At 37.9% G+C, this 65098-nt stretch overlaps 2 protein-coding genes and 1 long non-coding RNA gene across 5 annotated transcripts; all 3 read left to right on the forward strand.

Moving 5' to 3' along the window:
• Nucleotides 1-10092: 10092 nt before the first annotated feature.
• On the forward strand, nucleotides 10093-10932 carry LOC122298976. Its single transcript, XM_043108818.1, has 2 exons — nucleotides 10093-10648; nucleotides 10748-10932. Exons 1-2 carry the CDS (start codon nucleotides 10093-10095, stop codon nucleotides 10930-10932), a joined length of 741 nt encoding a protein of 246 aa, XP_042964752.1.
• Nucleotides 10933-15581: 4649 nt separating this feature from the next.
• On the forward strand, nucleotides 15582-19094 carry LOC122298631. Of its 3 annotated transcripts, none has more exons than XR_006239480.1 (3): nucleotides 15582-17619; nucleotides 17794-17965; nucleotides 18826-19094. It is a non-coding gene; the product is annotated as an uncharacterized LOC122298631 (long non-coding RNA). The 3 variants fall into 3 exon arrangements; XR_006239481.1 differs by having other exon boundaries at nucleotides 15582-16118; XR_006239479.1 differs by having other exon boundaries at nucleotides 15582-15890.
• A 21960-nt stretch (nucleotides 19095-41054) lies between these two features.
• LOC122298412 lies at nucleotides 41055-42158 on the forward strand. The gene has a single exon (XM_043108141.1). It carries the CDS (start codon nucleotides 41110-41112, stop codon nucleotides 42022-42024), a length of 915 nt encoding a protein of 304 aa, XP_042964075.1. The 5' UTR covers nucleotides 41055-41109; the 3' UTR covers nucleotides 42025-42158.
• The last annotated feature ends 22940 nt before the right edge of the window (nucleotides 42159-65098 follow it).

Consider the following 65098-nt stretch of genomic DNA (forward strand, 5'->3'; position numbering starts at 1 on the left):
AACTCCCATGATTTCCAATGTTTATTTGGCCTGCCATCTTTATATCCTCAAAAGAAATTACTAAAACTTTTGGCAACAGAGGAGATGACAGATTTAGGTACCTGCAAAATTGAGAGAAGATGAATGGGGAAACTACCAAGAACATGCTTTAAAAGTAAAAGTCGAGCTCCACTAGACAATAACCAAGATTGCCAACCCCCAGATTTATCTCTGATCTTGCGAAGAAACTCATCAAAATACACTACTTTAAGTCTCCCGGAAACAATAGGAACCCCCAAATATTTAAAAGGAAGAGCACCTGCAGAGAATCTAGAACTACGCAATATGTTTTGACGCCAAGAACCTGGAATAAGACTCAAGAAAATAATAGATGATTTCTCCTTATTAACCCGCTGACCAAACCAGCTTTCATAGACGGTAAGAACCTCAGAAATGGCCCGTCTCGACTTTTTATCACCACTAGCAAAAATCACAATATCATCTGCGTAAAGTAAATGAGATATTATAGGTGCCCCTGAAGGATGCTGAAAAAGAATGATCTTCTTGTCCTAAAAATTCTTTTTCAAAAGTCTGGAAAGAATTTCCTTCCCCAGGATTAAAAGATACGATGATAAAGGATCACCTCGCCGCAATCCTCTCCCTCCCTGGAAGAAACCCTTGGGAATACCGTTCATGACACCTGAGAACCAAGGCGAAGAGATACATAGGCGCCCCAAATTACAAACTCCCTCAAAGAATCCAAAACTAGCTAAAGAATGAATGAGGAAATTCTAATTTATACTATCATATGCTTTAACCATATCAATCTTCAAAACCACATTACCACCATGGACAGCTTTGTTAATGCTCTGAAGAATGAATGAGGAAATTCTAATTCATACTATCATATGCTTTAACCATATCAATCTTCAAAACCACATTACCACCATGGACAGCTTTGTTAATGCTCTGAATCATCTCCTGTGTCAAAATCACATTCGCAAAAATGCTTGTCCCATGAATGAAGGCTCCCTGTTCCTCCAAGATTAAATGAGGAAGCAAGGAAGATATCCGGCTTACCAGAATTTTGGTACAAGTCTTATAGATGACAGAGCACAAACTAATAGGGCAGAATTTGTCAAAGCTCTTCGAATTATCAACCTTGGGCATCAACACTAAAAAAGAAGCTGTGAATTCCCTCAAAATTTTTCCCCATTTGAAAAAATATGAACCCCATCCACCACATCAGTACCAACAATATCCCAACAAGCTTTATAAAAATCCGAGCCAAACCCATCAGGACCTGGACTACTATCCATAGGAATCGAAAACAAAGCTTGTTTTATTTCTTGGCTTGAAGGAAGTTCTAGGAGAGCCACATTGTCTTTCGCCTGAATGATAGGTGCAATAAGAGAAGATAAATCCGGTAATGATGAATGATGATTAGAAGCCAAGAAGTTATGAAAATAAGTTAGAGCCCCCGAGTGAACCTCTTCTAGAGATCTCAACCAAACATTTTCACTAATCTTCATCTACCCCACCACTCTGTGATTTTTTGAAGCCATGGCCTTAAAGAATTTTGAGCTTGCTTCTCCCAATTGAATCCATTCTTGCTTCGCCTGTTAAGCTAGACAGATTTCTTCTCTACTGTTTCACGTATCCAGTTCTACTTTGGCAGCTAAAATGTCCAGTTCTACTTCCTCATTGGCACCCATCTGCAGTTGCTCCTCTAATGCATGCACCCTTTCCTCCAACTACTAAATATGAAAGCCAGTCCAACCAAACACATTTTGGTTCCATAATCGAAGAGCACCTTTCAATTTTTTCAATTTTCTAGCCAAACGAATCATCCCACCACCATCCTGATCCTCCTTCGAGTCATTAGTAACAAAATTCATAAATGCATCATGCGTTGTCCATATTTGTTAGAACTTGAAAGGAACATGACCATATATTCTATCCTCTGGACACAAATCAACCTGTAAAATAGCATGATCAGAAGAAAATTTTGGCAAATATATTCCTCTAGCCGAGGGAAACTCCAAAATATCAGCCAAATTGACAAGAGCTCAATCCAATCTTGCCCAACTCCTAGACCTCCCTTCCTGGCCATTACACCAATTCATCTTATTTCCTTGGAAAACCAGTTCAAATAAACCTGCCATATCAATGAACGAATTAAATTCCTTCATGGTGGTACGAGGATGAGGATGCCCCCCAATCCGTTCATCATCTGCTCTAATTATATTAAAATTGCCAATAACCATCCATGGAACATTTGAAGACTGTAGACAGCATAAATCATCCCATAATTACATTTTGCATGAACAAACGAAATCCACAAACATTTACCATTCAACTTGAGTTCCATAGTGATGCTTTGAGAAGAAGAATGTATCACCAAAGACCTCTTTAGACCATAACACCCACAGTTTTCCCCCTAGCTCTTGATTTGAAACATTGTCTTCAAAAGATACAGCACTATGTAAACGTCTAAGATGTTGTCCATCAACAAACAATTCAGCAACTACAAAGATACAGTTTTACTAGATCTCACCATCTTCAACAATCTTTTTCTAGAGGACCCAAGGCCTCGTACATTCCAGTATATAATTCTATGCATCAAAATTATATTGTTAGGATTTATTCCTAGCCCTGTTGGAAATCCTCACCTTATTTCCCATCTTGACATTAACAGCTTTGGTAGAATCTTTTGGGTCCAAAATAACTTCTTTTTCTACTTGGATATGAGCATCCTGTTTTGCACCCTCCAAATCAAAGTGTGAGATTGCCCGTATTTGCTCTTCATCTGGGGCCTCTAGTTGAACATCACCAATTTTCAATCGGGGATGTATATTATAATCAGTTTCAGCATTCACCTGAACATCAAGATTGTTGACTTATTCTTCCTCTCGAACGACTGTATCCCCAACACTAGCCTTTGTCTCACAATTGGCAATCTCATTATCAACAATTATAGTCGTTGCCACTTCTTTATTCAGTAATACGCCCACTTCTTCCACTTTCTCAGTTAATGCATCAGCCACCAAATCAGGTTTCTCCATAGGGCCCATTTGCACTGAAACGAGGGACATAGACTGACCAGGTTCAACCTCATTCATCACACCTATAGTGTCTGAAGGGTCTTGGTTTGCTAACACTTCCCCTTCTTCCACCTCCTCATTAAGAACTTCGACATCATTCATCAACACTAACGAATTACCTTCAATCCTATCACTCTCCTACAACTTAGTGTCTTCCACAGATGCACCCACGGGCTCTTCATTGCATTGATCCTTAGGATGCGAATGTTTTATTAGTTCCCCTAAATATTTTTGCATGCTATTCTTTTTCTGATTTGTCTTGCTCTTCTCACCACCTGCTTTACAAGTTTTCTCATTATGTCCTTGTAATTTACACTTTATGCAAAAAGCAGGTAGCATTTCGAAAACAACTTCTTGCAACCAACTAGAAGGAGATCCAGGGGAGCCAATCCAAAAAGAACTCAGCTGAGGCTTCGCAACATCCATCTCTACACAAACATGAGCTCCATCAGTTCATGTAGCACACCGAGTAGAATTATCGTGACAGATAAATCTCCCAATAGGCACAGTGAAGATTTTTAGAAATGATGAATGGTAAAAATTTGGTGGAAGCCCTAGAAGGTTGATCCAAACGGGGACCAACGAGGGATCCTCATTCTCAAAAAATTTAGTCAAACAACCAAAAGCCCTATAATGAACTCCATCAACATCCGTTGCTTCCCTAGATAAGGCTTTGTTTAAACCACTTTCAAATTGGAATCTATTAAAAACATTACGAGGCTTACTCATCGAGGAAACTATAGGGATTCCAGACAATCCCTATCGAGAACGGATGAACGATCTGATGGCATCAAGAGAAGGTCATCTCCAGGAAACTTTAGGACAAGAGAAAATCGGAAGAATTCTGCAGATCTCATAATTTCATCCTTTGAGAACAAAAAACATAGTTCACCATCTACAACTTTTGATAACCTGAACGGCACATCAAACTCTAGAATTGGTTGGGGGGCCACTGAGACAAGGTCCACGAAAGTCCGAGAATCGAAACCACAGATCCCATGGTAGCCATACGAGGTGCAACCACACCTGCCCAAGATTCATCAAACCAATCACCCTAATCGCCAAAATAATCGTCCAAAAATTACATAACAACATTACCTAGGTGTAAGTGATTTCACATCAATTTTCTTGCTACTTGTAGGAGATTTATCAATTTGGGACTTGTATAAATCATTTCTCATATATATATATATAACAAAAATAAATACATGATGTCTAAGTACAAGTTTGAATGCATAAAAAAAGGTAAAATATAACCAATTATGTTAACTGAATTTGTCGCTCTTTCATTAAATAAAGTATATCAATTATGACATTTGTGTTAAATCTTTAAGCAACTTCCTTGTAACGTCCCATTTCCAAAGATACTTTGCTTTAACTACTATTACCTAAAATATCTCCCAACCATACAGTCATAAACTCCAAAGTTTCAATGACACATATAACTCACTACTTCAAATCAATAATTAATCTAAAACACCACAAAATCTTAAAATAACCACCAATCTTCCAAAATACAAAGTCAACAGAGCAAGATAAAACTATTGAATTAAATTCTCTAGTTATCAAAGTACTCTCTTTTTACCTAAATCTACTATACTCACATAGTCTTATCCACGCTTCATATTCTTAATTATCAACTGAAACATATGAAAATATTGTGGAGATAAATGGTGAGTTATCAACAACTCAATAAGTAGAGAACATATACTAGTATGTAAGCAAGAATCTTTTCACAGAGTTCAGAGTGCATGATAAAACATTTTAGTTTCAGAATGAGAATCCCAAAAACATGTTATCAAATATCAAAGCGATAGTTCAAAATGTTCATATTAAAAAATCTTTTGGCATAACATAACTGATCATCATCATCATCATCATCATCATCATATCGAAGCATCATATCAAAATAGTGGTCGTGTTTAACTCTCATGGTAGCTTTCTGTGAGCACTTATTTTACTTGCGTAAAAACTCTTTGGGAAGAGTTAGAAAATTATAAACCCATTCTTTCTTGTTCTTGTGGATCGGTATGTACGTTGACCTATTATGTTCAATAGGAGCATGTTTTATAGTTTTTCATGGGTTTGAATTATTTTTTTGCCTCTGCTCATGCTTAAATCTTGCTTTTGGAGCCTTTGTCTCCTCTTAATAAAGTGTTTCACTTGTATTACAAGAAGAACAACAACATGAAATTTATGCCAGTAGCTTATAGAATTTTGCAACCTCATCTCATGGTAGATTATAGAATTTCACAATATATTAAGAGCACTCCTGGTCATGGTCTCCTTTTTTCCAACTGCTAATTACTTGCCCCTTAAAGCTTTTGCTGATTTAGATTGGGTTTCATGTCCCAACAACCATCACTCTACTAGTGGTTACTGTATTTTTCTTGGGGATTCTTTGGTTTCCTAGAAAACCAAGAAACAGTCCATTGTTTCTCGTTTTTTAGCAGAAGTTAAATATCGTTTGACGGCATCCACTACTTGTGAAATTATATAGTTTCTTACATTACTTTCGGATTTTGGTATCTCACATCCTCACAGTGCTCAATTATTCTGTGATAATAAGGTTGCTTTGCACATTATTGCCAATCTAGTCTTCTATGAAATAACAAAGCACATTGAACTCGACTGTCACTTCATCCGTGAAAAAATTCAAGCTGGTATGATCAAGACTTTTCATTTGGCTTTCCATCATCGACTTGTTGATGAGCTAACCAAACCTTTTGGTCATCAATAGTTTCAACATTTATAATCACCAAGATGAGAGTACATTTCATATACTCTCCGTCTTGAGAATGGTATTATGTATATATTTGATATTTTTTATTTTTCGTACACATGTATGTAGGGCTGAAAGTCGAACGGTACGGACCGGAAAAACCGACCGGACCGTTCATTTTTGGACCGGACCGGACCGGACCGAATGAGTCCGGTTCGGTCCCGGTCCAATTTTTAAGGGACCGAAGGTATTCGGTCTGGTCCCGGTCCGGGGGTTTTTCACCCCGGACCGGACCGGACCGGACCGAATAGATTAAAAAAAAAATTATTATTTATATAATAGTTGAATTACTAATAGTCTAATACTAATACAATTATATAGTTATACTAATTATAAATTCATAATAACTAAATCATTGTAAGTCTATAACTATATTATATATATATTTAGTATCAATGTATTACTATATTCTTTAATATATAACTATTAACTATAATATATAGTACTAGTATAACCGATCAAAAAAAAATATAGTACTAGTATATATATTAATGTATTAACATATTATAAAAGTTATAGTATAAATTATAATATATCATATATTTGTAAATTTATAATAGTATTAGTATAGTTAACTTAATATGTAATATGTTAGCATTAAATCACTATAACTACATAGAATATTAGTAATAAGAGTATTACTATTATTTAATATAATATTACATATATTATCACTATCATTACATATATTTATTAGTTATAGTATTAGTACTAATAGACTAATAGTATTAGTTATTAATATTACATATAGTTACATATATTACTATTATTACTATTATTATTACATGATATAGTTACATATATAATTATCACTATTACTAATAGTAGTAGTGTATTACTAATATATATAATAGTATAGTATATGTATATATATTAAATATGTCACAATATAATTACATAAGTATTAAACAAAATATCATTGAAAAAAAAAAAAAAAACTCATAGAGTATATGTATAATCTCTATTAGATAGTGAGTCAGAATAGAGATTAGAATATCATACCCTTATTTAAGTACTGTATCGATCACTAAATAATTTCTGGTTCTGATGGCTATAAATAAGCTGCCATTCTATTGTACAAAGTTCACAAGTCAACATCTCTAGATCTCGAGCTTAATCCCGCAAACCCAAGATTTTGTGTGTAAAAGATTTTACTATGGCTAGCAATATGATGCATCAACTACATCTAAATCCATACCCTGGCCAACTCTCTACTTCTCCCCGTTTTTCGGCTCCAATAGCTATGAATAGGCCATGCAATTCAAATACTTCAAATTACACTGCCAAACTTTTCTGTTCTTTCTCAAACCCCTCGCGCTTTGTAGTAGCCAATGCTACGGCCAGCAATGAGATCGTTCTAGTTACAGCAGAGCAACCTTTTAAGGGTACTAGTCTGAACGTGTCAAACATGTCCGACGACCAGATCATGAATCATATGTACGCAGGCCATCATCATGTTGATCATGATGCTGACAAAAACTTTGATCCCTACTCTGTTTTCGTTGTCGTCGACAACATTCTTAAGCTAGCAACTCATACTGTTGACATTGCTTTGCTGGTAAGCCTGGTATATATGGTTCCCCCAAAGATATTCATTTTTTCTCGTTTCCCTTCTACTTCCATTATTTTATCTTCTGTTTATTCGATTATTTTGTCCGTAAAAAGGTGGTCATTAATTTTACAGGAACTATCGCTCTTGGCTCAAAAGATCAACATCTCGCTCCTTTTGCGAAAGATGCAGACAGAACTTTGCCGTCGACAAATAGGTAATTAGCCATTATGTACTGGGCCTAGGCGCCTAGCTATATATTTCATTCACAAGATCAAAACAAGTTAGATAGTCCTTTCATTCTCTTGTTACACATGATGCATGTAATGTAATATGATGGCTTGAAAATGGGCAAAAATGCTGAGACCGGCCAAATTGTATTCTTCATCACCGCAAATCAGGAGGATGTGGAGGCCGCATATTGGGAGGTGGAATACCCAAATTCATTGGGTCGCATGATTCAGCTATGGGGAATGAATGCCTTCGCTTCCACCAACCCAGATAAAAAACCGCAAATACCGGCGAATCCTCGACCAGTGGCAAGAAGGATTGATACCGGGCCTGAGACAGGGCCAAAGGTGAAGTTATCTCAATTGATGAAATGATGTTATCTGCTTTAGGCATTAATACAGTTTATAATGTGGGTTCAAATAAAATTTTTTGGTTTGACATGATCTTATCTTGTTCAATCAGAAACCAAAGTACACTTTCTTCTATGGTGGCCAAAACCAAGAATGGATCAAAAAATTTGATCAGATGGTAGTTCATGTGGCTCAAGATAAGCTCTTAATCAAACTAGGCATTTCCATAGTGCGGTATCTGGTTGGAAACGACAACAAAATCGAGGCTAAACAACGTTTATTGAAAGTCACTCATGGGAATTCGGAAAAAGTCAACAAGCTTTTGGATCTCTTCAAGACTGATAAGAGAGGATGGGTTGTGCTGAGCGGCGAGAACGGAGTTGTGGTCTCTGATCATGGAGGGAAAATGCTGGCCGTATTGGAGCGTTTTGACGAGCACTGGAAGGCAAAAGTTAAAGAAATAGGCTTTGGAAGAAGTTTCGTGTATAGCCATAACCACTACAAATAGATGGCTATTATGTGGATCATGTTTGATGTGTAATGCTTCAATAATAATAAAGGGCATCCTGATTAAGCGGGTTATGATCTGATGCCAATGTTGTTTGGAATTAAGTATCTATATATGTTATTGTTTGATATTCGTGGTACCATAGGGAGGTTTGTGCATGGAAATTTTCTGCTTGGCCATCATGTTTTGGTTAAGGAGTTGGGTCTAGGACTCTAGACGTTAACAGTGAATATCTAATCAAGTTCTATTTTCTTATTTATTCATCCAAATCAATCATGTCCATTCATTATTCTTGGATGCTTGTAAATCTGATATGATTTTCACCCTTGATGTAAGCTAATTTCATTGAAAATTGCGCGAGAGAAAAATAATATATATATATATATATATTTATTAGACAAGTAGTGATGTTTGAAAGCTTTTATATCATATACCATACATATAACATTATTTGATTTACAAGATTTAAATTTTAAAATTTATCTTCCAAATTAAATTATACAACATATATAATATGTGATGTAAAGGTTTTCAAATAAAATTATTCTTTATCGTACATATGTCCAACCCTAGTCATGGAGAGTTTGGGTGAATCAAACCAATGCATGCACATTTTACCTTACATGCATTGGCATCGGTATTTTTTTATCTCGTATGTCAAGTAATTATTTAATATTTTCAAAATATGAATATATGATTATGGGATATTCTTTTCTTATTGCACTATATCATATCATTAAAAATTATTAATTGTATTTTAATTTTAATTATAAGAAGATATTACTTCATATTACTTCTACACGATTAGATAAATTATTTTTACAGTACTATAGTATACAAGTCTCACATATTTTCTTTTAAAAACAATTAGATAAATCTGGAATCTATATGAAAAGAACTCATTTTTTAATGATGAGTCCCATTATTTTTTAAAGAGTAATTGTACATACAACCGTAAAATATGTAAATGTGGAGTAATCACTTTGAAAAAAAAGTGAGATCCACTATTAAAAAATTAATTTTTTTACGTGGATCCCATATTTTATTCACTTTTTTTAAAGCAATTATGTGGCGGTTGTACAATTCACAATTGTAAAATATTTTTTTCTTTTTTTAAATGGAGTACATGAGACTTGCATAGCTACAACTATATTTATATAACATTATCTTTCAAACTCCAAATTTAATATTTAAAAAATAAGAGTTTGATATAATAATTGATTAAAAAAATTCATGTTAAACTGAAAAATATGTAATATAACGTGAGTATTGCTACATCTACAAAAGAATCATATAAAAATAATTTCACAAACTAATGTCGCTTAGTCTGATATGTTAGATTTGTTTTCCAATAAAAATAATTTTACAATTTAACTAACTATATTATATTATATCAATTTGTGAAATTATTTTTATATGATTCCTTATTATTAGAGTATTTCCATATAAGATAACTCTTTTAACCGGATGATTGCAAAGTCCCTCTCTCTCTCTCTCGAGCGTGAGTAGGGTTAGTGCCGTTGTTTTTCGATAGTCAGCTTCGTCTCACTGGTTGAGAACTCGTCTTCGTATTCAGTGGAAAAGTAAAAATGGCCGATGATGATTTAACAAAACAATGGGAAAAACTACACTTGTCAACGGAAGAAACAACTGTTGTTCAGTTCAAGATTGAAGGTGCACACACAAACAACTCTATCCAAGGAAAGCTATGCATCATTGGTAGAGTCCTCTCTGAAAGAGGAGTAAATAACAAAGCTTTCAGATCTACTATGTCAAAGATATGGAGGCTAGAAGGTTGGATCTGCTTCAAGGATCTGAATGAACAATGCTTCCTCATAGAATTCCAAAGTAAAAAAGATAAAGATAAGGTTCTGAGTGGGAGGCCGTGGTGTTTCGATAGAAATCTCTTAACCATACAAGAGGTGGATGAATCGATGTCTATCAATGTAGTTAACTTCCAATATGAACCGTTTTGGGTCGAGTGTTATAATGTTCCTCTGGCAGCTATGAATGAAGGGATAGGGATACAGATTGGGGAAAGCATTGGTCGTGTAATAAGAGTAGATGCTAATTCAGACGGATCTACGTGGGGCTGCTGCCTTCGAATCAGGGTGGCTATCGATCTTCACAAACCTCTTCTACGAGGTATATGGTTAGACTTCGAAAACTAGAAACTGTGGATTTCCTTTAAATATGAACGTCTGCAAAATCTTTGTTTTCACTGTGGGGTTTTGTTTCACAAAGGAAGAGTCTGTGTAAGACCATACTTTGAAGCACAACGTGAAGAAAAACAACAACTGCAATTTGGTCCGTGGCTCAGGGCCCAGCCAATGAACACTTCAATCTTTGACAAACGTAAATATGGGGGTAACCTTTACAACATAAATAGAGAGCATAATGTATATGGTAGTAAAGAAGGGTACAGTTAGGATTTAAACACTCACATCCAGGTGAAAGCACTCCCGGATCCTATAGGTCTCAGGTGTATGATGGACCTTGACCAAGATATGGAAAGGAGTAATAACCATACCATCAAGGATAGGGAACTGAGTCCAACAACAATCCAAGCCACCAGTCAAAGGGAGAAGGGACCACATTTAGAAGTCAAACCTAACAACACTGTAGCCTAAGCTCCTACACTGCCACAGAGTCCCAAACCCACTAATATGGAGCCAACACAGACCAGTACTCATACGAATACCAAGAGCAATAATGGTAGATGGAAAAGAAAGGCCAGGGACAAATTGAACATCCAGAGTACTTTGAGTGAGATCATTAACAACCAGCAAGAATATGGCCAAAAGAAGAGAGGGAAGTGTAGTGGAAAGGAGGTGATCTATCCCTTAAGACCAGGAACAATGGAGGTGGCAAAGAGAATCAAAATGATAAGGCAGTGGCTGGGCCCCAACACTACCACCCCAAATGAGTCTCCTATCATGGAATTGTCGAGGGCTTGGGAACCCTCAAACAATTCGAATCCTTAGAAAACTCACTAAGGATAAGTGTCACAGTTTAGTGTTCTTTGTGGAAACTAAATCTAATAAGACTAGAATGGAAATAGTTAGACAGTTTTTAAAGCTGGATGGGTGTTTTGTTGTTGAAAGTGTGGGTCTAAGTGGGGGATTAGCATTACTCTGGAAGGAGGAGTGGCAAGTCAGAATCATTAGTTACACTAGGTGGCATATAAGTGCCATGATCACTAGTAAAAAGGACAGCAGGCCATGGCAGTACATTGGTTTCTATGGGCATCCTGAAGCAGGCAAAAGGAGAGGGAGTTGGGAACTATTACAAATGCTAAAACCTAATCTTGTGGTACCTTGGGTGTGTGCAGGCGATTTTAATGAAATTCTTCACCAAAGAGAGAAATTTGGAGGTCAGGGCAAACCTTATAAACAGATTGAGAATTTTAGACAGGCACTAGAACAATGTTGTATTCGAGACCTTACTTACACTGGTCAAAAGTTCATTTGGTCCAATAATAGAAGGGGCATGGGTTTTACAAAGGAAATGATAGATAGAGTAATGGCTAACAGAGAATGGTTTGATCTTTTTCCTTCTGCAATGTGTAATGTGATGGCAGCTATCAAGTCTTATCATTTACCACTAAGCATTTCCATCCTTCATAACAGTGGAAAGGGAAGCAGGAAAAAAAAGTATTTAGATATGAGGCTGCCTCGGACATCAGAGAAGGCTGTGGTCATATTTTAGAACAAGTCTGGACAAAAATAGGAGTGGGAGGTGATTTAGCTGAAGACCTGAGAATGAAGCTGGAAATCTGTCAAAAGGGTTTAACCAACTGGGAAAAAACTCACAACAGGGTTGAATAGCAAAAGACTACTCGAATGTGGGCTAAGATTAGTCAACTACAAGATAATGGAGATGGGGAACACATTGATGTTATGAAGCAAATGCAAGAGAAGGCTGAACAGTCCCTAGCAGAAATTGATATGAAATGGAGGCAGTGTGCAAAACAGCATTGGCTTAGGAAGGGAGATAGAAATACAACATATTTTCACATGCAAGCAAACCAAAGAAAAAAGACAAATGCTATCACATCCATAGATGATGGCACTGGTAGAATTGCCTCTGAACAAGGAGAGATAGGTGGCATTTTCACAGGTTTTTTCTCTAACCTTTTCAGCTCTTCATTGCCTTTTAACATCGATACATGTCTCAATGCACTTAAACCAAAAATCAATCAAGCAATGGAGGAGGTTTTAGTCACACCTTTCACTATAGAGGAAGTCAAGAAAGCCATTTTCCAAATGAATCCATTAGGATCCCCTGGTCCTAATGACTTCCCAGCCCATTTTTACCAAAACCACTGGGAATTGGTTGGTAAAGAGGTGTGTGATTATGCACTGGGTGTTCTAAATCAAGGAGGTTCTCTTAAAAAGGTCAATGATACTTATATAGCCCTTATTCCAAAGGTTAAAAATCCAAAGAGAGTAACAGAATTCAAACCCATTAGTCTATGCAATGTCCTATACAAAGTAGTCTTAAAAACCATGGCCAGTAGGATGAAACTCATTTTGCCTCATATCATCTCAGCAAACCAAAGTGCATTTGTACCTGGAAGACTTATTTCAGATAATACCCTAGTTGCTTATGAAGTTCTCCATTCAATGACAACGATGATGAAAGGCAAGAAAGGATTTATGGCTCTCAAATTGGACATGAGTAAAGCCTATGATAGGGTGGAATGGACCTTTGTGGAAGCTGTAATGACCAAAGTTGGTTTCCCTCCCCAGTGGGTGGATTTGGTTCAGAGATGTATCAAGCCAGTGTCCTATTCAATTCTTGTAAATGGGGAACCTCAACAGAGTTTTATCCCTTCAAGAGGCATTCGTCAGGGAGATCCCATCTCACCCTACCTCTTCATTCTATGTGCAGAAGCCCTATCAGCTCTCCTGCAAAAGGCTGAAGTGATGGGGGAAATCACTAGTGCCCCCATAGGAAGAGGCCCCACCAAAGTGAGCCATTTATTTTTTGCAGATGACAGCCTGCTGTTTTGTCAAGCTTCACCAAAGGAACTTACAAAAGTGATTGAGATCTTGGTTCTTTATGAACAAGCTTCGGGTCAGGTGCTCAACAAGGAAAAGTCCTTAGTTTTTTTAAATGAGAACACTTTGAAGGAGGGACAGGATGTGATCCTATAGCTAGCAGGCATTAAGTCTACTGGCACCTTTGAAAAATACCTAGGCCTCCCTGCAGTCTTAGGAAAAGCTAAAGTAGCAGCCTTCCATTCCCTTGTAGACAAAACTTGGTCTAGGGTAGTGAACTGGAAAACCAACTACCTTTCTGCAGCAGGGAAAGAGATCCTCCTAAAAGCAGTTCTTCAAGCCATACCAACGTATTCAATGGGAATGTTCCTACTCCCATACTCCATTACTCAAAAACTAAACCAACTCCTGAGGAAATTCTGGTGGGGATTCAATGAAGAGTCCTAAAAAATTTAGTGGGTCTCGTGGGACCAACTAAGCTCAGCTAAGGACGTAGGTGTTCTTGGATTCAGGGATTTCAGAATGTTCAACCTAGCTTTGCTAGCCAAGCAAAGCTGGAGAATGTTACAGGATCCCACCTCTCTTGCAGCATGTGTTATAAAACAGAAATATTTCCCCTTAGGAGATCTGCTAAATGCAAAGCTAGGCTCAGGCCCTTTCTATGTGTGGAGGAGTGTAATGGCTGGCCTGTCAATACTCAAACCTGGGCTTAGCTGGAGAGTTAGAAATGGTAAAAGCATCAACATATGGTCTGATAAGTGGATACCCTCTCTTCCCTCTTTCACAGTGGCATCTCCAAGAGAAATGAATTGTTGGTGTGAAATTGTGAGTGATCTTATTGATCTGAGGCAGAGAAGCTAGAAAAAAGAGTTGCTACAAGAAATGTTCTCAGAACCTGAAATTCAAGGCATCACTTCGATCCCCATAAGCCTAGGAGGTAGGGAGGATAAAATTTTTTGGAATTTTACTTCAAATGGGCTGTACATTGTCAAGAGTGGATATCATCATCAGAGGCAAGTAGAGGTAGAAGTAGAAGGGGAACACTCAAGCAGGCAACTAGACTCAACAGTGTGGAAGAAAATTTGGCAGCTGAAAGTGGCCCCTGCTGTAAAACTTTTTGTTTGGAAAGCATGTAGTGAAGCCATCCCTACCCTAGCAAACTTAAAGAAAAGGAGAGTAGTGGAAGACAGTAAGTGCATAGTGTGCAAGTCTGAACCTAAGACCTCAAGCCATGTTCTTTGGGATTGTGCAGCTGCTAGAGACGTGTGGAACCAAGCTTGTGTAAAAATCCAGAAAATGTCTTTCCATAGTGATCAGTTCTTCAAAGTTTGGGCAATGTTGGTCCAACGACTAGAGGTAAATGAGTTGGAGGAAGCAGCAGTTACATTGAGGGGTATATGGTCTCGAAGAAATGATCTAATTCATGGAAAAGAATTCAAACACCCATCCACTCTTTACCAAGGAGCTAAACTAGAGTCCATTGCATTCACAGAAGCAAATCGATTAAGCGAGAACCCCCAGCAGAGAACAGCAAGGTATTTACAAACATGGTCTAAGCCAAGTGAAGGAATCTTTGAAGTTAATTGGGATGCTGCAGTAAGCTTGGCTTCAGGCAGAATTGGTTTGGGAGTCATAATCCGAGACCATCAAGGATTTGTAGTTGGTGTTTTAAGGGCATCCAGACCACTTAGTGGAAGAGTTTATGAAGCAGAAGCATATGGCCTACTATTGGCAGCAACTTTTTGCAAGGAACTGGGCCTTAACCAGATCATTTTGGAGGGAGACTTGAAACAGGTAGTTAACCAACTTCTTGGACAAGAGATCGATGGGAGCATGGGAGGGTGGTTAGTTGAAGAATCAAGGCATGTCTTGGCAAACATAGATCACTGAAAAGCTTGTCATGTCCAGAGAAGCAAATTTTGCAGCCCATTGTCTAGCAAAGTCTGCTATACTTTTAACAGAGGATTTGTACAACATTGAAGAATGTCCTGCGTGCATTACTTCTATTGTAACCTCTAAAATGTTATTAAGTTGATTAATGAGATCAGTTTGTATTTAAAAAAAAAAACCTCTTTTAACCGGATAACATGAAAATGGCACTGCACATCTTCACTGTCTCAGTTACCATATAAACGAGCGCTCAAAATGGGAATAAAAACACAGTCGCTCTGCTGCCACCAAGACGCTATTCATTTGGTTGTCTCCCTCTCCTTCTCTCTTTCTCACACCCTCTCAGTCTCTCTGATCTCAATAACCCTATTAACATTGAATTCTACCTCTCGCCCCCACTTGCCTCGGTTGCTCGGAAGGAATCAGCTAAACGTCGTCGTCTTCGCCTTCTTCGAGTACCAAAGCGGCACCGAACACTCTTCGAGACTTTTCAGGTATGGGGGTTTAAGGATTTTGGAGGAGGCCCGTTTGGTTTCCGAAGAAAAAAATGTGGTAAAAGAGGAATCGGGATTGTGACTCGAGAAATTCTTTGTTGTCTGGGATTCGAGAGAACAGTAATGACCGAGCCTCTACTGTGTGTAAAGTGAGGCCTACTGTTGATGATAGAATAGTTCAATGGGAAATTCTCGTTTGTATTGAAGGCTTAAATGTCTCTATTTTTGGTAGGATCACTAAAAATAATTGCTTCGTCTTAAATCGCTTGTTTTGTTGATCATACCTTCGTTCCCATCTCTACAATGGTGCTCGGTTTTTTTTTTTATTTGACTACCAATGTAAAACTATGTGGCGGTATCTTGACAAATGTCGGTTGGGTTACTCTTTGTGCCAAGACAAGCACTTCTGATACATTCTTTTGATTAATAAACAAATGAATGGATGAATAAATAAATTATGGTTGTCTATCCATTTGAATACTTCCCTCACCTGGGACGAGTTCGTTCTTGTATCTTGCCATTTCCTCTCACTGCCAATAGATTTGCATCTCATTTTTGGATCCATAACCTGTTTGTATATGAGGTGGGTATGGATGGAGATGGAGTTAGATTCTAATTGGAATAGGCATTATGAATTTATTGGTTCTTTTTTAGGTCATTATCGGCATATTATCAATAGGCACTGACTGTTCTGTTTCAATTGCCCGAATATTGTGGAAATAAAATTTAGTTATTACCTCAAACTGAAATGGAAGTGACCTCATAACTTGATCAGTGGCCAGTCTTAATGTTTTAAATATTTGATTCATAAACTTTAGCTTTCAAACGTTTGCATTAAGCATGTATACCTAGATCTGTCTTTGCAGAATACTGCCTTCCTTGATCAAAATTAACATCTTGCGTGACCCTCCTGGGCACTAGCCTTTTCAATAAATCCATCCTCCTGTACAATATAATGGGAAAAATGATAATAGTAATAATAAAGGGTGAACAAGACAGATAGTTAGTCAATCCATACCCCACAAGTTCACATAAAGAGAACATGGGGAAAGGGGGGCATAGGGAAAACCCATCTTTCCCGGAGTTATACAAGAGATTTTTAGCCCGGTTTGGAGTTGGGGATGGAAGCTCTTAAATGTAAAGTTCTGGGGGATGGGAGCTCTTGAATTTTTCCCAATGCCTGGTGCTGTTCCTCCACTTTTTTCTCACCATGGAACTCTTCTCTTAGATACTTGTAATTTGTGATTGTCAGTTGAAGTATGCAAATTAACTGTAGCTCAAAATCTCAAATGCCCTTCGTATTCTCTTAAGAATGGGCTGGAGAGTGTGGTCGTGGGTTTAAGATGTGTAGGGTAAACTCAAATTTCTGATTTTCACATCAAGTATTAGGAGATAGAAACTTTATACGCTCGTTTCTTGAGGAAGATGGCTGTGTTGAGCTGTTGAGGGACATCTGGTGTTTCTAAGCAAGAACTTGGTTTTTCTGCATCCTAATTTTACAACTTTCTGGCTGGAAGACTGTTCAGTAAAATGCATTGTGAACCAATATTTTTAGTTTAATCTTGGTATGTTGTAAAGGTTGTTACTAAGCAATGAGATACAATTCATAATTGCGTGGAATGGATGTGATAGTTTATCAACTACTAGGAAATTAACATAAAAGGTCCGAGAAGATCTTGTGGAATGCTGATGACTCAAAATCTGAATTATTGGATCTCATTCCTTAAAGGTTGGTATTGTGCCCCTGTAGTGTGTATGCTTGTCAGCTTTGTTGATTGTTCTATACATTTTTTTGCCTAGTCTTCTCTGACCATCTTAGGGGTATTCAAGAGACCAGCCATGGGGCTTTTTTGAGTCAAGCAATTGAGTACTGATAATCATCATTGTTTGATATATTCTGTAGGTCTGTGAATGCCAAGTCTTTCAACTTGATGTTGTTTGTCTGCATGACAAAGGATGCTGGAAAATCTTTCCACTTGAGGGAAGATGGGTGGGTGAGGGGTGATGGAGTTTGATGACTCGGTTTGTTCTTCTTCAGGTTGCTAGTGTTGGTTCTGCTGGTCCAATATAATATTGTATGTTACATCTTTCCTTAACTCTAAACTTCTGACCTTGGAGGCTCATGTTTTTGAATGCTTTTAATGATGACTAAACTTATGTCTGGTTCTTTGAGTATAGATTTGAGTTTTTGAAGATGAACATTCGAATTTGTTATTTCTTTATTTTTACTTAAAAAAAAAAAAAAAAAAAATCGAATTTGGAGAATATATGCTTCCTCTGTATAAGAAGTGAGCCCCACTTTGGTGCCTTGGTAAGAAAGCTCTGTGCTTAAAATTAATGGATCATGGAGAAATAGGATGGAAATAGCTTTTAGGTTATCAGTTATCACTAATAGATCTAATCTTTTGTCTCTTCTGAGGCTGTGAAATTGTGGTAACATCCTGAAAAAGCCATTTCTTATCCACATTTAGCCTCTTATTCCTTGGTAATGTTGACCTTGCCCTATTATTTATGAGAAGCATGCCTGCGTTGGAATTTCTTCAGCATAGGATTTCAAATCATAAACCAAAATTAGGTCCTGCTTTTAGGTCCAGTATTCTCACAAAAACCACTTTGTATGTTCTCGATGAGAATCTTTATAGTTACTCATTATACCTGGGTTGGTGGTTAGATATCTTGTGATATTATTGGCTTGCTTATTTAAGGTAAACATATCTGTAAAGAGCAGCATCCGGTTATACTGCTTCAGTTGGTTCTGTCTGCCTTTTATGCATATTACAAGTTAATTAGTGTAGCACTTCTCCTCAGTTGATCTTTTGCATTCCCTTTTACTCATCATGGTAGTTTCTTGTCTTCTTCTATTTGTTTTCTCTTAAATATGAACTTCTGATTGTCCCCGTCCTTTGCTGATATTTGAATATGTTATTGGGTGCAGACATTAGTTTTTCCATGGAGAGCTCTGATGATGAAAAGGATGGAATCCTTGGGAATTACATTCCAACAGAACTGACACGTGTTTTGGCATCCAGTGGAGTAAAATTTGTGGATCAAGTGGTGAATGGGCAAAATGAACTTTGTTTGGAAAATTTTCGAGTGGATAAAAGCATGTATTTTACAAGTTGGGCAATATTTTGGCCACACCAATCGAATCAAGATTGAGGAGCAATTAGCCAACCTTTTTATATAACAACTTTTCATTCTTCCTATCCACTTCTAGAAAATCCAACGCCAAACACATCTCTTTTTTTCTTTTTCTTTTTTTATTTTTTCAATTTAAATCATTTTTGGTTTTTTTTCCCCTCACAAATCCTAATATTTGGAGCTGACTATTCAAGGATACCAACCTAAAAGAAAATGTATTTGCAAGAATTCCACAATAATAGCGATATGATGTACATTGGAAATTGATTTTGGGGGAAAAAAAAACAAAACAAAACAAGGGAAGCCTCATATTCAAGGAATTAATCGGATACCAACCTAAAAGAAAATATATCTGCAAGAATTCCACAATAATAGCGATATGATGAACAGTGGAAAATTGATTTTGGGAAAATAAAAACAAAACAAGGGAAGCCTCATATTCAAGGAATTAATCGGATACCAACGAAAATGTATCTGCAAGAATTCCACAATAATAGCGATATGATGTACAGTGGAAATTGATTTTGGGGGAAAAAAAAAAAACAAAACAAGGGAAGTCTCATATTCAAGGAATTAATCGGATACCAACCTAAAAGAAAATGTATCTGCAAGAATTCCACAATAATAGCGATATGATGAACAGTGGAAAATTGATTTTGGGAAAAAAAAAAAACAAAACAAGGGAAGCCTCGTATTCAAGGAATTAATCGGATACCAACCTAAAAGAAAATGTATCTGCAAGAATTCCACAATAATAGCGATATGATGTACGGTGGAAATTGATTTTGGGGGAAAAAAAAAAACAAAACAAGGGAAGCCTCATATTCAAGGAATTAATCGGATACCAACCTAAAAGAAAATGTATCTGCAAGAATTCCACAATAATAGCGATATGATGAACAGTGGAAAATTGATTTTGGGAAAAAAAAAACAAAACAAGGGAAGCCTCATATTCAAGGAATTAATCGGATACCAACCTAAAAGAAAATGTATCTGCAAGAATTCCACAATAATAGCGATATGATGTACAGTGGAAATTGATTTTGGGGGAAAAAAAAAACAAAACAAGGGAAGCCTCATATTCAAGGAATTAATTGGACACCAACCTAAAAGAAAATGTATCTGCAAGAATTCCACAATAATAGCGATATGATGAACAGTGGAAAATTGATTTTGGGAAAAAAAAAACAAAACAAGGGAAGCCTCATATTCAAGGAATTAATCGGATACCAACCTAAAAGAAAATGTATCTGCAAGAATTCCACAATAATAGCGATATGATATACAGTGAAAATTGATTTTGGGGGAAAAAAAAAACAAAACAAGGGAAGCCTCATATTCAAGGAATTAATCGGATACCAACCTAAAAGAAAATGTATCTGCAAGAATTCCACAATAATAGTGATATGATGTACAGTGGAAAATTGATTTTGGGAAAAACAAAAAAAAAAACAAAACAAGAGAAGCCTCATATTCAAGGAATTAATCGGATACCAACCTAAAAGAAAATGTATCTGCAAAAATTCCACAATAATAGCGATATGATGTACAGTGGAAAATTGCTTTTGGGGAAAAAAAACAAAAAACAAAAAAACAAAACAAGGGAAGCCTCATATTTTCCTTTCTGCCAACACAAATGTCAAGGGCTACTTTGACATTGAAGGAGGTTCACAATGCACTTAAATCTAAAAACAATTACTGATTGAACATGACAGCAAAAATGGACACCGACTTGACTTAAATAATTGGGACCCATTAAAATTGATACCAACTTTTTTTTTTTTATAATCAGAATAACCTTTCATTCAAATCAATTATCCTTATAAATAGCAAGTTTATCAAGCCATAAAGCTTGACTAACAAAAGAAGAACAATAATCCCACTACATACAAATATCATCAATCAACCAAGCATGTCTTGCCAAAAGATGAGCCACCAAATTGCCTAAACGGTTGACATGCACAACTTTAACTTCTTGGAAGCCCTCCATAAGCTTTCGTATGTCTTGAAGAATAAAAGCAAAATCTGTTAAACATACAGAATTTTCATTCAAAGCATTAACCAAAACCAAACAATCGGTTTCAAGCATAATTTTTGGGACACCCGTTGAGCACACAACTGTAACCCTTTGAGAAGTGCAACTGCCTCAATAAACTAAGTAGAAGATACCTCTTTCTCTACCTTAGAGCAAGCCACGACAACCTCACCATACTGATCCCGCAACACCACTCCAATCTCGGCAACAGAATGTTCAGGAAAGGTGGCCCCATCAATATTCAGTTTCAGAAAATCATTTGGAGGAGGATGCCATCTTACTACCTTAGTAATCTTCTGATTTGAAGCATCAAACAACAGCACCTGTGCATATTCTTGTTGTAAAGAAAGAGCATTATTAACAGTCACATGAATATGCATAAAAATATTCTCATAAATCCTTTTATTCCTTCTATACCAAAGTCCCCATGTTATAGCTATAAATCTGGCCAACAGAGAATCAGACTCTCTTACACGGGCTAAATTTGCCAGTTCCCAGAAGGACAGATCAGGTTGCATGTTAACCATTTGAGAACAAAAAACCCCCCACACACTCCTTACTTCCGAACAAAAAAACAAAGCATGAGCAGCATCTTCCATACCTTGATTACATAGCCCACAGGTTGCATCATCCAATACATGTTCCTTCTTCAGATTCAGGTAGGTTGGAAGCTTCTCCTGACATGCCCTCCATGCAAAAACCTTCATCTTTAGGAAGTTTCAAATGCTATAATGACTTCCAAAATACAGCCTCAGAAGTGCCAGTAGAAGACTGCCCATTTGAAAGATGTTGATTATGTTGAAGATATCGATAAGCACTCTTAATAGAAAAACTTCCATTCTTTTCATGACTCCAATACAAGGAGTCTTCAGCATATATAGAAACTTGTAGTTTTAAAATATGTTGAACTAAATTTGGATTGAATAGAGCTCTCACCATATGAACATTCCACCAACCTGTGCTTCCATCTATCAAAGAATGAACTTTTAAGTTTTCATCAACCTCCACCAAAGCTGAGACACTTGAACACTCCGGTAACCATGGATCCTTAAAAATACGAACAGTTTGCCCATTCCCCACACGCCACCTACAACCTTTTCTCAAACAATCAAGAGCTTCCCAAATGCCCTCCCAAACATAAGATGAGCTAGCACCAGCTTTGGCTTCAAATAAACATAAATTCAGAAAAAATACTTGGCTTTATAAACTTTGTAAAGAAGAGAATCCACATTTCTTAAAAGCCTCCACCCTTGCTTAGCCAAAAGGGCTAAATTAAATAGATGGAGATCTCTAAAACCCATCCCACCTTGGAATTTTGAAACACACAACTTCTCCCATCTACACCAATGAATTTTGTTTTCCCGAGATTGATCACCCCACCAAAATTTTGCCATCATCATCTCTAACTCATGACACAAAGTTTTAGGAAACAAAAAACAACTCATGGCATAAGTAGGAATAGACATAGCTACAGCTTTTATGAGCACCTCCCTACCCCCTTGAGATAACAGATTCCCCTTCCATACCTGTAACTTCTGTCACACTCTCTTCTTTATATCAGAAAAAGCTTGTTTTTTTGACCTCCCAACCATGGGAGGCAGCCCTAAATACTTCTCATACTGCTGTGTAAAGCTGCTACCCCACAACTGCATAATATCTCTTTTCAGGTCATCATTCACATTTTTGCTAAACACCATAGAAGTTTTTTCCTTATTAATACATTGGCCCGAAGCTCTCTCATACTTGTTCAACAAAGATTGGATCTTCACATTTGTAATCACATCAGCCTTGCAAAAAATGACACTATCATCCGCAAATAGCAAGTGGTTTATTCTAGGAGCACCTCTACAAATCCTTATACCATCCACCTCTTCCCTACCAGCATTTCTTTTCAACAAAGAAATAAGACATTCCGTGCACAGAAGAAATAAATAAGGTGATAACGGATCTCCTTGTCTAAGGCCCCGAGAAGGGATAATAGGGCCTTTAGGACTTCCATTGACTAAAACAGAAAAAGAAACTGTTCTAACATACTGCATAATCAAAAAAATGAGTTTCTTATCAAAACCAATGGACTCCATAATTTTTTTTAAGAACAACCATTCCACCCTATCATATGCTTTACTCATATCAAGTTTGAGAGACATAAACCCCTTCCTACCCTTTCTCTTATTACGAAGAAAATGCAGCAACTCGTAGGCAATAAGAACATTGTCCGAAATCTATCTACCAGGAACAAACGTGCTTTGAGAATCAGAGATAATATCTGTCAAAACTCTCTTAAGTCTATTAGCAATGACTTTAGAAAGGATCTTATAGAGCACATTACATAGACTAATGGGACGGAAATCTGCTACCTTTGAAGGAGAAGCTTTCTTAGGGATTAGAGTAATGAAAGTATGGTTTAAGCCACTAGGAAACATTCCAGAATTCAAAGCTGAAAGTAAAGCATTGGTAATGGAGTTACCTAACACACCCCAATATTTCTGAAAGAAAAGAGGAGGCATACCATCCGATCCAGGGGCCTTAGAAGGGTGCATCTGTTTTAAAGCTACCTCCACCTCCTCAGCAACATAAGGTTTTAACAGTTCCTCGTTCATCTCAGCAGTGACTCTTGCCTCAACACCCGAAAGAACATCCTCCATATCCACACGATCTGCAGTAGTGAACAGATTCTGAAAATATTCAGTAATTAAGACATCCATCTGATCCCCTTTTTGCCAAATCCCAGACTCATCTTGCAACTGCATAATACTATTCTTTCTTAGTCTAGTAGATGCCTTAGAATGAAAATACCGGGAATTACAATCCCCTTCTCTGAGCCACTTCACCCGAGATCTTTGCTTCCACATTAACTCATCCCTTTCAAGCCATTTTTGAACCTTAAGACATGCTTGTTTATGTTCCTCTAGAAGATGTGATCCAGAGTCATTCTCTTCTAAGCATTGAAGCCTCCTTTTAGCAGTAGCTAAATTTTTCTGCACATGGCCAAAAGAAGCCTTATTCCATCTTCCTAACTCAGTAGCACAGCTAGAAATTCTTCCCATAATCTGATCCAAAGAAATAGGACCATTTCTCCAGCACAAAACCCTCTCAATAATCGAAGAACATTCCTTTTCGCCCACCCACATAGCCTCAAATCTAAACAACCTCCTACTCCTCCTTCTAAACAAAGCCCCTTCAATATCCAACCATATTGGAATGTGATCGGAGTAGGCTGCAACTCCATGTGTTACTCGAAGATTTAGAAACATATCACACCACAAAGAATTGGCAAGAAAGCGATCTAACCTTTCCTTCACTAAATCCTCTTCTCCCCTACGATTACTCCAAGTAAAAGGAGGCCCTACATAACCCAAATCTCTCAAGTGGCAATCTGATAAGACCTCTCGAAACTCCCTCATCTGTAAATCACTTCTTATGTTTCCACCCAATTTCTCAGAATGATCTAAAATTTCATTGAAATCCCCAAAAACTATCCATGGTAAAACAACCCCACGGCCCAAAAATTTCAAGAGCCTCCAAACTTCAGACCGCTGCCCACTATCGGGATGACCATACACCCCAGTCAACAACCATTCCACCCCATCACAGTTTTTAATAGATGCACGAATATGGTTTCTAGAATAACTAATAATCCTCAAATTAATATCCTCTTTCCAAAATAGAGCCAAACCTCCACTTCGATCCACACTGTCAACACCAAAACAACACCAAAAACCCAATCTCAACTTACAGAAATCCAACCGGAGTGATGATAATTTCGTTTCTTGAAGAAACAAAATGTCAGGAACTTCACTCGTGAGTAAATCACGAAGAGAACAAATACTCCGTGGGTTCCCAAGCCCACGGAGATTCCAAGATAAGATTTTCATTGAGCTCGTAAGCACCTCCACCGAAATAGATGAAATAGAAGAGGGTTTACCTCGTTTAGCATCAACCTCCACAATCGGGATCCCCTTCCTCTTCTTGCCATGGTTTGGAAACCGTTCGGACTGAAGAACAGAAGCTGCCTCATCACCCGTCACTGAACTACCCTCATACGCCTGGGACTGCACCTTCGGCGATGCCCTAAAACCGAGTCTCTTCCCCCTTCTCTTTTGAGTGCTGTTACGGGAGCCAGACACATCATAAAGTGTTGGGTCTATGTTACCCGATGGGCCGAAGCCAAAGCCCACAAACATATTAGGGGCCTCCAAAATCGGAACGTCCATGAGCCCATCTTCAATTTGAGATGTTTGAACGACATTGAAACCAACCGTTTCAACCATAGCCTATTTTGAGCCTGCTTCATCCACAGGAGATTCCAAAACCGCAACCCCCTCATTCAACGCAGACGACGTAACAGTCGGGACAGATGAAGATTCTTTATTTGCGGAAATATCGGCCCCCTCAAAATCCAGATTTCTCGGCCCCTCTGAATCCGTAACGGGCAAACCTCCACTACCCTTTCCGTTAGCAACCGTCTGTGAACCAGACTCAACCGGAACACCCGTATCCGCCCCTGCTTTAGCCGTAGCCGCCATTGTAGATGCACATCCTCCACCCCTACGAGAAGGAAGAAATCCCGCACGTAGCCATGGACCACAAGGAAGCCTTTGGGAGTCGACTTGGTTTTCATCAATATCCTCACACTCCTTTAGAGAATGATCCAAAATACCACAGTGAAAACATAAATCCGGTAGCCGTTCATAAGAGAACCGTACCCAACAGGACACCCCCTTCTCCACAATCATATGCTTCCGACGCAAAAGCGGTTTGGAAATATTGATGAGAACCGAGACTCTCATGTATTCTCCCCACTCCATCTCCCCATTGTCTAAATTGACTTCTAAAACCTCCCCCAATGCACACCCAACTAATCTCCCGATGTACTCATTATGGGCCATTTACGATAAATCGTGTAACCGGACCCAAAAAGGAGCATGCACCAGATCTAACTTGCCAATCTGCAACCTACCGTCAAATTCTTTCAACAAAGCCAGATGTTTATCGAAAGACCACGGACCCTCACGCATAACCTTGAGTTTATCCCTCATATCATCGAACTCAACCAACGTAAACTTAGAGTTGAGATCTCGAAATCTCACACCCTTGACCAGACGCCAAACTTTCCTCATCGTTTGCTTAAACGCCTCATGATTATAATACTTCTTAATCAAAAGCTTCATAATCAAACAGCTCGCCCCACGCTCTAAAACATCCTCCAGCCGGTTAATCTCTACCGAAACTGCTTCATTCTCCTTCTCAGTTAACGACAAACTTGCATAAAGTTCATGCCGAAAGCCTCGTACGAGAGACGAGAGGAAAAAAACCCCTACTCTATCCAGAGGGAGGAAAAACAAAATTGATACCAACTTGGCTTAAATAATTCAGGACCTTAAAACTCATATCAATTTGACTTAAATAATTGGGTATCTATTAAAACTTTTTTTTTTTATTTTTTTAATAAATTTAAACCTTCATTTATGAAAACGAAACTACAATTGTGATCCGATATAGGCGCCATCTCTTCTGACGAAATTTTTTGCCCATCTGATATCACCTTGACTTAAATAATTGAGGGACTTAGATTTTTTTTTAACTTAATGTTCATTGAAAATTTTGTAATTTTATTTCTATCGTGTTTTTTTTTTTTTTTTAAAAAAAAAGGCAATAACCATGAACGAATGAATTCACCTAAATATACTCACCGTGTAAAACTTATTAACAAAGTTGCAGTCCGCTGTAAGAAAGAGTAACCCCTAAGCTTAACGTAGTTTCGCCACTTACCCCACTAAAACTACGAATGAATGGAATAGAGTAACTTGCAAATAGTTCAACTATAACTTGATTTATTTGCTAAAGAACAAAGAGAAAATTGTAATATTCTTATGGAATTTCTTAAAAATAAACTCTTAAATTGATGTGATTTAATATGATACGTCAAATTATAAAGTTATTTAAAAAAATAAACTTAACGTATCACATGAATCGACTCTGTTAATTTGTGAATTTATTTTTTTAATTAATCTTTTACTAGCAGTAACAATATTTCTCTCAATAAATGAGACGTAGCAATTCTCTTATTAATTAAATTAATACAAGCTTGCTTGGACTGTGTATAAATGAGATGTAGCGATATGATGTACAGTGGAAAACTGTTTTTTGGAAAAAAACACACACACACACGGGAAGCCTCACATTTTCCTTTTCTGCCAACACAAACGACGAGGGCTCCTTTGACATTAAAGGGCTGTTCACAATGCACTTAAATCTAAAAACAATTACTGATTGAAGATGACAGCAAAAATAATCTCGGTCCAAATTCTGGCCTTTTCCCTTCTTTTTTTACTGAATATAAGTACACATCAACACACTCTTCCTATAATATTTTATTAAGTATTGATGTAGGTAATTTAAGACTTAGAATAAAAAAAAAATAGATAGATTCATAAAGTTCATTAATATATAACATTTATTAAGTATTAAATGCTGTGCAAAAATCACTTGAAGGATTCAAACTGGAATTTCTACTCTAGGCCTAAAATTCGAAGTATCTAAATCCATAATTTTGTGGAAGTTGGGTTCAACCATTGGATGCTTGTTACATGTTCATCATATCTAATGTAGATGGCTTGTATTCAATAGGTGCATGCGCAATTTTCACTAAAATTGAATGGAAACCCATATCATGAAAGGTCAACCATGTAACAAACATTTCAATTGCTCCAAGTAATGTTTTTATCAATATTAGATCTATTAAATTTTTACATATTGTCTATATTGGATGCATTTTTAATTATGGTAACACATGATGTTAGGATAAAGAATAGGATATTAATGGAATGGATAGAAATTGATCTGTTCGAGAAGATCACTCTCCAAAGATACTAGTTGGCTTGAATAATCTATCTATTTTATTGCTGCAAACAATACTTATAGACAACTGACTCTACTGACTTGGCAAAATAATTGCCTACTTACAGGGAATTAAATAACAGACCGAAATTAAAGACACGACTCAACAACTCCACACCTTAATCTGTAGACCAATAACTTCTAGTATCAGATTAGTTATTTATTAGATTAGTTATTTGCAATTGACTTATTCATCTAAAGAAACAAGAATTTAATGCAGTGGGCCCATAGGCCTAATAACCATGAGAACATCAGGTTTCACTCATTGATAGCTCAGCATAGCAGTCCAACTACGGGGTTTGACCCGTAACACATGAATCAGTCCTTATTTAATATTTGAATAGATGATGATATCCCTAATATGTGATATTTGTTGTAAAATAACATTGTAAAATTGTATGACCACCTTGAGCTAGCCGTCAAATGCACAGTGCATAGTGCCAGCATAGTACTGCATAGTAACTGGCATAGTAAATGGCCGACATCGCACAGTGTGCATAGTGCCAGCATAGTACTGCATAGTAACTGGCATAGTAAATGGCCGACATCGCACAGTGCGCATAGTGCCAGCATAGTACTGCATAGTAACTGGCATAGTAAATGGCCGACATCGCACAGTGCATAGTACCAGCATAGTACTGCATAGTAAATATGCACAGTACCAGCATAGTACTGCATAGTAACTTGCATAGTTCCCTTTGTACGCCTATATATATCGTTGAATTCTTTAAGAAATTCATAAGTTTCATAACTTCTCTGAATTCTATCTCTCTCTCTCTCTCTCCTTTCGATAGTTTTATAACACGTTATCAGCATGAGAGTTCTGACGATCTTGAAGCTAATAGTCCTCTACTTCAAGTAAGTCTTTCAATATATTTTTTTATAGTTTTCAAAATGAATATGAAATATTAAACATACTTATGTTCTTGATTTATATATGTAGAAAATGTCAAATCTTACAAAATTGGAATTCGTTGCTCTTGACATTTCTGGGAAAAATTATTTATCTTGGATCCTTGATGCTGAGATCCATCTGGATGCAATGAACCTGGGAGATACAATTAAAGAAGGAAATCAAGGGTCCCTGCAGGACCGTGCTAAGGCAATGATTTTCCTTCGGCACCATCTTCATGAAGAATTAAAAACTGAGTATCTAACGGTGAAAAATCCACTTATTTTGTGGAATGATTTAAGGGAGAGATATGAACACCAGAAAACTGTAATCCTCCCAAAAGCTCGTCATGATTGGATGCACCTGAGGTTGCAAGACTTCAAGAGTGTTAGTGAGTATAACTCTGCACTCTTTAAAATTAGCTCGCTATTGAAATTATGTGGTGAAAAAGTCACTGATGATGACTTGTTAGAGAAGACATATACTACTTTTCATGCCTCGAATGTGCTCCTGCAGCAGCAGTATCGAGAGCGAAAGTTCAAGAAATATTCTGAACTTATATCTTGTCTTCTATTAGCTGAGCAGAATAATGAGCTTTTATTAAGAAATCACCAGTCACGTCCTACTGGTTCTATATCATTCCCTGAAGTGAATGGTACTAGATTTACATCATTCCCAGAAGCGAATGGTGCATCTTTTCAAAGAAAAAGAGGGCGTGGACGTGGTAAGAAAAACTATAGAAGTGGAGGTCCTAGAAGTGACCACACTAAAAGGGAAAATAATAGATATACACCGTACCACCAGAAGTGGTTCAACTCAGACAAGGGCAAAGGTCCTCAAAATAAATTTGTAAAGAAATATGAAGATGAATGCCATAGATGTGGTATGACTGGACATTGGTCTCGTACCTGTCGTACAGCTAAACACTTGGTTGACTTATACCAATCTTCCATAAAAGAAAAAACAAAGAAATTTGAAACAAATTTTGCTGAACCATCATATGCTTTAAATTCTATAGATGGAGAAGATATTACAAGTCTTGATGTTTCTGATTTCTTTGAGGATTCTAGTGGTAGAGTTGATCATGGAAGTGTTCCTTTTTAATTAATGTATTTCCTTTATATTATTGTAAAATATTTTTATTCTGTAATGTTTTTTTTAGTAATGAAAGTTTTATATATTTTGTAGAATCATGAGTCTTATTGATGAACTTTCTATCTCCGAGATGAATAATAAAGATGTATGTCTGGCTGACAGTGCTACAACTCATACAATTCTTAAGGATAAAAAATATTTTCAAAATCTAACATTGAGTAAAGCCTATGTTCATACCATCTCCGGTTCATCGAATCTAATTGAAGGCTCCGGAAGAGCTTATATTGTGTTGCCTAATGGCACCAAATTTTGCATTGATGATGCTCTATTTTCTTCACAATCCAGAAGAAATTTATTAAGTTTTAAAGATATACGTCGTAATGGTTGTCATATTGAAACCATTAACGAAGACGATAAAGAGCATCTTCTCATTACTAAAATAATTTCGAGCCAGAAGCTCGTATTAGAAAAACTGCCTGCCCTCTCATCTGGATTATATTATACAAAAATGAGAACAATTGAATCACATGTTGTAATGCACCAGAAGTGCATTGATCCTAAAATATTTATGACTTGGCATGATCGCCTTGGACATCCGGGATCAATAATGATGAGACGAATAATTGATAATTCGTATGGGCATCCCCTAAAGAATCAGAAGATTATCTTACCCAATGAATATCCATGCTCTGCATGTTCTCAAGGTAAATTGATTATCAAACCATCTATCTCAAAGGTTGGTTTTGAATCTCCATCGTTTTTACAAAGGATTCATGGAGATATATGTGGGCCTATTCAACCATCAAGTGGACCGTTCAGATATTTTATGGTTTTAATTGATGCATCAAGTCGATGGTCACATGTTTGTTTACTTTCCACTAGAAATGCTGCATTTGCTAAACTTCTTGCACAAATAATTAAGCTACGAGCACAATTCCCTGATTATCCAATTAAAACTATTCGATTGGATAATGCAGGAGAATTTACATCTCAAGCTTTTGATAATTATTGCATGTCAATAGGAATAGATGTTGAACATCCAGTTGCCCACACACATACTCAAAATGGTTTAGCTGAATCATTGATTAAAAGGCTTCAGCTAATCGCTAGACCTTTACTCATGAAATCAAATCTTCCTATTTCTGCTTGGGGACATGCTATAATTCATGCAGCATCATTAATTCGAGTTAGACCATCAGCATATCACAAATATTCACCATTACAGCTTGCATTTGGTCAGCAACCAAATATCTCTCATCTTCGTACTTTTGGATGTACTGTATATGTTCCAATTGCACCTCCACAACGTACAAAGATGGGCCCTCAACGTAGACTTGGGATATATGTTGGGTTTGATTCTCCATCTATTATCAGATACCTTGAGCCTCTTACAGGGGATATGTTTAAGGCACGTTTTGAGGATTGTCATTTTGACGAATCCATTTTTCCAACAATGGGTAATGAGAAGTCGGTGCCTGAAGCACGACAAACATTGTGTAAAGAGAAGTCGGTGCCTGAAGCACGACAAGAAATTACTTGGGAAAATAAAGCTCTTTCCCAATTTGATCCTCGTACAAAAGAATGTAATCTAGAGGTTCAAAAGATTATTCATTTGCAAAGTGTTGCAAACCAATTACCGGATGCATTTACTGACACTAAAGGTGTGGTAAAATCATATATTCCTGCTGTTAATGTTCCAGCAAGGATTGCAGTCCCTGAAGGACAAGTTGCCAAAATAGCAATAGGCGAGTCTAAGATACGCCTGAAGCGTGGACGGCCTATTGGTGCTAAGGACAAAATTCCTCGAAAGAAGAAAATACAAAATGAATTTGGTACTCCTGAAGAATCCATACCAACACAGGCCATAAGAGTAATTGATGCTCATGAAGAGAGTAAATCTCCTGAGAAAGAACCTCCTGAAGAGGTATTTCATGAAATGTCTTCCCTTGAAGAGGGACAGGTACCTGAAAATAACGAGATCTCGATACATTTCATGAATACAGGAGAAATTTTGAATAGAAATAAAACTGTTGTCGACAACATATTCTCATATAAAATGGCTCTTGACATTACCAGAAGTAATGAAGAAATTGAGCCAAGAACTGTCGAAGAATGTCGACATAGAGATGACTGGCCAAAATGGAAATCAGCTATTGAAGCTGAATTAAACTCGCTAGCAAAGCGAGAGGTCTTTGGACCAATTATACAAACACCAAAGGGTGTAATACCCGTTGGATATAAATGGGTATTTATACGTAAACGTAATGAAAGTAATGAAATTGTGCGATATAAAGCACGACTTGTTGCACAAGGTTTCCTGCAGAAATCGGGGATTGATTATGAGGAAACATACTCTCCTGTTATGGATGCAATCACATTCAGATATTTGATTAGTTTGGCAGTTATAAAAAGATTGGATATGCAGTTGATGGATGTGGTCACCGCATATTTATATGGATCATTAGATCATGACATATATATGAAAATCCCTGAAGGATATAAAATGCCTGAAGCTTCTAATCTGAGTACATCCAGAAGTATGTATTCTATTAAGCTTCAAAGATCTTTATATGGGTTAAAACAATCCGGACGCATGTGGTATAAACGCCTTAGCGAATATCTATTGAAAGAAGGATTTGAGAATAATCCAATATGCCCATGTGTTTTTATTAAGAAATCAGACTCCGGATTTGTTATTATTGCGGTTTATGTTGATGATCTAAATCTTGTTGGAACTCCTGAAGAGATCAGAAGAACTGCTACATATTTAAAGAATGAATTTGAAATGAAAGATCTTGGCAAAACGAAATTTTGTCTCGGCCTGCAGCTCGAGCATTTGCCAAATGGAATTCTCATTCATCAATCAAATTATACAGAGAAAGTCTTGAAACACTTTTACATGGACAAAGCTCATCCCCTGAGTACTCCAATGGTTGTTCGATCACTTGATGTGCAGAAGGATCCATTTCGTCCTTGTGAAGACAATGAAGAAATTCTTGGTTCTGAAATACCTTATCTCAGTGCAATTGGAGCCCTGATGTATCTTGCAAATTGCACTCGGCCTGATATTGCATTTTCAGTTAATTTACTTGCAAGATATAGTTCCGCACCAACTCGAAGACATTGGAATGGCATTAAACATATCCTTCGATACCTTCGAGGTACGGTTGATATGGGATTATTTTATCAATATGGTTCAAGTCCACAATTAGTTGGATATGCAGATGCAGGTTATCTTTCAGATCCACACAGAGGTAGATCTCAGACTGGATATGTATTTACTTATGGAAATTCTGCTATATCATGGAGATCTGTCAAACAAACACTATCTGCTACATCTTCAAATCACTCAGAGATCATTGCAATTCATGAAACAAGTCGAGAATGCATTTGGCTAAGATCAATGATCCAACATATTCAAGAAAAGTGTGGTCTTCCAGTGATTAATGATAGTCCAACAACTTTATACGAAGATAATGCTGCTTGTATTGCTCAAATTAGAGGAGGATATATCAAAGGTGATAGAACCAAAAATATTTCACCTAAATTCTTTTATACTCATGAACTTCAAGAAAAAGGTGAAATTAAAGTCAAGCAGATACGATCAAGTGATAATCTGGCAGATTTATTCACAAAAGCATTACCAACTGCAACATTTAAGAAGATTGTGCAGAACATTGGAATGCGGAGACTTGAAGACCTTTTATCATGCACTTTTCAGGGGGAGTAACGTCTTGAAGACTTATGCTGATTGTACTCTTTTTCCTTCGCTAAGGTTTTATCCCACTGGGTTTTCCTTCGCAAGGTTTTAATGAGGTAATCTTAAAGCATTTTACGGTACACATGAATATTGTACTCTTTTTCCTTCGCCATTGGTTTTTTCCCACAGGGTTTTTCCTTGGCAAGGTTTTAACGAGGCATATTCATTATAAGTGGTCATCCAAAGGGGGAGTGTTGTAAAATAACATTGTAAAATTGTATGACCACCTTGAGCTAGCCGTCAAATGCACAGTGCATAGTGCCAACATAGTACTGCATAGTAACTGGCATAGTAAATGGCCGACATCGCACAGTGTGCATAGTGCCAGCATAGTACTGCATAGTAACTGGCATAGTAAATGGCCGACATCGCACAGTGCGCATAGTGCCAGCATAGTACTGCATAGTAACTGGCATAGTAAATGGCCGACATCGCACAGTGCATAGTATCAGCATAGTACTGCATAGTAAATATGCACAGTACCAGCATAGTACTGCATAGTAACTTGCATAGTTCCCTTTGTACGCCTATATATATCGTTGAATTCTTTAAGAAATTCATAAGTTTCATAACTTCTCTGAGTTCTATCTCTCTCTCTCTCTCTCCTTTCGATAGTTTTATAACAATATTATAATTTTTTCTATTATGTAAGACTATTTATGGTGAGATGCATTCGCTGCAAGTAGTTATTTGCAACGAAATGTATTTTGTTGATAATAAATATATTTGCAAAGACCATAATTTCGTAGCAAATAAACCTATCATTGGGAATAGCTTACATAATAGCAACCAAAGTACATATTATCGTAAAGATAGCAGCGATGATGATAAATTTAATTTGCAACGAGAAAATACTTCGTAAGGATTGATTTTTGCCCACAGTATTTGCGAGAGTGGGCCAACACCTAATCATTGTTGCAAATAGTATTTTGCAATGAAAATCAGGTTAATTGCAAAGATTTTTTTGCTTGCAAAAACTCCAATGTCAGCTTGTACGATTACACTATAAAAGAAGTTTCATTATGTAAAGATATTAATGTCTTCCATGTCTTTTTATATGATTTTATGGTGTTTAATTGGATTACCAGCATCCCCTTTCATATTTTAAATTAAAGATATTTTTATAAAATAATTTATAAATGTATCAGCATTCTAAACTATTAATTATATAAAGGATTGCGCGCCTATCATTATTCAATTTATTCTATTGAAGCATGATCAAACACGTGATGGACTTACGAATTTGGAAAGGGAGATGACGGGAAAAAAAAAATGGAATTATTTGGATATATGGGGAGACTTTTGGTCCTCTTGAAGCATCAAACATTTTAAAACTAATTTCATCTTTCTAGTCCGAGAAAGTAGGAAAAAAAAAATGATTCCCAAGATTGTACGTCGTTCAACCACGCAAAGTAAAGGACGAGAGAGAGAGAGAGAGAGAGAGAGAGAGAGAGAGAGAGAGAGAGAGAGAGAGAGAGAGAGAGAGAGAAATGTGACTATATTTCTATCTATATATAGAGATCAGAGAGAGAGGCCACTGCATATCAGCATTTCATTGCTAAGTTTAGACACTCCCCCACAAACCATTGCTGTTAAGTTTCCAAAATTAAGGGTTATCAACAACCACCTGATCATCTTGCCCATCAGTGACACAGAACAGCCAATGTAAGTACCTTTTGTTCATTAGTGACACAGAAAGTTCAGAGTACTTCGTTACTACCAAGTGATCCGATATATATATATATATAGTTGATGATTAATTACTTTCTGTTGCTTCAAGTGAATGGCATTAGAATTTCACCGAGATTTGGCTTTTTCCTTTTTGTAATTTAGGCAGGGACGTCGATGCCAACAGATTTTATTGCAGGGTACTGTTTTAGTTGCATGTCTTCCTTAATTTTCAATTTTTGACGATTGTGTTCTTATAAATTTATAATACTGTCAGTCTCTCATAAAAAATTAAGGAGTGTATATTAAATTAGCTTTTGCGCGCTCTCCAGTAGTTTTAATTTTTTTATTTTATTTAATTCAAAGTGAATTAAAATTTAATATTATATTATTTTTCTTTTAAAAATTTATACTCATCTGAATGAAATATATTTACTGAAAATACCCCCGGCCATATTTGCCTGGGTGGCTAGCTAGCTACACATATGTAGTAGAAAGTACTTAATGGTTATATAATATATAGTTTCTGGACTTTTTTAGTACTTATAATATTGAATATGAGATTTAAATATTGCATGTCATGGAACTGTATTTCCTTCCAATTTAATTTGAAGGCCGGTGGCTTCTCTTTTTCTAGCCAGGAAATTCAGGGGAAAAACCTTGAAAGATGGAGGAATCAACAACTGTGAAAATCGAGTGTGCTTTAGATCAAAGCAGAAAGCTTAATTTTCGCCCATCACGTAGAAGTATTTACAGGGTTCCAGATTTGCTTCGGAAAATGAACGAAGAAGCTTATACTCCTCAGCTTATTTCAATAGGCCCTTTTCACTATGGCTCAAAAAAATTGCAATCCATGGAAAATTTTAAACTGAAATTTCTCAATCATTTCATAGAACGGGCCGATATAAAGTTGAAGGATTTAGTAAGTATCATAAAAGACTTGGAACAAAGTATTACCGTATGTGCTTCTATTGCTCATAAAGGAGACACTGCACCAATAGCAGAACCATCACAGCATGTAACATAGCCTTTCACAGATTGCATTGCATTCTGTTATTCTCTACGGTCATGTAACAAACTTATTCTTTATTCCCTCTTGTAAAAGTCTATATATAGACTACTGTTAGCACAATGAAAGCTGTGAGAAAAACTTTCCAATTCTGTTTTGTTAACATGGTATCACGAGCCACACGACTCCACTAGTCTCATCGAATCCATGGCCTCTTCTTCTTCTTCTTCCTCCCTCACTGAATCCATGACCCCACCCTCCATCACCGCGTCCTTTTCCCATATAGTCACCACTAAGCTCACTACTGAGAACTACCTACTCTGGAAAGTCCAGACTTCTGCCTATCTTCGTGGTCAGGATTTATATGGCTACGTTGATGGCACTCATCTTAAACCACCTGAATTCATCTTCGATTCTGCCACTTCCCCTCCCACACCCAACCCCGCTTACTCTCTCTGGAAACGCACTGATCAACTAGTACTCAGTGTTCTTTTCTCCTCTCTCTCGGACTCCATTTTAGGTCATGTTCTCTCCTCCACTACTGCTCGAGAATTATGGAACTCTATAGTCTCCATGTTCTCCTCTCAATCCCAAGCTCAAGAATTCCAACTTCGATTTCAGCTCACTAACCTCTATCGAGGTGACCAATCCATTACGGCTTACTTTGGCAAAGTTCGTCTACTTGCCGATTCTCTCACTGCCATTGGCACTTTCATCTCCGAAAAAGAACTCGTCTCCTACATCCTCAATGGCTTAGGTCCTTCTTATGAATCCTTCCTCACATCCATCACTACCCGCGCTGACCCATTAAATTCTCATGACTTATTTCAGCTCCTTCTAATCCATGAAAGCCGACTCACTCATATAGCCAAACTTTCCCCATCTTCCTCTGATTTTTCAGCACACTTCACCTCCGCCACTCATGGTCGTGGCCGTGGTTTCTCTCGTAATCCCAGACAAGGTCGTGGTAGAGGACGAACCCCACCTAATAATCGTGGTAATCGATTATTCTCTCCCAACAATGGTACTCAGCAAACCAATATGCATCGACCTACTTGTCAAGTTTGTAACAAGTATGGTCACATTGCTCTTCAATGCAGAAATCGGTTCAATCATTCCTACCAATATGATTCTAACTCCAGTTTTCTTGCTCCTTCCTCTGTTTCGAACCAATTTTCTGCCAACTACACTGCACCAAGTGCGCACTCAGAGAACATCTGGTACCCAGATTCTGCAGCAACACACCACATCACCAATGACCTGTCTAACCTGAATCTGTCATCCGAACAGTATGCTGGAAGTGAGACAATCCGTGTTGGTGACGGTAATGGGCTTCCCATTCAACATTTTGGTGAATCTTCTCTTTCCACTTCCTCTTCTGCTTTCCGTTTACATAATCTCCTTCATGTACCTCAAATAACCAAAAACTTAATTTCTGTTCTTCGTTTCTGTGTTGATAACAACTGCTTTTTCGAATTTCACTCAACCCATTTCTGTGTGAAGGACTCAACGACCAAGAACCTCCTCCTCACCGGACCAACCCGTGACGGACTCTACGTCTTTCCAAGCACTGGTCCTCCTCCCCCAACTATCCATCTCAGCGAATCTACCTCCCTTCCTCAATGGCATCGACGCATGGGACACCCCTCTCTTGCTGTTGTTCGTCGACTTCTACGCACCAACTGCTTGTCTTCTTGTCCCACCGAAGCTGTTTTTCAGTGTCCTGAATGTCCACTGGCCAAAGCCCACCAGCTCCCGTTCTCTTCCAGTCAGGCCCAATATAATCGGCCCTTAGCTTTAGTTTCCTCTGATATTTGGGGTCCATCCCCCTATGTATCACGTTTGGGTTTTAAATATTACATTTCCTTTGTTGATCATTGCACCCGTTACACTTGGTTATTTCCAATCAAACTCAAGTCTGATGCAATACAAATATTTACCAAATTCTTACCTCTTGTTGAACGTCTTTTTAACACTAAACTAATTAATCTTCAAACTGATGGTGGTGGGGAATACAAACCAATCACTACAATGTGCCAATCACTTGGAATCAATCATAGACTATCTTGCCCTCATACACATCAACAAAACGGGCTTGTTGAACGCAAGCACCGTCACATTGTTGAAACTGGGCTTGCTCTTTTGGCCCATGCCTCTCTTCCTTTCTCTTATTGGGCTGACGCCTTTGAAACTGCGATTTATCTCATCAATCGCCTCCCGACCCCAACTCTTAACAACAAATCTCCCTTTTCCATGATTTACAAAACTGACCCTGATTATAAATTTCTCCGGGTTTTTGGATGCCTCTGCTTTCCTAATCTTCGCCCCTATCTCTCACACAAATTACATTTCCGCTCCACTCCATGTCTTTTCTTGGGCTACAGCACGGCCCACAAAGGTTACAAATGTTTTGATTTTAAACAACACAAAATGTACATCTCTCGGAATGTCACCTTTCATGAATCTACTTTCCCTCTCACTCATCACCAGCCCATTACCTCTTCCTCATCTCATAACCCGTCCATCACTACTCTTCCTATTTTTCCCAACTCCATCTTAGGCCCAGTCCCAAACCCTTCTCTTCCTACAACCCCAACTTCTCATTCCCCTTCTTCCCTTCTCGGCCCAGGTCCCCAATCTTCTCAACCCACCAATTCTCCGTCCAGCCCAAACCCAACTAATCCTACATCTTCTTCAACCTCCAGCGTCTCACCTCCAACAACCAACTTACCTTCTCCTTCACCAGTCCGTCCCTTACCAATTCTTATCCCGCCCCGATCCCCGATCATCACCAGAGCCCAAACCAACTCTTCCAGACCCAAAGTCTTCCTCGATGGTACCATACCGTACCCATCTCGACACTGTCTCACCACCAGCATCACCGTTCCAGATGATCCTTCAAGTTATTCGGTTGCCTCAAAATACTCTGAATGGCGTCAAGCTATGGAGCAAGAATACACTGCCCTCCTCAACAATCAAACTTGGACGTTGGTTCCACCTGTTCCGAACTCCAACATCCTCGGCTGTCGATGGGTTTTTCGCACCAAAACAAATGCAGATGGCTCCTTCCAACGCCGCAAAGCCCGGCTAGTTGCCAAGGGCTTTCATCAACAGCCCGGTGTCGATTATCACGAGACCTTCAGCCCCGTCGTGAAGCCCACCACAATCCGCCTAGTTCTGTCCATTGCTGTATCTCACGGCTGGCCCTTACGGCAACTTGACATTGAAAATGCTTTTCTCCATGGCACATTAACAGACACTGTCTTCATGCAACAGCCTCAAGGATTTGTAAGTCCACAACATCCCACTCATGTATGCAAGCTGTCCAAAGCCCTGTACGGCCTTAAACAAGCGCCACGAGCGTGGTTCGCTCAACTCAGTTCATGGTTAACAGAGTATGGCTTCACTCCGTCCAAAGCTGACCCGTCCCTTTTCATACTCACTCAAGGTAACACTCTTATTTACCTTCTCATCTATGTCGACGACATTGTCGTCACTGCATCAAACACCTCTGCCGTTGATACCTTACTTCACGACATGAGCCTAGCCTTCCCGGTACGTGATTTGGGACAACTGTCATTTTTCTTAGGACTTGAACTTGATTATACTCAGCATGGTGTCTTTCTGTCTCAAAGAAAGTACATTAAGCACCTTCTGTCTCGTAGCAACATGCTACATGCCAAAGCCGTGACCTCACCAATGGCCTCTACCATCAAGTTGTCCAAGTATGACACACCTGACTTCGATGATCCATCCTTGTATCGAAGCTTAGTAGGAGGTCTTCAATACCTTTCATTCACTAGGCCCGATATATCATTTGCAGTAAACAAGATCTGCCAGTTTATGCACACACCGAAAAACTCACACTGGATTGCACTAAAACGGATCCTCCGATATCTCAAAGGTACCATCAACCAGGGTCTCTTTTTTGCTTCTCACTCAAGCTTCACTTTGCAAGCCTACTCCGACGCTGACTGGGGAGGATGTCCCGACGACAGGAGGTCCACTGGAGGATTCTGCATCTTTCTTGGTAAGCATCTGATCTCATGGTGTTCCAAGAAGCAGAAAACTGTTGCCCGATCCTCCACGGAAGCTGAGTACAAATCATTGGCCTCCTCCGCTGCTGAACTACTATGGCTTCAAACCTTACTTCGTGAACTTGGTCTTCCATTGCATCATGCTCCTACTCTTTGGTGTGATAACCTTGGAGCAACCTATTTATGTGCCAATCCAGTTTATCACTCCAAGACAAAGCACATGGATATAGATTACCACTTTGTCCGAGACCGTGTAGCAGCCAACACCTTAAAGATTGCCTTCTGCAGCTCCAAAGAACAACTGGCTGATGTTCTAACCAAACCCATTGTTGCTGACAAGTTCATCAAGTTTAAGCCTCGTCTCAATTTGGTTGACACCCCCTTGGACTCGAGGGGGCATATTACCGTATGTGCTTCTATTGCTCATAAAGGAGACACTGCACCAATAGCAGAACCATCACAGCATGTAACATAGCCTTTCACAGATTGCATTGCATTCTGTTATTCTCTACGGTCATGTAACAAACTTATTCTTTATTCCCTCTTGTAAAAGTCTATATATAGACTACTGTTAGCACAATGAAAGCTGTGAGAAAAACTTTCCAATTCTGTTTTGTTAACACAAAGCGTTCGCGAATGTTATGAAGGGACAGTTGAAATTGAGTCTGACGATTTTGTGAAAATGATCCTGCTGGATGCGTGCTTCATCATTGAGTATTTCTTGACATCTGACAAATCAGAATTATCAACAGATCATGGCGACTTGAAAGAATTAAAGGTATGGCAGACTTCTAGGATTGAATTAGACTTGCGCTTACTTGAGAATCAACTTCCTCTCTTTATAATAAATAAATTATATGAGCCACTTCCACTCAAGTCTCCCTCAATATACCCATCCAGCTTCCTTGAGCTTTCCTTTAAATTCTTTGGAAATATCAACCAACAACAAAAACGTCCTGATGATCCAGATTTAGAAGAAACAAGGCACATTATTGATTTGGCCAGATACTTTTTCTTGCCTCGTCGCCAAAGTCTGCCAGAAAGAAGTTTTAATGTAATTACAGAAATGTACTCTGCCTCCCAGCTTGCTGAGGCAGGAATGAAGTTTAGGCCAAGTTCAAGCGCATCCTTAGTTGACCTAAAATTGAATGACAGAGTGTTGGAAATCCCAAGTTTTCCATTGACCAAAGGCACGGAGATTATTGCTCGGAACCTCATAGCCTTGGAGCAATGTCACTATCAAGATGAAGCATATGTTACTGATTATTTTATCATGCTAGATTTCCTTATCAATACAGGCAAAGATGTGGATTTACTTGTTCAAGAGCGGATCCTTTTGAATGAAATGGGCACCAACAGTAAACCAACTTTACCCAGCAATTTGTGCACAGGTATCTTACGTTGGAACACCAATGCTGATTATTATCGTCTCTCTAGACAATTGGTGCATTTCCGTAGAAAGCATTGGTATGTAATTCTGAAGAGTAGCTTGAAACAGGATTATTTTCGCACTCCTTGGATGGGTGCTGCTACCGTTGGTGCTATTATCTTGTTGATTCTCACTCTCATACAAACTATATGTACGATATTCAAGTAGAGTGAAGCTGCTTGTGTGTCAAAAGCATAAGAGAGTGGTTAGCATGAGCGTGACAATTAAAATAATGAGAGTGAATCTGTTGTGCGTGTAAGAGTGAAAGCGATCTCTAGTTATAATGTGTTTGTTTTGCTAATATCTTAATAAAGTGATTTTGGTTATTTTCTATTAAGAACTTCTCCAAACCCACAAGTGTTTTGTCCCTAAATCTCGTTCGAAAAGTTGTGAACAGAATCTGTTAGTTCAACCGCATATATATCAAATCGAATGGTCTCAAAAGTGTTCAAAAAGATGATATTACGTTCGAATATTGAATGCAAATAGTTAGACATAGAATAATATGCTATGTATAAATTATTTATACATAAATAAACAAATAAATAAAACTACAAAACCATTATATCTTCTATCTAAACATGAGTTATAAAAGAGGAACTTCAAATTTCGTAGAAATTACTTTATGGCAGATGACTCGATTTTTATATATGGCATTAATTATTGCAAAATTTGTGCATTCTTATTGGATTATTTAAATGCAAATGTACAATTTGCATAATATGATATGATTTTACATTTGGCTATTTCATTCAAAACGTATTACCACATTGGATTATCCATTTATTAGTCAAAATAATAATAAAATATTATAAATTTAATAATTTTAAAAAAAATCCTTTTCTATTAATTTTTTTTCTAAATTAAGAGTTTATATGAAAATACATTATTATTTTTTATTAAATAATATGGAGAAATAATGTAGGAGAAAGAATGAGAATGAGGAGGGAGAATAGAGGGAAGAGAGAGAGAGTGTATAAAGATATTATTTTTATTCATTTGGATGTAAAATAGTAACAATCAAATTTGGTTGTAAACCTTAATTTTATTGTAGCTAAAAGTCAAAAATTTTGAAGTTAGATAATCCATTGTAGAGCATTTTTAAGTCTTATTAGCTAAATTTCTCATTGGATTTGCATTTGCATAATCCGATGAGAATGCTCTAGCCAAAGTCTCAATCTTTGATCAAGTCTTTTTTACAAATACTCTGCTTTTTCTTTGATTCATTAATTCAATCTCTTTGTATGGACTACTCCACCACATGCGTTGGCCATGTTATATCAACAACCAAAATTCTGTTTATAAATAGACGTTACTGCATGCTGGGTTCTGATGTTCCGTTCAGCCAAGTAATAAGTGGCAGAACCAGCAATTGTGTTGAGGGGAGACTAACTTTTTTACTTTGTGACACATTTATCATGTAAATAATAATGCTAGATACAATCATACGGTGTACATGCTCTATGCACTCCATTAAAAAAAAGGCACGTTCACTATTGAAAAATAATTTTTTCATGTGGGTCCTAGATTTACCTAGTTTTTTTCAAAATGAGTGGACAAGGCTTGCACATCTTAAAACTGCCAACATCATTTTTCTTATGTAAATTAAAAAAAATTTGAAAAATCATAAAAACATAACTGCATAAAAAACTATATCTCGATAATATTTAGAATTTATTTTATTCATATAAAATATTAAGGGATATTTTATATTGTCATCTTTTGTTCTAGTATGTAAGCTACTTTATCAGATTTCATACAAAATCTAGATATTTTCCTATCATATTAAATATATAATGCTCTAATTGAGAGTTTAAATAAATTTTTTCTTGTTTAATGAAGTCTAGAGGATAAAATCTCTCAACTATTTTTCATATAGATCATGGATCTTAAATAAGTTTTCTTATATTTTCACTTTGGATTCCATATTAAGAAGCCTAATATTGTATATCAAAAAACTTTGGGATACATATAATAAGATTATTATTTCTCCTAAACTTATTTTTAATTTTAATTTTGGAGAAGTCACATTCTTGAAAATAAATAATGTATAGAAATTAAACAAAATTTTGAGACTATAAGAAAAAACCTGGAGAGAGACATTTCTAGATATATTGAAATTTTAGAAAATTTTAGAGATTATAAATTCTTTATAAAGGGGGCCATTTTCTATGTCTATATAATTATGTAGAAAATCTAGGGGGTATGTTGTGTTTTGAAAAAGTTTTTTTTTTGGGGGGGGGGGGAGGCCTCAGCTATAACGTGGGTCTGCCACTGCAAGTAATAATAATAATAATAAACCTTGACATGGGGAAGAATCCGCAATATATTTGGGGTATATTGTGATGGAAAAGGACTCGAAATGGATAGTATTCATTTGTGCTTGTTTGTTTAAACAACACAACTCCAACCAATTCATCAATCGAACACAAATGTTTGGGTGAATGAAATTGCTTTATTTTTTTGTGTAATTAGTTGAGTTGTGAATCTTGCATGGCCATCCACAAATAGACCTTCAAGTTTCAGTTTACAAATAGACCTACATCATTTGGTTACACACTTCAGATGAGATGAGATGAAATCAAATTATATGAGATGAAATAGCAGGTAGTTGCCCTGCCACAAGTGATGTGTCCTGTATGATGTGCAGATAAAGTTCTTACGACAAGTGAAGACCACCTCAGTCAATGTATATAAATGCCATCCTTAAGTAAAGGTAATGGATTGGCTTCCTCTCCTTTTTCTTATATGCTCAAGTTCTTCTTCCTTCCTGCGATACTTCATTCTCCATACTTAGGTGTTGCAAAGGGTATGAAACACGCCATCAACAGTGGCGCCATCTGTGGGATCTTTATGAATAACATGTCATTTTTATGCTGACAATGACACATTCGCAAACCACTCACAAATAAGAAGAATTAACAAAAAGCATGGAAGACGTGTTTAGAAGACTGACGATGAAGTGTGGAGGCTCCAACAGGAGAATGAAGCTCTGAGGAGAGGAAACGGTGGACCACCGAAAGATGTTGAACCAAGTCAGCGTGAACACACCGAGTCGCGGAAGGCAGTGGGAGTAGATTCAGTCGAGGAAGAGAGAAGACAGATGCATCACGAGTTGTGTGGTCCTACAGATAAATACGAGGAGATAGCCAAGAAGATGGGTGCATCCTCCTCTGTGGACCAACTGCTCACAAGCACTGATTTGCCATACAAAGCAGAGGTCATGGCCGCTCCTCTCCTGCCCAAATTCAAAGTCCCTCAAATGGAGATGTATAACAGATCCAAAAATCCCCTCAAGCATCCAAAAACTTTTAAGGCCCAAATGACCCTCCACGGGTTCCCAAGAGAGATAGCCCGCCGAGCCTTCCCATTAACACTGAAAGTCGCAACGATGGGCTCGTTCAAAGCACTACCCTAGGGTTTGATCAACTGATTTGAGGAGTGGTCTGCCTATTCTTAACGCAGTTTATTGCGAGTAGAAAAATGAGACGACCTACAACCTACCTCCTAACCATTAAACAACAAGTTGACGAAAGCCTGAAGGCGTATCTGTCTCTTTTCAACAAAAAGTGAATGATGATGGACGACCAAGATGAGAAGATCCCTTGGTGGCCCTCTTAGGGAGCATCTGACCTTGAAACCCATTCATGGCAGAGTTGGCCAAGAAAACGTCCACAACATTGCGGGAATTCATGGACTGTGTCGACGGCATCGTCAATGTAGAAGACACCTTGCGAGCCTTGACAGCCCCCTGGAAGACCGAGTTGGAGCAAGCCGACAAAAGAGCCAACAGTTCCAACCTAGGGAAGGCTACCGAGAAGCCAAAGAAAACCTAGAACGACACAAGGAAAAAGAAAACGTGTTGGCTAGGATGCAAGGTGAAAGATGGACTCATGCTAGCCTGACTATACAAGAGAAGAATGGGTTGACCTCACAGGAGGATGGCCAACGGGATCAAAAAGATTGACCATTTTGTATGTACCATCAAACTGATCGGCACTGATTTGAAGACTGTAACACCCCAAAAAGGAAGATGGAGGAGTTGGAACACTTGCTCTTTTAACGTCCCATTTGGGACCGATGGCTAGCTGACCAAGGAAGCGTAGGAAATCACAGCGAAAGTGAAAGTCCCATGTGGTGAAGAATTGAAAGCAAGGCACCTTGAAATCTGCCTTGTCGGGCCCAGCTCATGGTCATAGCTTACTAGGAAAAATACACATCTTAGCAGGTGGGTACACTAGTGAAGGTCCCACTTCATCAGGGCGAAAAGGCCCATGCCCGCAGGGCCTGGTATAAAGAGGTGTTCGTAGTAGAGAAACCCCTGAGCAAACGGCAGAGGCATTCATATGACACTGCTATCACTTTCGATGAAGAAGACGATGAGGGTTTGCTCCACCCTCACAAAGATACCCTAGTGGTAACCATGCAAATCACCAACTTTAAAACCTAGAGGATTTTGATTGACAAGTGTATGTAGCTTGGCCAATATCTTGTTTTCGGATGTGTTCAGCAAGATGGTAATTGACAACAGAAGCCCGGGAATGCTATATGCAGAAGTTGAAGGACGGGAGCAAAGATATGTGGACACTTAAGGAACAAGCTTGCAATGTAGGACATTAGGCAAAAAATAAAGGTAAGACTAGAAACTATAGCTAGTGCAAAAAATGAAAGGTAAGAGAGATCAAAAGTGATGCGAGGACTGAAATTGAAGCTCAGACAGAAAATGATGCTAGGACACAAACCTAAAGCTCAAACACAAAAAGGAAGGTAAGACGAAAAAAAGAACATATGTTGGAAATAGAAGGTAGGATAGGAAATTGCAACTAGGGAGGAAAATGAAAGGGAGGATGGAAAACTTATGTGATTACGTAAATGATAGGAACATGAAGGTAGGATGTAAACATAAAGGTAGATTGAATCAACTGGGAGTTGGGTTCTCAAGCAAGTGATCCAACAACTGATCAAATTTTTTGGATCATGTGGGAGCTCAGGTCCATAAGAATTTAGCCCCCCATCAAAGTGGTAGAATCAAATTCATAGGATCACATGGGAACACAGCTCCAGAGTACAAGATATGACCTCTGATGATTGGCTATTGTGCACGTATCCAATCCCTAATCAAGTTGCTCAAAATGCATGGTAGTTCCTTTCCAGGAGGCAAGCAAAGTGATCTCAAATCCTAGGTGAGCAATACAGCTCCTACCCCAAGGTGAGCAACAAAGCCCTTCAAGAGCAATAGTGCTCGCACCCTCAAGGAAAGTGCTCCTCATGAAGGGTGAGCAACAACAACGACTACTTTGCTCAGGTGAGTTGTTCCTCATTTGTGAATTAAAGTCCTTGCATACAAGATGTGAGCATTTTGCTAGAATTTTGGCATCTAGAAACATGCAAAAATTGCTTGCAACTCAAAGAACGAGAAAAGTATCCAACCCCATGCCAGTAAAAGTGCTTGTACTCGAGGAGAGCAAAGAGTGTTCAAACAATGCTCTTCTTAAATGGCAACCAAAAGATCTCACCCTGAGAAGTACTCAGATTATGTGACAGCTCCTCTCCAACAAGGAGAGCAAAATGTTTCTCACGAAGAGTGAGCAACAACTGCGAGCACTTTCCTCAGATGTGAGCTAAAGCCCTCGCCCTGAGGGAATGCTTGCACCCCTAGGCAAGCAAGGGCACTCGTACCCATGGCAAGCAAAGAGTGCTCATACCTAACCAAGTAAAAGTGCTTAAACCTAAAAGGCAAGAAACATCATATTGCACCACGGGTGAGTAAAGAGTGTCCCATTGAGGCGAACAAAAGATATGGTGATGTTTGTAAAAGTCAAAACTCCACCTGAGCAATAAAAGAATGTCCACGCAATGGTGAACAAAGAGTGCTCGAACCCTAGGTGAGTTCAAATGGTTCGCACTCAAGGCGAGCACAAATAGTTCATGCTCAAGGCAAGCATCATGAAAGAACATGAAAGTTCGGCTAGGGGCTATGAGCGCTCGCCAAGTGGACTGGTGAGAGAAAGTGTTCATCCAGGAGGGGAAAAAGTTGGTAGGCCAAAAATTGAAGCTTGGGCGGAAAAAAAGGTAGGATAAAAAATGAAAATATGCCAAAAAAATGCTTGAGTCCTAGGGCCGAGCACGATGCTCACACCTAAGGTGAGCAAAGAGTGCTCGTACCTACGGGCAAACGAAAGTGCATTATTGAAATTACCCCTACTTTCATGGTTGGTCTTGTAGTTCAATCTTGTTTGTTGAGTGCTATTGTTGCATGGGCATCTTCTTCTAGATCTCTCCTTGTTTTGTTTGTATTTTTCTATATCATCAACAACCAATCTCTCTTCTCCCTTTTTTGTGTCTTCTCCCATTCTTTGTGCACAGACAGCTAATCACCAACAGTACTCACGTCTGAAGGTGGTGGACGTTCTATACTGCAATTCCCCACCACCAATGCCCTAATCTATATTTTCTAGAGTAATTGCAGTGATTTTAGCTAATTCTCTCCACCAACCCAAGAAGGTGGCACTCTTTGTCTGATCTCTCTCTTTCCACACATACACTATGGTGTTTTCTCGATCCTTGATTGAAGAATCAAGTAAGTAAATTACAACCCATGGTACTGTCGTTGGTCTGGTTTTCTCATACCGATTATACCACCATGGATTTATGTCTTGTCCATGATCAGCTACTTTCTAGTTGTGGAGATTTTGGTTGTCAATGGCTCTGAATATTTATGGTCGAATGGTTTTATTTGGCCAAAGGGTGTTTTTGTCTAGTTTAATCTATTGTAGGGTATTTTAGTCTATTTGGTATGTAGCATGAGCACTTTAGCCCAATCTTGAAACTGTAGTAGGGGCACTCTAGTCGAATTAGAACCTGTATTAGGAACATTTCTATTCATGATGGAATCTGTAGAGGGATAATTTGGGCCAAGTTATCACATGAATTCCTACGGAGTAGAGTCTATACTTGCTATTTTATTATAAAATAGATAATAAATACAGGAAGAAAACCCTGATTACAAGCCAAACTACATATGTTTAGGGTTTTCTCGTACACAAATTTCTTTGTAACGAATATTGTTTGAACTTCAAATAAATATTCCAATGACAAGACCTTCTAAGATGCGAGATTCTATAAATTACAAAGGTGTCCATCTCGACTTGTCTGAGAAAACACATCCTATCCCCACCCTCCAAATGAGGAGCAGGAGAAAACCCTCCTCCTCCAATGGAGGATAGGGACAATCCTGTTATGGACAATAAGTCCTATTTATATTTATTTTTACCTAACTACAACATAAAGGACAACACTAAACATTAAAACATTAATATATTAAAACACTCATAATGGTCCTCCTAGCTATCAGTCATGATGGATTTCCATGCCGCAACACTTTCTGCTCACTATCTTTTGCCCATTGGGTTCCTTTTGTAATTAGAATGGCTCATTCATCATGCTTTCTACCGAAAAACACCCACGTTCTCCTACAGCAAGCATGCATGGGTGGGCTGCAACCTAGCTTTCTCGATCAGAGCACCCACTTTCTTCTCCTTTACGTCTGCTGCAACCCAAACCGTTGCATCACTGAAGCATCAATCCTCCTCGACATCTCAAGGCGTGACTCCACATCTCACGGCTTGACTCCAAGCCCAAACGGGTGCAACCCAGTTTGTTTGCCATGCGCATGGCTAGTGATGGAAACATTCTAAATTGTTAGAGCCAACCCCCATGGTTGCCCCACCGTAAGCTAGCCCAAAATATCATGTACCCCAGCTCAGTGGTCTCCTTGTTGTGAGAAACGATGACAATAAATTAAAAATAAATATGGAACGAGAAAATAACCACACACGACACAAGATTTACGTGGTTCAGCAAATTGCCTAAGTCCACGGGAGTTGCAGAGGATTTTATTATTGAGGAATATCACACTATAATGATAGATCAATCACTATACATCTACAATGTTTCTATAGTACGGCCATATGATATAATAATCATATATATAGTCAAACGGCGAAAAAAACCCTAAAATGCATGTTCGCTCGAGCTGCGTGTTGAGCGCGCGTCGAGCAAACTTCCTTCCCGCATTCGCTCAAGCTCACTGTCGAGCTAACATCGAGCGTTCAAATCTGTTTGACTTCGCTCGAGCGGCCAATGCCTCCACTCGAGCTGTGTGGACTAGACTCCACAGTACTCAACAATTCTCCCACTTGGAGACTGGTACACTCGCTGTATCACCGTCTTCCTCAAATATGATATCCTCTACCTCTGCAACTCACTGCCCCTGTCTTCATACTAGAAGACCAATTGAAGTTGCACAAAACTTCAGTTTCTCAAGTGTAACACCCTTTGTCAACATATCAGCAGGGTTCTTGCTTCCAAAAATCTTCTCAAGTAACAATTGTCCGTCATCTAACAATGATCGTATGAAGTGATACCTGATCTGAATGTGCTTGGTCCTGGAATGAAATGCTAGATTTTTGGCAAGGAATATGGCACTCTGACTATCACTGTAGAGAGTGCCTTTCTGTTTCTTTTTACCCAATTCCTCCAAGAAGCCCTGTAGCCATATCATCTCCTTTGCAGCCTCTGACACTACAATATACTCAGCTTCTGTAGTAGACAAAAAAACTATTTTCTGTAGATTAGAACCCCATGATACTGCAGTACCACCAAGTGTATAAACAAAGCCCGTGGTACTCTTTCTGCTATCAATATCTCCAGCTAAATCAGCATCAACATAGCCCTGCATCTCCAAGCTCTATCTAGAGAAACACAAACAGGTTTTTGAGGAGCCCTTTAGGTACCTCAAAATCTATTTCACTGCTTCTCAATGTTGCTTTCCTGGGTTACTCATGTATCTACTCACAACTCTCACTACATGGGCAATAACCGATCTTGTGCAAACTATAGCATACTATAGCATACATAAGTGAACCAATAGCTGAGGCATAAGGAACCTTACTCATGTAATCTTGTTCCTCCTCTGACTCAGGTGACTGATTCTTGCTGAATCTGAAGTGACTGCCCAAGGGTGTGCTAACTGGTTTGGCCTTGTCCATATTGAATCTGCTGAGTACCTTTTTCATATACTCAGCCTGTGAGAGTCTCAAGGTACCTCTGACTCTATCTATGACAATTCTCATGCCAATGATTTGTTTTGCAGCTCCCAAATCCTTCATTGCAAAGTGTTCTGACATCTACTTCTTCAGATTATTGATCTCATCAATACTAGCCCCTGCAATAAGCATGTCATCCACATACAACAGTAGAATAATATAAGAATTGTCAAAGTGCCTGACATAGCAACAGTGATCTGTCTGACATCTAATGTATCCTGCACTGTGCATGAAGTTATCAAATTTCTTGTACCACTGTCTAGGAGCTTGCTTCATGCCATACAAGCTCTTCTTCAATCTGCAAACTGAACCTTCCTTTCCCTATACCACAAACCCCTCAGGCTAGTGCATGTAGATGTCTTCTTCAAGGTCTCCGTGAAGAAAAGCCGTCTTCACATCTAACTGCTCAAGAAATAAATCTTCAGTAGAAACCATAGCCAGTACCATCCTGATGGTTGTGATCTTCACCATAGAAGAAAAGATCTCAGAGTAATCAATACCCTGCTTCTGCTGAAAGCCTTTTACAACAAGTCTGGCCTTGTACCTCTTACTGCCATCATGCTCAGTTTTCATCCGGTACACCCACTTGTTGTGTAATGCCTTATTCCCTGATGGAAGTTCTGTCAACTCCCATGTCTGATTCCCTAACAGGGAATCCATCTCATCTTTCATGGCTAGCTCCCACTTGCTAGAATTTTCATCTTACAAAATTTCTTCGTAACTCTGCGGTTCTTCACCACCTGTCAACAGAATGTAATTCAAAGTAGGTGAGAAACGCTGTGAAGGACGTATAGTCCTAACTGACCTGCGAACTGCAACTGTAGGAGTGGACGGTTCTGAAACTGCCTGCGGAATAATAGAAATGGGTGCAATGGACCCACTCTCCCCGTCACTCACATCTCTACACTGCACCGTGACCTCTGGTAGGTCATCCAATCTTACAAACTCGGACTCCTGAGGAGCTATTACAGAAGCTGTACTAGACTTATCCTTGTACATAATTTTCTCATTAAAAATCACATTTCTGATTCTTATGATATTCCGACCCTGATCATCCCAGAAACGATAGCCAAATGCCTCATCTCCATAACCATTAACATTTCTTTGACTTAGCCTCAAGTTTACTACGAGCATCATAATCAATAAGCACATAAGAAAGACAACCAAAAGTTTTAAGGTGAGAAAATTTGACCTCTTTCCTGCTCCAAACCTCCTCAGGCAATCCACAATCCAGTGGAACTGATGGCCCTCTATTTATCAAGTAAACGGCAGTGCTAACTGTATCTGCCCAGAAAGTGGGTGGTAATCCAGCGTGCAATCTCATGCTTCTAGCACGCTCATTAATGGTTTTATTCATACGCTCAGCAACTCCATTTTGCTGTGGTGTCCCAGGAATGGTCGTCTTCATTCTGATACCCAGAGCTGCATAATACTCCTTGAACCCACCATCGACATACTCACCACCATTGTCAGACCTCAAACATTTCAGTTTCAAGCCTATCTTTGTCTCAACCATGGCTTTCCAAATTTTGAATACATTAAATACATCAGATTTATGCTTCAAAAAATAAACTCATACTTTCCTACTATGGTCATCAATGAACGTGACATAGTAGCGAGAACCTCCAAGAGATGTCACTGGGGAAGGACCCCACACATCTGTGTGCACAAGATCCAGTCTTCCTGTCTTAGGCTTCCTGCCACTTTTCAAGAAGCTGACCTTCTTTTGTTTCCCCATAACACAACTCTCACACATACTGAGATCAACTGATTTCAGTTCTGGTAGCTTGCCTCTAGACAGAAGTTCTTTCATACCCTTCTGACTCATATGGCCAAGCCTACAATGCCACAAATCTGCTGTGCTCTCTGCAACGGTAGTAGCAATAGTGTCAATCAAACCAGTAGTCATATATAGTGTACCAGTTTTCTTACCCCGAGCCAGTACCAATGCCCCTTTTGTGACCTTCCAGGTGCTATCTGAGAATACAACTGAATGACTACACTCATCGAGCTGCCCAACAGAAATGAGGTTCTTCTTCAACTCAGGAATGTGCCTGACCTTTTGCAAGGTCCATTTGTTCTTGGCAGGGAGTGCAATATCAATGTCTCACATCCTCACTACGTTCAAAGCCTCTCCATCAGCCAAATACACCTTCCCAAAATCACCTGCAACATAGTTTCGCATTAGCTCCCGGTGGGAAGATGTATGGAAGGAAGCCCCTGAATCCAATATCCAGTCATCAACTGGACTATGAACTGAAAGCAATAGTGCATCCTGTACTTTTTCAGTTACCACATTAGCACTATCATTCTCGGTCTTCTTAGGATTTTTACAGTTCTTCTTTATGTGGCCAGCTTTGCCACAATTCCAGCAAGTTGCCTGCTGACCAAGCATCGACTTGCTCTTGCCCCTGTACTTTGATTTTGATCTTCCTCTGTTTGAGTTTCTGTCTTCTGATCTCCCTCGAGAATCAACATTTAGAGCTGAACTCAAACCCGAGGTCTTGCCTGAATCTTTCCTACGCACCTCCTCAGCCAAAATCAAATCACGAATATCATCATATTTCAATTTAGATTTACTAGCAGAATTACTGACGGCCATTCTCATGGCTTCCCAACTATTGGCAGTGAAGCCAATAGTATCAGTGTACGTATCTCATCATCAAATTCAATTTCAACAGACGACAATTGATTTGTGATAGTATTAAAATCATTCAGATGTTGTGCAACAAACGTACCATCTGCCATCTTCAAATTGAATAACTTTTTCATCAAATGTACCTTGTTATTCGCTGACGGCTTTTCATACATACCTGACAAAGCCGCCATGAGATCCGCAGTAGTCTTTTCCTTGATGACGTTGTGTGCAACAGATCTCGACAGGGTTAATCGAACAACCCCCAGAACATGTCGATCCAATAGATTCCAACTAGCATCATCCATCGTTTCCGATTGCTTTCCCAATAGTGGAAGATGAAATTTCTTCCCATAGAGGTAGTCCTCTATCTGCATCCTCCAGTATCCAAAATTCGTGCCATCGAACTTCTCGATCCCCGATGCCCTCAATTCATCTCCAGCCATCATTTTTTCTCAGACCCGAACCTTGGCTCTTAATACCAATTGTTGTGAAAAACAATGACAATAAATTGAAAATAAATATGGAACGAAAGAACAATCACACACGACACAAGATTTACGTGGTTCGGCAAAGTCCCTACATCCACGGGAGCTACAGAGGATTTTATTATTGAGGAATATCACACTACAATAATGGATCAATCACTATATGTCCACAGTGTTTCAACAGTACGACCATATGATATAATAATCATATATATAGTCAAACAGCGGAAAAAACCCTAAAATGCATGTTCGCTAGAGCGGCGTGTAAAGCGCGCGTCGAGCGAACTTCCTTCCCGCATCCGTTCGAGCTCACTGTCGAGCTGATATCGAGCATTCAACTCTGCCTGACTTCGCTCGAGTGGCCAACGCCTCCGCTGGAGCGGTGTGGACCAGACTCCACAGTACTCAACACCCCTCTGTTGTCTTTTTTGAAAACAAAGCTCCTCTGTCCATCTCAACTCTGAGGTTTGGCTCCGAAGTTGACTTCACCACTTACTTCTTCGAGCACTTTATCCACGTGATGCACTAGTTGGGCCAAAACTCGTTTGCAGAAATGCATCCACGAGTTGCGCCAAGCATGAGATGCACCATCTCCATGCACGTCCGCAGAGTGCTTCAACCATAGAAGCCTGCATGAGCCACAAACCATGAGTGCATCCATGAGTTGTGCCAAGCACCATAGAAGCCTGCATGGGCTACAAACCAGAGAAGCTGTTCTCAATTTGCTTAAGCCACCATAACTCTAACCGCCGCGAGATCTTTATTATCAAGCACCTAAACAAACACACAAAAATATAAGAAGAAGGGAATGAGGGATGAGCCGACGCTCCCCCCTCCCTCTTGGGGGATTTGCTGTTTTGAAACTTTGTGTTGTTATATTTGTTGAGACTTAAAAATTTCCACGACTTAGAGAATGCGCATTAATATTGCACAAGTTGACAACTAGTTATTGTATATATAATTTTGAAAGCAGAAAGGTTGGTTCTTTTGAAGTCACGTATAAATTCTCAAAACTCACAAGTTTTTGAAGCATAAAGATCTCACCAAATGTTAATTTTAGAACAACAAAATCTAATTCTCTTAATGCAAAAATCTCATCAAATATCAAATATGAGTTGCATGACTCTTATTTTCATTCACTTTAATGGCTCATCAATGGCTTTACTGATGTGTTGACATACAAAGTACTGAATAAAATCCATCCACATGGAGGTAAACTATATTTTATACATCTTCCTGCCAGGTTTTGTAATAATTAAACCGTTTCTTAGATGCATCTTTGTGTGTATATATATACTAACAGTAGTGTGACGTGCAATGCACGTTCTTCTAGTTGGAAAAAAATTTGTTGAAATAATATCTAAGCCGTAAACAAAATGTGGATGGAAATAACTTAATGTAAAGCATAAAAAGCTTATACATACAAGCATCTATTGAAATTAATTGAATTGAAAACCAATGGATTGATGAAAAAGATACACACATAATTAAATTCTCCCAATGTTTGACATTGTAGGGAAAACAAAACCTAGTACTTTATACAGATTCACAAACAAGCCAAAACATAATATTTACAGCCAAAAAAAAAAAAACTGAAGATTTTGAATGCATTTGATCCATTCACTCATTTTCAAAAAGGATGCAACTTCACAAAAACTCAACAGATAGGATTTAAAATTGTAGTTTTTATCCTAAAAGGAGCATATAACATGTAATTTTTTTTTAAGATCATCAAAGTGGCTGTTACACAGTCTGGGGGATGGATTTATTTAAGGATTATGTTGCTTCATCTGCAGTATGGATGGATATGATGTTCAATTTTTTGTGGCGTTACTGCCTCCATTGGTCCACATATGCAGTAAGTTGAATAATCCATTCTTTTTCAGAAGTTTTTTCTGTCATGTCTTGCAAATAGGATAGATGCTCTTATATAGAATGAATTTGGACCATTTGCATAATTAATATTGAAATAAAATAACGTAAGTACAGAAAGTTGGAAGCACACTAAATACATAAAATGGTGTAGTTTGGTTGTTGCTCTTAGTTTTGCATTTAAATATAGTCTTCGTATGTTTGATTGGGAAACTTGTGCAATTGAAATGTATAAAATTAAGTGATGATGAAAGTAATTAATTATTTATAAAAGAACTGTTAGGAAAGAACTGAATGAGACTTATAATGTTTTTCTTTAATCACATTTGCAATTATTTATAAAAGAACTGAAACAAGGAGAGAGAAGCTGTGATTTGAAGAATACTTGTAATGTAAAAAATTATATTGAGAATGTCAAATGGGTTGAATTTCAAGAGAAAAGAACTACTTGCATTTCTTATTCGGATGTGTTGATACTTATGCATAGATATATCCACGATAAAGTAGTGATCATGCATACCGCTGCATTTTGCTTTGTTAATTAGCTTCGTGGATTGTCTACCGATCGAGCTGCCTGCCAATCTAAGGATGTTTCTAGAGAAATTCTTGGGGATCCAATGTTTTTTTTATTTCTAGAGAAATAATTGTACGAGACATAGAAAGCCTGCAATGTCCCGAATGTTTTTTTTTTTATTTACTTAATAATTAAAGAAATATTTTTTAGTGATATTGTGAATTTTTTTTTTTATTTTTAAAAAAGTATTTAAATTAATAATAAATTAAATAAAAACATTTTACTTGATTTAGTGGGTTCTCGTACTACATCCGAGATTCCGAGGAATGTAGCAGTGCTCATGTTTCTATATCTCGTACAATTTTTTCTTCAAAGTCAAGGCCGTGTACCCCACCGCGCGCCCATCTTGAGTCTTGACCAACTTTTCCTTATTATTTCTTTTTTCTTTTTCTGTTTTTTTTTTTTTGAGAAAATGAATGGTCAGGATAAAAGAAAAAAAATAATTTCAAGTCATTTAAATTAATTATAAAAAATATAAAATAAGTGATAATTATTTTTTAACGATACGTTTTGTATTTTTTTCTAACTAATTTAAATGAAGTAAAAATCTATTTTTCTGTATAGCCACGCTAAAGGATATGCTTTAATAATCCTAGTTATAATTTTCCAACATAGTAGGGTATGCCTAATCAATAATTTCAACACCTTGATCATAAGGATAAGATATGAATAATTATAAGGACAAGATATGTACATGTGAATTCAGTATTATTCAAATCAATTACTCGAAACTTCCAATGGTACTTTTCCAACATAATTGGGCTGCTTAATTAATAATTTTAACACCTTAAAGCATGATAAGATACAAGTGAATTCAGGGATCCAATCCCACATTGAACATTAAAATTATTGATAAATTCTTGAAAATGGAATTTATTATTTTTTTAATAATAATTAAAGTATAATGCTATACACCACACCACCATCTCATTTGCATCTTATTATATATGATGTGGTGCATTTATCACCATTTGATGATAAAGAAGCATGTAATAAATAATCATTCAATGGTCGTAAATGTGCTACATCTTACTTAGTGGGATGTAAGTAAGATGGTAATTTAGTATATAGAATTTTCTATTTTTTAATAAATAAATAGTTTTTTAAAGTTATGGATCCCAGTGCTAGCCTGTACCCAATGGTCAAAAAAGTGAAAACAACACTCTGAAATGTTGTTTGTTGATCAATGTGTACCAGCTTTTCAGTAAAATCTTTATAGATATAAAGTGGCTATCTAAAGGAATTTTATTGGTTCAACTGTTTTTGTTGTTTTACCGTTAAAATTAACGCCGTTAGTTACATAAATAAATTAAAGTGGCTCTCTCTCTCTTCTTAAAAGTTCTTATTTTTTTTTAATCTCTCTTCCCCCAATCACTTATAAATAAATTCATAGTTATCTAAGTTCATGCAGCATGCATCGATCCAAGAACCAATGCATTGATGATCATTTATTTATGAGGTATGTTAGATATATATATATATATATTATATATATATCATATATATATATATATATATCTATATAAATTATATAAATATATATTCTATATTCTATTATATATATGATATTTTATATAAATTATAATTTATATATAAATTTATATATGTGATTTAAAATTTCTATTCATTCCTTATATAAACAAAGTGAAATGTAAAATAATTAAGTTTAAATCTATTTACTAATTACATTTACGAATACAATTATTTCAATAAAATATTATTTATTTATCAATTTAAATTCATTATGAAACAATAAAATCAAATAATAATATCTTATAAAAACCTTAGTATTTTTATTTCTTTATAAAAATTATATCAATTTTTAAAAATAATCGCTTTATTAAACTAAGAAAACGTAATCTGCACATTGCTTTACTGTTAACGGTTTTGGTTCATAATTCTTTTTTTTCTTCACGTATTTGTTGTTTTCGGTTGTACCCAGGAGCACATGCAGTAATAAATAATAAGATTTTAATTCTAAATGCTTTAAAACCGATTTAAGTCTATCTTATTATTTGATATTAGAAAAGAAAAATATATATATATATATATATATATATAAGCATTACATTATTAATAAAAAATGTTTCCTTAATAAAAATAATATTTCTATACACTGGACGAACGTCCTTAAACCTTGCCCAACTACTAGTAGATAAAATAAAGATGAATAACAAACGCACAATTTTTTATTTAATCATATTTTCACGATCATGATTTAAAATATAAGGCATGTGACAATGACCCCACTCTCTCTAGTCTCTACTCACTTTCTCATTGTTCCTACTTCTACTTGTCTTGAAATTATTCACTCAATCCTTTGAAATCTTGGCCACACTTTCCCATAATTTTTTTTATAGCCTTTAAAATTTCCATGAGAGAATATATAGGAAATAAAATTTATAGTATTTTATTAAATATATGAAGTATCCTATGCATGTATTTTTTTCAATAAAATTGATAGAATTGAATTTGAACAACCCTTTTATCTATGTTCAATGTCTGAGTTACAATGCATTAACGTGACTTCATACTAAGTTCGCTTCACTATTATTTATTATTTTTTATTAAATATTTAAATGTCTACCATTAGATTAAAATTAAAAATCCGTAAATGAAGGGATAGGATTCAATCACCAAGGACAACCCTAGATTTCTTCATTTTCTCCCTTCCCTCTCTCTCCTCCCCTCCAATCGCCTTCATCTACCCGGTTCACCTTCTCTCTCATGCCTCCACCTTCAGCCACCCACCACCACCACTGCCAATCACACCATCCACCCCTTTCGATGTTGGCGAGCACTCCCTCGCAACCCTCACCCTCAGAATAGATCCCCTTCCTGAAGCACCCCATAGCCCTCTCTCTCTTCCTTTCCCTCAGTTTCTTTCCACAAACCGCCCATCTCCTCCAACTACGCCACCACGAGTGGCTCCCCTTGCCATCAAGTCAAGGTGGGTGTCCTCTCCCTCAACACCTCACCCTCTCGCCAAAGCTCTCTCTCTCTCTCTCTCTCTCTCTCAAGCTCCCATACACACACCACTGCCGCCTTCCTCCACAGTGCAACACCATCGCAAGGCCGCCCCATTATTTTTCCTCTAAAGGAATTGTTCTGGAATAGGGAACCAAGACGAGCACTTGTAATAGGAACTCACAGGATTTAGATAGGTTTAGATAGTGAGATGAGAGAGGAGAGGAGGCAGAGAGGAGGCCACTGCATGCATATCAGCATTTCATTGCTAAGTTTATACACTGTCCCGCAAACCATTTCTGCTAAGTTTCCGAAATTAAGGGTGATCAATAGCCAACTGATCTTGCTCATCAGTGGCACAGAAAGCTCAGAGTACTTCGTTACTACCAAGTAATCCGATATAACTCCCTTTCCTCAGCAGTGATATATATATACCTTGAAGATTTTTTACAATTTTTAGCATAAACTTTACTACTCGTGATAAAAAGCTGGATCAGATATATAATATTATAGTTGATGGTGACTATATCAATTACCTCTTATTGTTTCAAGTGAATGGCATTAAATTCTAATTAAGATTATATTTTTATCCATCCTTTCCAACTTTTGACAATTTTGACAATTTTACTTCTTTAAAGCTCACAACCTTCAAAAGATACCTCCTGGTGAAATAGGTAAAGATGCGGTATTTCACTTTATTGATTTGCTAAGACACTTTAACTTGCCTCCTAACGGAAACCTCCATGAAAGAAGTTACAAAAATGTAGTTAGGAAAATGTACTGTGCCTCCCAGCTGGCTGAGGCAGGATTGAAGTTTAAGCCAATTTTAGGCGGATCCTTACTTGACCTAAGATTTAAGGAGGGAGTGTTGGAAATCCCATGTTTTCCATTAGACAATACCACGGAGATTTATGCATGGAACATCATGGCCTGGGAGAAATGTCACTATCCAAATGAAGCATATGTTACTGATTATTTTATCATGTTAGATTTCCTTATCAATACAGGCAAAGATGTGGATTTACTTGATCAAGAGGGGGTCCTTGTGAAGGGCCCGGGCACCAATAGTAGAACAACTTTACCCACCAATTTGTGCTCAAGTATCTCGCATTGGGGCATCAATGATTATTATTATGATATCTGAAGACAATTGGTGGAATTCCGTAAAAAACATTGGTATGTAATTCTGAAGAGTAGCTTGAAACTGGATTATTTTCGCACGCCTTGGATGGGTGCTGCTACCGTTGGTGCTATTATCTTGTTGATTCTCACTCTCATACAAACTGTATGTACTATCATTTCAATATTCAAGTAGAGTGAAGCTGCTTGTGTGTCAAAAGTATAAGAGAATGGTTAGCATGAGTGTGACAACTAAAATAATGAGAGTGAATCTGTTGTGCGTGTAAGAGTGAAAGCAATCTCTAGTTATAATGTGTTTGCTAATATCTTAATAAAGTGATTTTGGTTATTTTCTATTAAGAACTTGATCTCCAAACCCACTGGTGTTTTGTCCCTAAATCTCGTTCCAAAAGTTGTGAACAGAATCTGTTATTCCAAAAGCGTTCAAAAAGATGATATTACGTTCGAATATATATATATTTTTTTTTATAACCACGAATGCACTTTATTCAAATAAGCAAGAAACAAACATTACAAAGATAAATCTGCCCATATAGCTTGGGAAATACATTCTGGGACCGAATCCCACCAAACAACTATATCATTAAGATTCCATGCATATCTTGCCAAAGAATGAGCCACTCCATTTGTTTCCCTCCCTTTATGTTGCACTTTCCATGATGGGAATCTGTTAAGTATAAGCTTTATATCATGTACAAGAGTACTCCACAAAGTTGAAGAGTAATCCTGTTTTTGCAGCTCCTGAACAACAAGTAAAGCATCTGTTTCAATCTGTAAATCTGATATGCCTAAGGGAATACACAATTGCAGGCCCCTTACATAGCAATTAATTCAATTTCCATAGGATCAGCAAGTGCTTCTTCTGGTTTACTAGCTGCAAACAAGACCTGTCCTCTGTCATCTCGTAAAACCACTCCAATACCTGACCTGAATTGATCACTAAAGAGTGCCCCTTCTACATTAAGCTTTAGCATGCCCGAATGAGGTGGTTTCCATCTGCATTGATACCTCAAACCAAGTTTCAGCCCTGCTGCAGTTGCCTTATGCTCCTGGTATAAAGATAAAGCATGCTCTATGACTTGGTTTGGTGTCAAAAAATTGTCATCATACATCCACTGATTTCTCCTATACCAGAAACCCCATGCCATTAGAAAGAGCTTCTCCAATTCACCCTCAGATTGTCCTCTGATAACAGACAGAAGAAGTTGTAAAAAGTCCTGTCTCTGAATGGATGTTTTGAGGGAAGGAAAGAGATGCATCCAACAATCTATAATTAAAGGGTAGTAAACCAAAGCATGGTTAACATCTTCCATTTCTTCTTGGCACCAAATGCAGCTGTCATCCACAAGTAATTTTCGATTTTTCAAATTGCTGAGAGTAGGGAGTATATTCTTGCACACCCTCCATGCGAAAACTTTAATTCTGTGAGGAACATGAACTTCCAAATATTCTTCCATATCAGCTTCTGATCTGCAGCTGTTGAGCTCTCAGCTTCCTGTCTATTTTGCTCCACTTTAGGGAAAAAAGAGTATGCACTCTTGACACTATAGATACCACTCTTCTCATATTCCCACACAAGTTTATCTGCCACATTTTCTGAAGGAATTCTGATGCTAAGAACCTTAGTGGTCATATTAACTGGTAGTAGGCTTCTGACCTTGTCAATGTCCCAGCTTCTTTGATCATCATGCATCAGGTAAGCCACTGTATAATCCCTTAGGTGTTCAAAACCAGGTAGATGAGATATGAGCTTGTGATTTGGCAGCCAGTAATCAGACCATAGTTTTATAGATAAGCCATTTCCCACACACCACCTGCATCCATGAAGCAAACTGTTCTTTGTTTCCCAAATACCTCTCCAAACATAGGAAGGGGCACTCCCTAAAGAAGAGTTCTGAAAACTAGATGTAGGAAAATATCTTGCCTTAAAAACCTTATGGAGAAGTGAATCTTCATTTGACAAAATTTTCCAACCTTGTTTTGCAAGGAGAGCCTTGTTAAAAATCTGTAAATTTCGAAATCCTATACCACCTTCAGTTTTAGGACTACACATTTTATGCCAACTCACCCAGCACAGCTTCCTTTCTTCCTTCCTTTGACCCCACCAAAAATTTGCCATCATGCCCTCTAGCTTAGAACATAGGGACTTAGGTAGTTTAAAACAGCTCATAGTGTAGGTGGGAATTGAAAGGGCCACTGCCTTCAACAGAACTTCTTTCCCTCCTTGAGGCAGCAGTTTTTCTTTCCACCCTTGCAACTTAGACCAAACTCTGTGCTTCAAAGCTGAGAAAGCTCTATATTTCCCTCTTCCAACCATAGGAGGAAGGCCTAGATACTTTTCATATTGATGGTAATGTTGAACACCCCAAAACTGCATAATTGCCTCCCTTTGAGAAGATGGTACATTATGACTGAATACCATAGAAGTTTTCTCACGGTTGGTCTTCTGACCTAAAGCTTGCTCATATATTCCCAACCTATGCTGAAGATTTAAACAGGTTTGCAAGTTTGCTTTACAAAAAATGACACTATCATCTGCAAACAACAGATGATTTAACTTAGGGGCTCTTCTGCATACTCGGATACCTTCAATTTGTTGGTAAGTGTTTGCCTGATCCAACAAAGAAATAAGATCTTCTGTGCAAAGCAAGAAAAGATAGGGTGAAATAGGATCCCCTTGCCTCAACCCACGAGAAGGAACAATATGACCTGTTGGCTTTCCATTCACTAAAATAGAAAATGATACTGACTTTACACAAAGCATGATCAGATTCAGCCATTTTTGACTAAAACCCATCTTCTTCATCACTTCTTCAAGAAAAGTACATTAAATTCTGTCATAAGCTTTACTCATGTCCAACTTCAAAGACATAAAACCATCTCTTCCACTTCTCTTCCTTCTCAGAAAATGTATCACCTCATAAGCCACTAACACATTGTCAGTGATTAATCTGCCAGGAACAAAAGCTGTTTGAGAGGAGGAAATGATAGAGGGCAGTATCCTTTTGAGTCTATTAGCTAGCACCTTGGATATAAGCTTATAAATCACATTGCAGAGGCTGATAGGCCTATAATCCGAGACAAATTCAGGTTTGTTTTTCTTTGGGACAAGAGTAATGAAGGTGTGATTTATCACAGCAGGAAAATGGCCAGAATTAAGTGCACAAAGGACAACATCTGTAACATCTTGACCAACTACTGACCAGAAGTTCTGATAGAATAATGGAGCCATACCATCTGGGCCAGGTGCCTTGGTAGGGTGCATCTCATCAAGGGCTCTTTTCACTTCCTCTTGTGTAAAGCTAGCATCCAGATTCTCCACCATAGCTGGGGTTATTCTGCCTGTTAGTCCTTGTAAGAACTCCATATTTCCAGAGACTTCAGATTCTTTGAAAAGATTAGAGAAATACTCTATAATAACTTCATCTCTAGCCTCAGTAGTCTGCCACACCCCATTTGAGTCCTTTATACCATTTATCCAATTCTTTTTCTTTCTTTGAGATGCTTTATGATGAAAAAATTTGGAATTTTTATCTCCTTGAGCTAGCCATAAAGCCTTAGATCTTTGTCTCCACATAGTCTCATTTCTTTGTAGCCATTTCTGAACCTCTTCTCTTGCTTCTTGTAGCTTCTGTTTATCATGAGAAAGAGGATCCATCTGATGAGCCAACTGCAATTTCTCCTGTGCTACTTTTAGACTTCTCTGCACATGCCCAAAGCTAGCTTTGTTCCACACAGTTAACTTCTCTCCACAGCATTGAATCTTCTTCATAACAGTATCCAAATCTCTCCTACCACTAACTCCCCTCCATGCTCTCTGAACAATCTGTTTACAATCTGGAGCTTCAACCCACATGGCCTCAAATCGAAACAATCTTCTCCCCACCTGCCTTTGAACTCTTTCAGTCAGCTTTAATATAATAGGCACATGATCAGAATAAGCCACAATACCATGGAGCACAGTGGCCATTGGATAAAGGGAATGCCACTTAAAATTCGAAAAAAAACCTACCTAACCTCTCACTTATAGTTTGTCCCCCCTCTCTCCTGTTGCACCAAGTAAAAGGATTTCCTTCAAAGCCTAGATCATGTAAGTGACATTCCTCAATAACATCTTTAAAGGCTTTCATCTGACTTTCAGATTTAACTCTACCCCCACTCTTCTCATCATTGCTCATTATCTCATTAAAATCACCCATTAATAACCATCCCTTATCACTAGGGACTTTGATAGATCTCAACAAATCCCATGACTCATATCTCCTACCAACATCTGGTTTACCATATACACCAGTCAACCACCAAGACTCACTATTCTCCCCCTCCTCAGTAACCTTTGCATGAACATGGAATCTTGAATAGCTTTGTATTTCTACTGTAAAATTGTTCTTCCAGTATAGTGCTATCCCACCACTCCTACCTTCACAACTTACTGCTAAGCAACCATAGAACCCCAGCT

The sequence above is a fragment of the Carya illinoinensis genome, chromosome 16 (assembly GCF_018687715.1).
Source record: "Carya illinoinensis cultivar Pawnee chromosome 16, C.illinoinensisPawnee_v1, whole genome shotgun sequence".
Lineage (NCBI taxonomy): Eukaryota > Viridiplantae > Streptophyta > Magnoliopsida > Fagales > Juglandaceae > Carya > Carya illinoinensis.

Bases quoted from the DNA above. Each gene is read 5' to 3' on its own strand.
- LOC122298412 (XM_043108141.1), top strand. From the start codon at position 41,110: ATGATCCTGCTGGATGCGTGCTTCATCATTGAGTATTTCTTGACATCT.
- LOC122298976 (XM_043108818.1), top strand. From the start codon at position 10,093: ATGGCCGATGATGATTTAACAAAACAATGGGAAAAACTACACTTGTCA. The intron at 10,649-10,747 runs GTATATGGTTAG...TGTTTCACAAAG, and splicing joins TCACAAACCTCTTCTACGAG to GAAGAGTCTGTGTAAGACCA.